Source organism: Quercus lobata, chromosome 4 (genome assembly GCF_001633185.2).
Source record: "Quercus lobata isolate SW786 chromosome 4, ValleyOak3.0 Primary Assembly, whole genome shotgun sequence".
In the NCBI taxonomy this organism is placed as follows: domain Eukaryota; kingdom Viridiplantae; phylum Streptophyta; class Magnoliopsida; order Fagales; family Fagaceae; genus Quercus; species Quercus lobata.
The window spans coordinates 46,817,226-46,889,314 of NC_044907.1; the positions used below are offsets into that span (position 1 = coordinate 46,817,226).

Consider the following 72,089-nt stretch of genomic DNA (forward strand, 5'->3'; position numbering starts at 1 on the left):
GTTAATGCATTGTGCCACAATGCTTGATTAGGCTATATATATTTATTTAAAATTCAACTTTTGTTCCTTGTTCTGAGTAAGTTTTTTTTTTTTTTTTACAATGAATAAGGTTCCTACCTTGCAATATAAAACTATTTATCTTGCTTTGAAGTTCTTTGGCTTTAAAAATTATATCAATGAATCAATTTTTGATAATTCAATTCACAATATTGAGCATCTACTTGGTCTGGTGCATAAAAAAAATGTAATTCATTCCCAAGAACTATACATAATACAAAGAATTGCAAAACCAATGCATTGTGTCATTGAACTTTAAGAGGCTAGAGTTGAGTTAAATAAGTCATTAGAAAACTTGTTTGATATAAAGTTCAACAGTGGGCAAATGCAAATTCCTCCATTGAAAATAGATAATCAATCATAGTCCATTTGCAATAATATGATTACATTAGAGCAATATGGTTCGTATAATGATCTCTATTATTTCATGGGTAATTATTGGGTACTCCGGGAATACCATATATGCATACTCCCTTCTCTCACATAATTGTGGGTCTCACTAATTAAATTTATGGTAGAACCCACAATTTATGTGAGAGGGAGGAGTATGCATTTATAGTACTTCCGAAGTATTCAATAATTTTTCTTATTTCATTGACCATGTGAACTTCATTAATTATCTCATTAACTCTCCAATAATTATTGAATTATTGCGTCACAAAGAAATTAATGAACATCATTTAATTGATGAGATCAAAATAAACATGAGTTATTTTTTTATGGGAAAACATGAATTATTTGATATATGTATAAATATGTTCATTTCGGTTTTTGTATGTATAGACACGTCCTTATAATATTTATAAATATTTTATTGTTACTAATCATAGCAAGTATGATGTAATATACATAAAAATGCATTATTTGAAAATTTTGTAATTGCTTTAGCTATAGAATCCTAAATGTTTAATCACAAAATGTTATAAATAACTTATATTTCCCTTAACTTACCTTTTGAATTAGTGAGAAAGATTGTATTCTATTTTTCATTTTGGTACAACGTATGCTAAAGTTATTATAGATTTGAAGTAGCACGATCATAACTCGAACAGTTGATTGGAGCTTTTCTTCATAATTGTTAGACATTGTTCAATGAAAAAAAATGGACTCCAAACATGTTTGGAATTATCATGCTCCAACCCGTGATGTAGTAACTAAAGAAACAATCCATTTGTAATTTTAGTCACATGACTTTTTTAATGGGTCATGTGATTTATTTAAATAGTACAAATGGAGTCTTATAAATCACCACGTGATGTGTTGAAAAAATAACTCTTACGTAATGGTTGGAAAATATAACTTCAATCATATTTTGAGTCAAATTTTGTTCTTGTCAAATATCCTCTACTGTCTTGGAGTCTTTTGCATCATGCCAGCACATCCATAAAGCTTGCTAGTGTCCGAATTGATGATTGGTTATTGTTGGTAATCGCCATAACATGCTCCTACCACCTATTAGACACATGTTCACATATTTCAACCCACCACAGGCCTTACTCTTTCATTTGGCAACCCAAACACTCGACCTAGCATGCAACTTTGATCCAAACACAACCATATGAACTATGAAGGGCTTAACTGATGTTGATTCCACCTCCTAGTCTGGCCATATAGCACACATACATCATCACTAAACCATTTTCCACATGAAACTAGCATGCTCGCACATTTAGGCAATGGAAGTTTACCTTACAATTACATAGTTTACCCAATATATAACAACATACCTATGACCAAGCTCATGCAGGGCTACTATTTTCCATTGCACTTGTTGTACATGATGGCTTAACTAGTCCTAATTTCATCTCCTAGTCTGGCCATATGGCACACAATACATCATCACTCATATGCAAACTCAACCACTCTCACATTTCCTCACTAAACCAGCATGCTTACATGTTTAGGCAGTGAATCTTACTTTACACTCATATAGTCTACCCAATCATATTTGGAGTCAAATTTTGTTCTTGTCAAATATCCCCTACTGTCTTGGAGTCTATTACATCCTGCCAGCACATCCATGAAGCTTGCTAGTGTTTGAACTGATGATTGGTAATTGTTGGTAATTGCCATAACATGCTCCTGCCACCTATTAGACACATGTTCACATATTTCAACCCATCACAGGCCTTACTCTTTCATTTGGCAACCCAAACACTCTGCCTAGCATGCAACTTTGATCTAAACACAACCATGTGAACTGTGAAGGGCTTAATCGATGTTGATTCCACCTCCTAGTTTGGCCATATAGCAGACATACACCATCATTCAACCATTTTCACATTTTCCACATGAAACTAGCAGGCTCATAATTTAGGCAATGGAAGTTTACCTTACAATTACAGTCTACCCAATATATAACAACATTCCTATGACCAAGCTCATGCAGGGCTACTATTTTCCATTGCACTTGTTGCACATGACACACGCGTGGCTTAACTCGTCCTAATTCCATCTCCTAGTTTGGCCATATGGCACACAATACATCATCACTCATATGCAAACTCAACCACTCTCACATTTCCTCACTAAACCAGCATGCTTACATGTTTAGGCAGCGAATCTTACCTTACACTCGCACAGTCTACCCAATATATGACAACATACCTATGGCTAAGCTCTCATAAGGCTACTATGATTCATTCCATTGCACAAGACACATGAATGGCTTGCAACTACCAAGCCATGACCAGTGACCATCATCTTTATAAAGACATCATGACCAGTGACCATGTGTCTTATATAATTTTCTTAATTTTGGTGCATCTATTTACTACACCACAAAAATCAAGGAGTCCAATTTAATTTTTTTGTGCTAAACGAGTTATTATATGAGAAAACCATAGAATCAAAATTAATAAACATTAAAAAAATTACCATCCTTGATTCATTTTTTATATTATTATTTTTATACAAATAGTGGTTGGACAAAATAATATTGAGAATTTCATGGATAACGATTTATATAATTTTTTTTCCATTTGTTTCAAATAAACTTATATCTATTTTATTAGTAGCTATTTTATATTTTCAAACATACAATCATTATATATGATTATATATAAACTTGGTAAAAGTTTAATATGCATTAGTTATGTTTATTTGCAAATGTATCTTATGCATATACATAAAATTACAAATTAGTATATATATTTAAAGCCAAAACTGAAAGAAATTCTAATTAAATTTTACAATTAAAGTCCAACTTTGTGCCACGTATCCTAAAATATTTCTCAATTTTGGTGCTAAATGTGAGATTGCATCATAAATTTCCATCTAAGTGAGTTATTGAGTACAAAACCCAAAAAACCATAATTAATAAACCAAAAAAAAAAAAATGCATGGACAATTTGCATCTTCTATGGAATAATATTCTTACAAGGCTATTTTAAGAGTTAACAAAACATAAGAATGAATACCAATACTATTTAATATAAGTAGGAATTATATTATATATCTAATTTTTATATTTTTTAGTGTATTTATATATATGTATATAGTTACAAGCTAATAATATATCATATATGGATACAATATATATTTTTTTCAATATGCTAATAAAAATAAAATTATGGATAAGTCTATAAAAATGATATTCATTGACTCAAAAGCCAAACCCAAAGCTTGCAGTGGAAATCATTCATTGTGTAGCTGAGGTCATCTACTATGTTTCCTCTCATAAAGGTGTTTCACGCTTTTTTTTTTTTTTTTTGATGGGAAAGGTGTTTCACGCTTGATGTTGAAGCAAGTCCGCTGGGAGATACCTCAATTTGGTTGGATGAAGCTTATTAATTCGCATGGGTCTTTGCTTGGCAATCCGGTATAGCTGGGAGTGGTTGTGTAATTTAGGATGGGAATGGTCACTAGGTCGCAGGTTTTTCTCGGAAAATTGATATTACTAATAGCTTTATTGCCAAGCTTTGGGGACTCCGAGATGAATCGTTGTTGTGCTGTAGTCGTAATAATTACTGCTATAGAAGTAGAATTAGATGCTAGATCTATTGTAGATGTTTTAGGTAACTCTTCTTATACGAATGACGTTGTGTTCCCTATTCTAGATGATTGCAGGTAGTTGGCCTCTCAATTCCATCAGAATTGTATTAAATATTGTTTTCGTGAAACCAACCGATGTGCGGAAAGTTTAGCTAGGATGAGAGCTAATTAATATTTAGATTTTATTTTGTATGCCTATAAGGAGCAGAGAGAGACTTTGACCTTGGAGAACCCCCCAACCCTATATATTAGGGGTGGCAATTTTTATCCATATCCATGAACCCACCCATTACCCACCTTATTTGGATAAGTCTTAACCCAATCCATTTGAATATTTGGGTTAAATGGGTAAAGATCCATTTGGTTATTTAATTAGATGGGTCTAAATGGAGAATCCCACTAATACCCACTAAACCCATCTAAAATTTAAATAAACAACATAAAATCTAAATTTCTAGAAAATGACTAAGATACCCCTGAAACTTAAAAAATGATCAAAATACTACCAAAACCCAAAAAATGACCAAAATACCCCTAAAACCCAAAAAATGACCAAAATACCCCCCAAAACCTAAAAATTACCAAAATAGCCCCAAAACCAAGAAAATGACCAAAATATCCCTGAAACCTAAAAAATTACCAAAACCCAACAAATGACCAAAATACCCCCGAAACCTAAAAATTACCAAAATACCCCCAAAATCCCAAAAAATGACCAAAATACCCCTAAAACCTAAAAATTACTAAAATACCACCAAAACCCAAAAAAATGACCAAAATACTCCCGAAACCTAAAAATGACCAAAATACTTCCAAAACCCAAAAAATAACCAAAATACTCCTAAAACCCAAAAAATGACCAAAATACTCCCAAAACCCAAAAAAATGACCAAAATACCTCTGAAACCCAAAAAATGACCAAAATACCCCTAAAACCTAAAAATGACCAAAATACCTCCAAAACCCAAAAAATGACCAAAATTCCCCCAAAACCCAAAAAATGACCAAAATACCCCCAAAACCCACAAAATGATCAAAATACCTCCAAAATCTCTAAAATGAGCAAAATATCCCCCAAAACCTCTCACATGTCCAAAATATCCCCAAAACCCAAAAACTGATCAAAATACCCTCAAAACCCAAAAAATTACCAAAATATCCCCAAAACCCACAAAATGAGAAAAATACCTCCAAAACCTCTAAAATGAGCAAAATATCCCCCCCCCCCAAACCTCTAAAATGTCCAAAATATCCCCAAAACCCAAAAATTACCAAAATACCCTAAAAACCCAAAAAATGACCAAAATGCTTCCTAAACCTAAAAAATGACCAAAATACCCCCTAATAACTTAAAAATGACCAAAATACCTTTGAAACCTTAAAATTACCAAAAATACCCCCGAAATCTAAAAAATGACCAAAATACCTTTGAAACCTATAAAATGATTAAAATACCCCAAGACCTAAAAAATGACTAAAATAACCCCAAAACCTAAAACAATGACCAAAATACCCCAAAAATCTAAAAAAATGACTGAAATACCCCAAAAACCTAACAATTACCAAAATACACCCTAAACCTAAAAAATTACCAAAATACTCACTAAACCTAAAAAATTACCAAAATACTCCATGAACCTAAAAAATGACCGAAATACCTCTAAAACCTAAAAAATAACTGAAATACCCCAGAAACCTAAAAAAATTATCAAAATACCCTGAAACCTAAAAAATGATCGAAATACCCCCAAAACTCTAAAAAAATGACCAAAATAACCCCAAAACCTAAAAAAATGATCGATAAAAACCCCTGAAACCCAAATTATGACCAAAATGCCCCTAAACATGTAAGATGACCAAAATACACCTGAAACATCTAAAATTACCGAAATAGAGGTTTCAGGGTATTTTGGATGTTTCAAGGATATTTTTGACAAATTAAAGGTTCTAAGAGTCTTTCATTCATTTTATAGGTTTCGAGGGAATTTCGGTAATTTTTTAGGTTTCGGGGTTATTTTGATCATCTTTTAGATTCTAAGGGTATTTTAGCCTTTTTTTAGGTTACGGGGGCATTTCTGTCATCTTTTTGTTTTAGGGTTATTTCGGTAAATTTCTGGGGTTCAGAAGTATTTTGGTTATTTTTAGGTTTTGGGGTATTTCGGTAATTTTTTAGGTTTCGGTGGTAGTTTGGTCATTTTTAGGTTTCGAGGGTATTTGGTATTTTTTGAGTTTCGGGGGTATTTTGGTATTTTTTTTTTTTGAGGTTTTGGGGGTATTTTGGTAATTTTAAGGTTTTAGGGGTATTTTGGTAATTTTTTGGGTTTTGAGGGTATTTTGGTCATTTTTTGGGTTTCAGGGGTATTTTGGCCATTTTTGGGTTTCGGGGGTATTTTGGTCATTTTTGGGTTTTGGAAGTATTGGTCATTTTTAGGTTTTGGGGTACTTTGGTCATTTTTTGGGTTTCGAAGGTATTTTGGTCATTTTTAGGTTTTGATGGTATTTTGGTATTTTTTTGGGTTTTGGGGTATTTTGGTCATTTTTTGGGTTTTGGGGGTATTTGGGTCATTTTCAGGTTTTGATGGTATTTTGGTCATTTTTTTTGGGTTTTGAGGGTATTTTGGTCATTTTTTGGGTTTCAAAGGTATTTTGGTCATTTTTTAGGTTTTGATGGTATTTTGGTCATTTTTTTGGGTTTTGAGGGTATTTTGGTCATTTTTTGGGTTTTGGCGGTATTTTGGTCATTTTAGGTTTTGGAGGTATTTTGGTCATTTTTTAGGTTTTGGGAGGTATTTTAGTAATTTTTGGTTTCGGGGGTATTTTGGTCATTTTTTGAGTTTTGGGGGTATTTTGGTCATTTTTTGGGTTTCAGGAGATATTTTGGTCATTTTAGTGGTTTTTAAGCATATCTGGTGATTTTAGAGATATCAAGGGTATTTTGGTCATTTAAGAGGTTTCATGGGTATTTTACTAATTTTAGAGATTTTGGGGATAATTTTGGATGTCCAAGGGTATATTGGTAATTTTGGAAGATTAGGGGTATTTGCATCATTTTAGGTATTTATGGGTATTTTGGAGGTCAAGAGGGTATTCAAGTAGTTTTAGAGGTATTTGGGTCATATTGGGTTAAATGGGTGGGTTACTAATTAAATGGGTTAGGTTGGTAATGGATAATTGATTTATATATAAACGGGTCATAAATGGATAAATGGGTAATTATACACCCAACCCATCTATGACTCAACCCATTTATGACCCAACTCTCCCATTTGCCACCCCTACTATATATATATATGTGTGTGTGTGTGTAGTACATAGCACATAAGTATCAATTTTAGCAATTTTGTTCTATAAAATTATACTTTGCCCTCCTTAACAATATCGTTGATTTTTTTAAGGGTAATGCTATAGCCAAAATTTTTTTAATAATATTTTTACAAATTGTTGAGGTAATAAATTCTTATTGGTTTATATTTAAGCCATCCCATCACTTAACATAACTTTTTTATTTACTTATAACTACTCACCACATTAATAATTTGTAAAAAAGTTCATAACTCTAGCATTTTCCTCCTTTTGAAGACCATAAAAAAAAACTATAGATCTAAATTTTAAAATAAAATATACCCAAAAAAATTAGTTCAACAAAAAAAATTATCAATAATAAAGCTAAAAACAATTAATTTCAATCAACTAATTTTATAAAAAATAAACAACCCAACCTTTTAAAAAATTTTAAACAAAATAATTTTGTCTTTACTTTGTAATAAACGTACACATCAAACAAACAAAATAAGTAAATAAATAAAAACCCTTGACGATTAAGTAATAAAGTTAGAGGCCGAAACAGCCACACGCAATTAGCAGTAAAGGCTCTCCTCTTAACTTCAAGTTCTTGTTAGTGTATATTGACTTTACTTGGAAGGACTTCAATGAATATATTTTAACAAACGTAGTTAGAAGAATTTTTTTTTTATAACGTTAGGAGACTTCTTTTGTTTCTTAAAGTCTGTTGGGTATGATTGTTTAAACAACAATATACATATTTTTATAACACTTTTTCATCTACATATATTTTCACATCACTTAAACAACATTATCAAAAAAAAAAAAAAAAAATTTATCATCAAATCAAACAATTATAAAAGTATAATATTTTTATGTCATTTATTGCCCTAAACCCAAGTGCGCCGCCGAAATTCCACCTGGTTTTTTTTGCTGAATAAATTCCACCTGGTTTTTATCCAAAAAAAATTCCACCTGTTTTCTAAAGTTTCTTGTACTGATTCGCATTCGCTTCCTCAAACCGGTTCAAACCGGTTATTAACCCGACCCAACGTACCACCACTTTAAATGCCGAAACTTCTAGTCTCTCTCTCACTCACTCAATCATTCGCACTAAAGTATACTATATTAGCCTGACTCGGACTTTATCTTTATCTAACAACTCAGCTAACAAATCGTCAAATTCGCCATGAGCATGAGATCTGCGCTGAGCCGAGTCACTGTGAGCTTGACTCGTCCAATGGAATCGACTCGGGGTGCGACTCGCTACTTCAACGATAGCAAACGTATTCTCAGCGAAGAGGAGCGCGCTGCTGAGACCGTTTACATCCAGGTTGAATTCACTTAACCTTTCTTCGTTCTGTTTTCTTTCTCTCATACCTGTTTGGTTGCTCGGAAAGTGTAAGAAAATACGCAAGATATTACGAGTTTACGTCGTTTTGGACCCTAAAGATTCATAAAGAATCACAAAAAAAAAAAGCAGTGGAAATTTTATTTCAGATGAGCTTGATTGTGATACTGTTTGGCTTGGTTTAGGTGATGGTATATATATTAAACAATCACAAAAGATAAAGGAAAGCAGTAGAAATTTTAATCCAGGTGAGCTTGATAGTGATACTGTTTGACTTGATTGGGATGAATATATATATATATATATATTATTATTATGTACATGTTCAGGTTTCTCAGCAACCAAACGGAGCGATTCCGTTTCTTCCTAAGAGTACATATTGAGCTAAACTCTGTTTGGATGCTGAGAAAAAAAATTTGTGAAAAAAAGATAATATAAATATTAAATGCTTTTTTTTTTAATTAAAAAAGAAGAAGAAGATTGAGAGTAAGATCAGATTTTATTTTCCTAGGCTTTCTGAGATGTATCTATTTTTTCTTCTTCAGATTTTTGTAATTTTTTATGCTAATTTTTGGCACTCACAAACAACATTAGAATGATTAGATTCATCGTTCTATGGATTGTCTCATATTTTCCTTTCACGAAGTTTTCTCAGCTACCAAACAGTTTCAACCAATTCGTTTTTACTTCTGCAATCAACTGATTGGATGCCAAGAAAGAAAATCTGTGAAGAAAGACAACCTAAATATTTAATGTTTTTTTTTTCCTACACTTTCTCAGACCTATCAATTTTCCTTTTCAGATTTTTTTATAATTTTTATGCTAATTTTGGCACTCACAAGCCACATTAGAATAGTTTGATTCAGCGTTCTATATAGATTGTCATATATTTTCCTTTCACACAGTTTTCTCAGTAGCCAAACGGTTTCAACCAATTCAGTTTTGTTTCTGCAACTAACTTTCTTTGTTGTTTTTTTAGCTTGATCGACTGACTAGTTTGTTTATTTGTGTGAAGAAAATGGAGAGGGAGAAGTTGGAGAAGATGAAACGAAAGGCTGAGAAAGAAAAGGCAGAGAAAGGAAATGAGAGTGCTGACAAGGTATTGACCCTTCTTGCAACAAGAAAAAAAAAGTGTTATGTTATTATTTTTGTGTTCTATGTTTGATTTGGATAAAGACTTATTGATTAGCTTATATAAGAACATGTTGTGATGTTTGCAATGATGGGATAGAGATTAATAGTTTATTTTCACAAAGGATCCTAAGTAGTTAAAAGAGATATTTAAATGAGAAACTTAGGGCCTTTTTCGATTTAAGTGTGCAATCTAATGAGCCTTTAGCTCTTTTGCTGGTCTAAATTCCTGATCTTAAATCGGCTCTCGAGTACACTTTAAATCCTGAGATCAACTCAACAAGCTGACTGACTGTTTTCTGATTGTAATTTCCCATCTGGACTGCAAATTTATTGGTTACTAAGTTTCTTAAAATCACAGAGTTTGTGGACAGACATGATATGCTCATTTTTCTGAATAATCCGTGCATGAGAGTAAAGAATGGTAAATTTGAAACTATATAAAGCTTGGCTTTTGTGTCCACAAATTGAAATGTTCTCGTGACCGAAGCCTAATAGTTGTTTTACACATATAAACTGAAGTTTGTTCATCCTAGTTAACCCAAAATCTAAAGCTTCATATTTGAAAGTTTTGATTTCTTTTCTTACATTCTTCTAGAAACCAAATCAAGAATAAGTATTTCAAGTGCCTAGTTATATATACAGTTTTATTTTTTGATAAGTGCCTAGTTATATGCAGTTGCATTTTTATATATTTGTATGGGATGTTGGTGTGTTATGAATACTGTATATGAGTCATTGCTATTAGCCAAGTTGAGCTTGGAATGTTAGGTCATGAGAATTTTATCATATGGTTTGCCAAGATAGGCATCTTGCAAATGCAACACAAAACTAAACAAGTAAAAGCATGGTATGAGGATGATTTAAGTACTGATGACAGTAGGAAGACCTTGTTTGTATAAAAAGAGAGAACTGTTTTTTCCATCAACAATTTGTTTGGGTGAGTGTCTTTGATAACTTGTTCATGAAAACAAGAAATTCCCTTGGGCTTAGGAATGGAAAGCATTCAAATGATGGGTCTATTTAGATACAGTTGAAAACTGAAAATACTGTAGCAAAATAATTTTTAAATGTGTAAATAGTGTCGTGAGACCCATTTTTAATTAAAAGGTTGCTAAAAAGTGAGGTTTGTAGGTCCTGTGAACAGTACACGGGACCCACTTGTGTGGCTGAAAAGTCAAATTGTGTGGCTAAAAAAAAAAAAAGAAAAAGCTGAAAACGCAAACACCCAACGTGGACGCGCAAACCAAACCAAACACACACGATGTTTCCAGAAACTCGTTCTTGTACTATTTTTTTCTCTCTGTGTTCATGATTCTCCATTAGTGATGGGGATTGGTGTTTGTGATGATTGCTGAATGAGGGGCTCATGGTTGAGCCTCACCACTAATTATGGGGCCTTTGGGTCATTGAGGATTGGAGTTATTATTTAAAAAGGAAAGGGGTGGGTTGGGGGTGTTTTTTTTTTTGGGGGGGGGGGGGGGGGGGTTGGGGTGGAGTTGCAGTGGTGATGGTGGGGGTCTATGCGGTGGGATTTGTAGTTTTAGGTTTGGAGGATGGGTCACAGGTTGGGGACAGCTAAGCTATGGGTTAGGAGTTGGGGGTTTCTTGCACCATAACTGTTGCTTCCACTTTAATTTTCTCTTTACTACGAGTCTATGCATATGCGTGTGGGTTTGAAGCAGCATCAATAGTGGTGAATGTTGATGGTTGGTGCCCATGTGGGTTGCGAGTTTTGGTTGTCATGCAGATTGATTTGGGCTTGTGGAGGTTTGAGGGGTGTGTGTTTTGATTGGTGGTGCTATGGTGGTTGTTGGGGGCTGTCAGTGATTGGTGGATGGGCGTTTGGGGTATTGGGCTATGGTGGCATATTAGAACAGTTGGCCTGAAGAAATTATCCGAGCTGATGGGATGGCTTTCTAAAACATGTATAGCCCATATTGCCAGCCAAAGTTCTGCAACTATTCTGCTTATCTGATGTGGTTTTTGATAATTGATTTAATAATTAACCGTAAAAGCAAACATGTCCAAGTTTCTTGAGTTCCAAAAAACATCAATCGTGGCCTTGACGTCCTCTTCAGTCAAGGTTCAGCCATCCTTTCCCACCACCCACTGCTAAAATAAATTTTAAGTCAAATGATGTAGACTTCTTCCATTCTATGTTTGGATAATAGCTGTTGTACCATCCAATGATAGCTGTAGCTTTTGCGATTACAAAGTCTTTTTCTTTGAACAATGCTTTAAGAAGTGGTTTGATAGTTCTTGACTTTGGTTTTCATGTTGTGACTACCGAAATTGCTATTTTGAAGTTATAGAACATTTATGCTAAATAGTTGAATTTATGTTAGAGATCTGTCCCAAAAATGTCCCATTTCCATTTTCTTATTAGCAAAAAAAAATGTCCCGTTCTCCAATCCAAAAGTTTTTGAGTGGAAAGGGGTGTCTTGTGTAGGATGCCATGATTACAATGCTTGTTTTAAGTTCTATGTTGTGGCCCTTCATTAATTTATATACGTGAAAACTTATTTTTTAGATGATTTGGTATCTCACTAGTTTTGGTTCCACTGAATTCTGTTCCTGCCTTTAGGTTATTCTTGATGTGTTTCTTCCGGTGTTCCTTACATGTTTCAATTTCATAATCTATATCATTCTCTCTTTTGCAGAAACCTGAGGGCACCAATAATGCCTGAAATGTTCAATTGCACTAGCTGATAACTTCTTGCTTTGGAGATGATGATGAAGAATAAAATGTATCAAAACTTTTAACTCTTGGACAGATTTGGTCTTTGTACAAAGTATGGCTGTTGATATCTTTTTTCTTAAAAAATAATTGACATATTAGCTGTTTGTGTGCGGTCCCTAATCTGTTAAGATGTTTGTTTTCTTCCCATGGAAATGATCTTGAGTTGCGGTTGATTCTGTTGCTGCATTTGCAGTATCAGCTCTTATTTATGTTGATGTTTCCCTTTCCTAGTTTTTAAATCCATGACATTTAAGAATGCGCAATTGTCTGTTCACACACCGGACAGAATTTATTTTTCAAATTGAAATTCTTCGTGAGTAACTATTTTAGTTCAAAAATTAAAATGTGTGTACGTTGTGTGATGTGTGCAATAGGTAGTGCGTAATAGACACTGTCCTTTAAGAATATTAAGAAAAGAGGTGTTATGTCCACGATATTTTTATAACAAATTATAAGTGGTTAGTTGTTATTGGTTCAAATTGGAAACTAATATTAGGTTTACTTTTTTGTCCTAACAATAACAATCAGTATTAACTTGTCACTTAAGATTTGTTGTAAAAATATTATGAAAACATTGTGGGCATATAATTTCCTTATTAAAATTAGTGTGGACTGAGTTTCTGCTAAAGATGAAATATATCCTTAACAAGTGCATGACCCAAAAGCATCTGTAATAATGGATACTTATTACCTAAATATGTAGAGCCTGTCTCACCTAAATATGTAGGAAGCTAAGATGACGAGAATATTCTTTGATTCTCTTGAGGAGAATTTGGTTTTAAATCTTATTGTAAGCCAATAATAATAATAATGTAGGTCTGAGTGTTAGAAGATGTCAAGTTGAGATTTGTAAAGATTTTGAAATCAAAGATTCAAATGTCCACTTGAAGGCTTGAGCAAATGGGTAGAGACTTCGCCAAGAAACTTTTTCTTCACTCAATTAATTCTCTAGCCGTCAACATTCTATGGTTTATAAATAAAGCATTGGTCAGTCATGATTTTAATCTGGACAAGGTCAAAGATATTATTAAAATTTAAAAGTAAACTAAATTCGGAAAATGTTAACTAATACAAATAATAATACAGTATATAGATAATTAAATAAAAAAAATGTTCGTTATAAAGGAAAATTTTCCATCCAATGGTTTTAAAAATTAAAATTTAATTTATTCATCACCAACAAAATTGCTGAGTAACTCAAAAAAAATTATGGTTTTTTATTAAGTTGATGATCTATCTCAGGCTTTGGGTGTAAGCCCGGCCTTGATGGCTTGAATGGTAGCAATATTAGTATTGAAAGACTTGGCCAAGATCCCATTATCAATGCCAGTAGTGAATACAGTGGTAGGAACTGAGATGGTTCCAGCATTTGCACTTCCGAATGCAGAGATGGCTATTGCAGAATTCTTCACATCACAATTGAACTGGTAGTGAACTAGTCCCTTGGGAAGTACAAACATGTCATCCGCTTGGAGTGTCTGAGTGAAGAGCTTGTTAGTAGTGTCAACAAACCCAACTTCCAGAGCACCATCAAGAAGAAACAAGAGCTCTGCCGAGTGAGGATGAGTGTGAGGTGGGTTGACAGAGCCAGCTGGGTATTGGAGAACCGCAAAGGAAACGCTCCGGCCATTGAGAGCTGGGAATTCAGCCAAGCTAGCTTTCGTAACCTTAAAAGTTGTAGGTGGATTTGCCTTTAAAAGAGTCCTCATGCTGGTGGATGTGAAGAAGTTGCTATCAACTTTGGTTACATTTGGTGGGACCAAAAAATCTGAAGTGATATCTGCATCTCCGGCAGTCACCATATGAAGAGTAGTGAAGGCTAGTACAAGAGCAAAGAAGAATTCGAGCTTGGACATGCTAATGTCCATGGTAGAACTAAAAGTACAAATAGAACTTGATTTGATATGTTAACATATGAGGGTGAGTTCCGTGATAGTGATACTATGCTACAGTATGCTAATATATATAGGGAGGGATGGAAGTGGGGAAAAATGAGGCTTGTGCATACTATGTAAAGGCCAATGGGACGGCTATTGTTTTGGAAACTACAATGTTCTTCCGTAAGATAAAACTTCTACAGATTTTCAACTGGAACTTTGTGAAGGTATATATATATACACACACACATACACAAAAGAACAGAATGCTGATAGATCGGCATTTTATGTTTCAGATGTTTGTGATTACTATTCAACATGTTAAGTTGGGGATTCTTTAAAAATTCATACTTTAAGCAGCATTTGCTTGTCTGTTGCATTAGTTGTAGCCAAAGGAAAAAGAAAATAAAAACAAATAGGTAATGTGTACTTCACAGCCGGCCATCAGAGCAGCAAATTGGTAATCTGATGAAAAAAGTTCAAATACCAAACCCTATTTCTAAAAGGCCTTACTGTTGCTAATCATCAAAGGGAATCTTTATACCGGCTCTAGTCATCAAACCTACCCCCATGCTTCTCCTTGTCAATTGTCATGGATGGGAGCCTTGAGGTGGGTTTTATCCATACTAACAGCATACTTCAACTAAAATTCTCCAACTATGTGGTACATTATTTTGCTTTCAAAGGCACTAGTGGACTACAAGTTTAATTCCCATTCTTAAAAAAACTGCCTCTGCAGTCTCTGCCTCTTGTAGTGCTAATACTGGCAATGGCATAGACGCGTACTCGGTTCTTCCCAACCTGTTTGTTACTGACATTGATGATAATGTCCTTGCCAATACCTTTAAGATTGAATTTGCAAATGTTCAGATGATCAAGGCACGTCCTGTGGCAAAGACAGAAACTCTCTATTTTTACTAATTTTAACTCTTTCTTTTTTGGCTGAATTTGAGGAGCAATCAGAGCAATAACAAACATTGTTACTATATGGGAAGGTACTATCCTTTGAGACTCGAAGTACTCAACAAAGAGGACCTTGTCTTTAGTCATCAATCTAAGTATTAGCAACCATTGTTATCTTCAGTTGCTAGAAAATTGTTAATATATAGTCAATTAGTCATAGTAATCCAGATTTAAAGGCTTCTATTCTTATGCTTATTGGACAACTTGTGCTTTTCCCCTAAGATTAAATTGTTGGGCTTTGTGGAGCCTAGTTGTGTTTGATTTGGATGATGACCTGACCCGAAATAATGTTGCGTGGTGTCAATAATCAGATTTATCTTTATTAGAATATATTATAACATCCTCCACTTTTGGGAATCCAACTACAAAAGAATAGCCTTCACCTCATCGTTAAGTACCTTATTAAAGAAAAATTATTTACTATAGGAAGAATATAGCAAAAACAAAACAATGATCCTTCAGTAAGTAGCAAGGGTTTGCTACCTCAGGCCTTAGGTGCAAGCCCAACTTTAATTTTCTGAATGGTGCCAATATCAGTATTGAAAGTGATGTAGGAGATGCAAGAAAATTATTATTTAATATTATTTATGTTTGCAAGTTAATTGTATTTTTATGTTTTAGGTCTTATTAGTTTATTAGGCTATTAGTATTTTAATTTAAAAGTAAGGTTATTTTTGTAATAAGGCAATTAGGGTTTCCTAGTCAATTAGAACTAGGGTTTAGCAATCCTTTATAAGCAACCTATTGTACTCCTTGAGGAGTTAGTTGATATTTTGATGAATGAAAAAAAAAAAATGGCCGTTTGGTCTTTCTTTGGTCTGGTGCTGACTCCTAGTGGTTTCCCCGCTTGGTGCTGACTCCAAGCAAGGCCTAGGTGCTGACTCCTAGGTCATATCTTTTATTTTTCCGTTATTTCAATTTTGTTCTGGTTGTCCTGCATCAAAAAGACTTCGCCAAGTTCCCATCATCAATTCCAGTGGTGAAAACAGAATTAGGGATTGACACAGTTCCAGCATTTGCACTTCCAAATGCTGAAATAGCTATTGCAGAATTATTTGCATCATTGTTGTACTGATGGTGCATGAGTCCTTTTGGAAATACAAACAAGTCACCAGCTTGGAGTGTCTGAGTAAAGAGCTTGTTTGTTTTGTCAAGAAATCCAACTTGAAGGGAGCCATTAAGGAGAAACAAGAGCTCAGCTGAGCGAGGATGGGTGTGAGGCGGGTTGATTGAACCAGCTGTGTATTGTAGAACTACATATGAAACACCTTGGCCATTAAGAGTTGGGAATTCTGCTATGCTTGCTTTGGTTACTTTAAGCTGTTGGTAGGGGTGCCTGAAGTAGAATCCTCATACCAGTACATGTGAAGAAGTTGCTATCGACATTGGTAATATTTGGTGGGACTATAAAATCTAAGGTGATATCTGGATCCCCAGCAATCACTGTATGGAAAATAGCCAAGGAGAGGACTAGTTGGAATATCAATTCATGCCTAAATGTCATGAGGACCATGGTAGAGAAACTGAAAGCAAAAAAGTAGAAGCTTATAGAATGTCTTAAGGATGTATTGCTTGTTACTTGGGCCTTCAACAGCGGGTGGTCATTTATAGAGTAAGAAGAAGCAACAGGGCATCACAAGTTATGCAGGCCTATGAACTGGGAAATACAATGTTCTTGTTTTAACTGATATTCTCATAAGGATCAGTGGATACCTCTACAATAGAAACTAGAAAGCATACTACTAGACAGATAAAAACCTTTAAGTATCTAGAAATTGGATATAAACTGCAATTACTAAACTAAAATATCCTTTTCAGTTGTTAGTGTATAGCTTAGACTAGTTTAGCCCATCAGGCTTAGCCCAGTATACTGTACTTGTAGTTACTTCTATTACTTATACTGCACACATACCTAGCCTATATAAGGCTCTCTATTGTACATTATTATACACACATCAATATACAGACTATTCAGTCTTTCTCTCTCACTTTATATTGTTAACATTGTATCAGAGTCATTCCTCTGACTTCCTGGTTCCTGTGGACATCTCTGGCGTTCTTCCGCTACCCTCGCCTTCATCTAGTAGTCACTGTCAGAAGCAAGTCACCGTCGTCATGCCCACAGCCCCTAAAACACACCGATTTCATCAGTTTTGTTGATCAAACTGCCAAAGTCAAGGCATATATTGATAGATCTTTTGATCTCAAGAAAAACCCAACAAAGAGCTGCTAGAAACCACCTCACACGCGCCCCCACATGCCGGTTGAAGTTTCTACCTCACGAGCACGTGCTCCATGCGTTGCCACGCGCTGTTCATCTCTTACATGTGCCTCACGCACCAAGAGTAGTGCCTTCACACGCTTCCCATGTGCCTGCTCCGTTTTATGCACTACCACGTCAGCCCTAGGGTGACGTCACACCGCCATGTCAGCATCCTGAGTCGTTGATCGAGCTATTGACTTTGACCAAAGTCAAAATTTTTCAATAGGACCTGTCTTGCTTAGTTTTTCGTGTAGATTCTGATTTTGGGCTCCGTTTCTACATTTGAGGTCTCTAAATCTCATTTTTTGGTCATTTTTTTCATTATGGCTCAATAAAATGAATGAGATATCATACATCCTATCACCATTATGTTGGATGGTCTTACTAGTTATCATGCATGGTCTCAGAATATGACTGTCTTTCTCAAGTGTCTTAAACTGTGGAGATATGTGTCTGGTTCAATTCCTAAGCCAGTACCAAACCCTAAGTCCAAAGCCACATCTGCTGAAGAGTCTTCCAAGACTGCTGTTACAATAAATGATCGCTATAATTGTACTAATGATTCAAGCTTGGTGTTCCACATTGAATCAGCGCTTTATCAAATGTGCCAAGAGATAGGTCAGTCTATTTCTGATTTTTATTCTTAGACTTCTACTATGTTGGAACAACTCTCTGCTGCAGATCCTCCACTAGTGTGTTTTAAGGACATTGAGCTCTTTGTCAAATATCAGGATCGCCGTAAATTTATGCATTTCATGATGGGTATATGTGAGGATTTTGAGCCTACTAGGGCTTCTCTGCTTAGCCGGTCTCCTACTCCTTCTCTTGATGCTGCAGTTAAGGAGCTCATTTCTGAGGAGAACCGTCGGCCTACTCATCATATGTCATCATCTGATCATGTATTGGTTACACCCTCTTCACAGCCTCCCATTGCTGCATTCACTGCTCCTCCATGAATAAACTCTGGACGTCCCACCTCTCAATCTTCCAAAGGTACTCGTTGTGAGTTTTGTCGTGCCAAAGGCCATGACATCTCTGTTTGTCGCAAACTGCAGAAATTTGTGCAAGAGCAGAATAAAGCTTCTCTTCCTCAGGCAGCTGCTGTATGTCCTTCAGATCCATCGGTTCCTACAGGTCCATCTTTGGCTTCCTCACTTACTACGGTTGATATTAAGGCAGTTGTTCAATAGGTTTTATCCCGCACTTCTACTGCCCTTTCTGTCACCTCAGGTAAAAAACCTTGGTTTTTTGATATTGCATGTTGTAACCATATGACTCCTGATGAATCCCAATTTTCTGATAAGGCACCCTTAGAACATCCAATCACCATTTGCACTACTGATGGAACTCCTATGCCTATTAGTCATAAATGATCAATCTCTTTTCCTTGTTTATCCCTTAGTGACACTTTTCATATTCCAAAGTTATCCCTCAATTTGCTTTCTGTTGGTCAACTTTGTGAATTAGGTGTAGATCTTCTATTTACTAATCATGGTGTGGATGTGCAGGATCCCCGGACGGGTCAAGTGCTTGGGACAGACCGTAAAGTTGGTTGCATATTTGAGGTTCATGACTTGAAGATTCCTTCACAAGTTGTTTCTGTAGCTGCTACCACTGCCACCACCTCACCTGATTTATGGTATGCTCGTCTTGGTCATCCATCCTTATCTCGTCTTCAGTTGTTAGCTTTTCAAGGTCATTTAGGTTCAGTTCAGTTTAAAAAATTTGATTGTACTTCCTGTCATTTTGGCAAACAAACAAAATTGCCCTTTAATAAAAGTGAGTCCTTTTCTTCTGCCCTTTTTGATCTTATACATTCTGATATTTGGGGTCCTACACCTGTTCCCACTGAGGGGGGATCTAAATATTTTGTCATATTTGTGGATGATTTTTCTCAATATACTTGGATTTATCTACTTCACCATAGGTTTGAACTTGTGTCTATTTACCAAACATTTCATAAAATGATTGAAACACAGTTCAATCGCATAGTCAAAGTCTTTCGATCAGATAATGCTCAAGAATATAATGATAAATCTTTCCTATCCTTTTTAGACAGTTATGGTACCCTTCCTTAGCAGTCTTGTCCTTACACCTCTCAACAAAATGGTCGTGCAGAACGAAAACATTGTCACATTCTTGATGTTGTCCGCACCCTTCTCATTTCTGCCTCTCTTCCTGAGCGCTTCTGGGGTGAGATCGCATTCACTGCTGTGTACACCATTAATCGTATTCCTTCACCAACTACACATAACAAATCACCATTTGAGCTTCTCTATGGTCAAACTTTTGACTACTTATCTTTTCGGGTTTTTGGTTGTGCTTGCTTTGTCTCTCTTTCTCCTCATGAACGAACAAAGCTCTAGCCTCGTACTCATCTCTATTGTTTCCTTGGTTATGGTGTATCTCAAAAGGGGTTTCACTGCTATGATCTCATTTCTCATCGCCTTCGTGTCTCCCGTCATGTTGAGTTTTGGGAACATCATCCTTTCACGAGTCTTCAACAGTTTCCTACGTCCTCTTCCCCAAAGTCTCCCATTTTTATTGATCTTTTCCTCGCTCTCTATCCTGAACTTGTGGAGGATTCTTCAACATCGGTTGCCTCTTCAGACGACTCATCTCCGATTCTGTCCCCGGCATATGACCCGCCTGTCTTGGATCCTGTGGCACCACCTTTTCCTGAGTCTCCTGTTGGTCTTGAACTTCATCGTTCCATTCGGGTAAGCATTCTTCCCCTTTATCTCACTAATTATCACTGCTCTTTTGCTCTTGCCACCCTCTATGAACCTCACACCTATTGTGAGACCCATACTGACCCTCTATGGCAGCAAACTATGAATGAAGAACTAAATGCCCTTCATAAGAATCACATTTGGGATATGGTTGATTTGCCTCCTGGTTAGTCTGTAGTAGGTTGTAGGTGGGTTTACAAGATCAAGACTAAGGCTGATGGATCTGTTGAACGATATAAGGCTCGCCTAGTTGCTAAAGGCTTTACTCAGGAGTATGGCATTGACTATGAGGAAATATTTGCTCATGTTGCTCGCCTTACATTTTTTCGATGTCTCATTACTGTGGCTGCTGTTCGCTGTTAGCCTCTTTATCAAATGGATGTGAAGAATGCTTTCCTCAATAGAGACCTCCACGAAGAAGTGTACATGCAATCACCCCCTGGCTATCCACACTCAGGCAGTCAAGTTTACTGCCTTCGTCGTGCTCTTTATGGCCTCAAGCAGGCTCCTTGAGCTTGATTTGAAAAGTTTAGCTCAGTTGTTGTTCAGCAGAGTTTCACTTCGAGTCCTCATGACACTGCTCTCTTTGTCCGAAGATCTTCTGCTGGTATCACTCTTATTCTTCTTTATGTTGATGATATGATTATTATTGGAGATGATTCTGCAGGTATCCACCCTCTTTAGCACTTTATTAGTCAACATTTTGAGATAAAAGATCTGGGCACTCTAAGCTATTTTCTTGGGCTTGAGGTTACCTCATTCTGTGATGGATACTATCTTTCCCAGGCTAAATATGCTTCTGATCTTCTCTCCAAAGCCGGTATCACCGACAACAAGACTGTTTCCACTCCCTTAGAATACAATGCAAAGCTCACACCCTTAGATGGTGAACTTATATCCGATACTACTCGCTATTGTTAGTTGGTTGGTAGTTTGACCTAATTCCACTGTTACTCGTTCGGATATTTCACATGCCATAGGTATGGTTAGTAAGTTCATGGATGCCTCTCGTTTTGTCCACTATGCTACTGTTTTTTGGATTCTCCGATATGTCAAAGAAACACTTTATCATGGTCTCCATTACTCCTCTTGATCTTCTCTCGAACTTCATGCTTATTCAAATGCGGACTAGGCAGGTGATCCGACTGATCAATGCTCTATCACAGGTTTCTATTTCTCGTTAGGTACTTCTCTTGTCTCATGGCGTAGCAAGAAGCAGGATGTGGTTTCGCGTTCCAGTTTTGAGGCTGAGTATCGTACCCTTACTGACACCACTTGCGAGCTTGTCTGGCTTCGTTGGCTCTTGGCTGACATGGATGCTCCACAGCCTACTGTCACTCCTCTTTATTGTGACAATCGTAGTGTTATTTACATTGCTCATAATGATGTCTTCCGTGAACGCACCAAGCACATTGAGATCGACTGTCACATCACTCGCCAACATCTCAAGAAAGAAAATCTCAAGTTGTTCTCCATCTCCTCTGCTGACCAGCCTGCTAATATCTTCACCAAGACTCACCTGCCTGGTCGTCTTCGAGATCTTATATCCAAACTCCAGTTGGCTTCCTCCTTGCCACCTCGAGTTTGAGGGGGATGTTAGTGTATAGCTTAGACTAGTCTCACTTTATATTGTTAACATCAGTGATCGGTACGAAGAATTTTCTACAATCCTAGTAAGACCCTATATTGACTGCCGAACACACCAATCTCCTTTTGGTTAACTGTCCACAAGATTCTTCCGGTTGCTATTAATAAACCAAGTCATGTTTGTCAATTTGCTTTCTGGATTCTATTGCAGAGGCATCCACTTGAGAATATCAAGCAAATTTAGTTAAAACAAGGACATTGTAGTTTCCAATTCCACCTCTTGTTTCATAGGCTTGCACAGAACTTGTAAATGCCCACATGCTTCTTGTTACATTATAAATTACCACTTGCTGTTGAATGCCCAAGTAACAGGTTATACATCCTTACCACATTCTATAAGCTTCTACTTTTTTCTTTCAATTTCCCTACAATGGCCCTTAAAACATTTAAGCATGAAATGATATTCAAACTAGTTCTTTCCTTTGCTATTTTCCATATAGTAATCGCTGGGGATGCAGATATAACCTCAGATTTAACAGCCCCACCAAATGTTACCAACATTGATAGCAACTTCTTCACATTTACTGGCATGAGGATTCTACTTTGGGCACCCCCACCAACAGCTTTAAAGTTTCAAAAGCAAGCTTGGCAGAATTCCCAGCTCTTAATGGTCAGAGTGTTTCATATGCAATTCTACAATTCCTAGCTGGTTCAGTCAACCAGCCTCACACCCATCCCCGCTCATCTGAGCTCTTGTTTCTCCTTGATGGTTCCCTTCAAGTTGGATTTGTTGACACCACAAACAAGCTCTTACTCAGACACTCCAAGCTGGTGACATGTTTGTGTTTCCAAAAGAACTTGTACACTATCAATACAATAGCGATGCAAAGAATTCTACAATAGCTGTTTCTGCATTTGGAAGTGCAAATGCTGGACTTGTGTCAGTCCCTAATACTGTGTTCACCACTAGAATTGATAATGGGATCTTGGCAAAGTCTTTCAAGACTGATATTGCCACCATTCAGAAGATTAAAGCTGGGTTTGCACCTGAGACCTAAGGTCACAGACCCTTGCTACCTATTAAAGAATCACTATTTAATTAGTTTGTGCTCTATTCTTTCTATAGGGCCAAAATGGCCAAATGGCCATAAAATTCTAAGTATATAGTTAGTAGTCCTAGTTACTAAACTATATTATTTACTAGCATCTCGAGTCTAAAAGACTTGATTTTGACCTATAAATCGAGTCTTTGAGACTCGATTTCCATGGTCTGATGTGGCACTTTTTTCCTACTTGGAAATCGAGTCTATAAGGCTCGATTTATAAACCAAAAAAATTTAAAAAAATTCTAACTCTCAGGTCTCTCGTACAGGCCAAAATACACAAAAAATAAAAAATAAAAATTTAAGAATCCAGAAACACAACAATCGGGGAGAAAGAATCAGATCAGATTGGAGAGAAAGAATCAAATCAGATCGACACTGTGAATCAGATCAGATCGACACAACAATCAGGGAGAAAGAATCAGATCACATCAGAGAGGCGACCTGCCCAGAACATATCAAAGAAGAGCCAGAGAGAGAGAGAGAGAGAGAGAAAAAAAAAAAAAAAAAAAAAAAAAACAGAGGGAAGAACCCAGGCCGCGTTGCTTGCCGTGCGAGACCCACGCTGTGCGCGGCCTGGCCTGGGTCGCACATGGTGCGCGCGACCTAGGCCAGGCCACGCACGGCGAGCGGCACGGCATGGTTCTTCTCCCGTGCGCGACCCAGGCCAGGCCGCGCACGGCGACGGCGAGCGGCGCGCATGGTTCTTCTCTGTTTCTGGCCTGGGTACTCTCTGTTTCTGGTTTTTTTTTTTCTCTGCTTCTGGGTCTGGGTTCTTCTTTGATCTTTATAAGGTTTGTAAATCGAATCTTAGAAACTCGATTTTTATGTGGTCGCCACGTGGAAAAATATGCCACATCGGAAATGATTAGACCATAAAAATCGAGTCTCTGACACTCAATTTATAAGCCAAAATCGAGTCTCTTAGACTCAAAATGCTAATAAATAATATAGTTTTGTAACTAGGACTACTAACTATATACTTTGGATTTTATGGTCATTTGGCCATTTTGGCCTTTTTATAGTGAATGAACATTCATTAATAAGGCCTTTGATGATGGGGTGAAGTCTATCCTTTGTAGTTGGCTTGCAAAAATGGAGGATGCAATCATATCTTCCAATAAAAGAGAATCTGAAAAGTTGGCACATATTTTTTTACTCTTATATTTTTCTTTCTGGATAGGCATTAATCTGTATTTGTATTTTTTATTGCACTTGATGCTTTGGCACTCTATTTTTTAATTTGAAAAAACTCTTGGAAAGTGTCCTTGCAATAACTTTTGAAACATCTTTACTATTCTTATTAGAGAAAAATATACTAATTGCAAATTGATGGCAGTGTGAGTGTTTCTGAAGTTGCGTATGAAAAAATTAAAATTAAGACTTTACTTCATCAGAATCATCTTTTAATTCTGTAGCTTGTTTGGGCTTTATGTGAGAATTTGGAACATTTTACTGAGAAAACTTAAGCCAAACTTCATGATCCTATCCTCTCTAAAAATTAATGGAGCTAATGATAAACTGACACTTACGAATAATTTAAAAACAATGTAAATGATTTTCCAAAACCATGAATGGTGGCTTTCTTATTTTATATTATTTTTCATATGATGTTCTTCCCAAAAACTGGCTGCAAATTCTAGCTTTATTTGTTGAACATAATTTATCGTTTATTAATGGTATGGCATACAATTCTTTTTCATGTAGATAGATCTACTAAGCATAATAATTAACGAGCTGGCTATAATTTGTATTATTTTAGTTATGTTAACATATCAAATCAAGTTCTATTTTGTACTTTTAGTTCTACCATGGATTCTTCTTTGCTCTTGTACTAGCCTTCACTACTCTTCAGTCTTCATGTGGTAATTGCCGGAGATGCAGATATCACCTCAGACTTTTTAGTCCCACCAAATGTAACCAAAGTTGATGGCGACTTCTTCACATTCACTGGCATGAGGGCTCTCTAAAGAGCAAATCCACCTACAACTTTTAATGTTACAAAAGCTAGCTTGGCTGAATTTCCAGCTCTTAATGGCCAAAGTGTTTCCTTTGCGGTTCTCCAATACCCAGCTGGCTCTATCAACCCTCCTCACACCCATCCTCACTCTGCGGTAGGGACGGAGCCGCCAATGGACTAGGGGAGCAATGACCCCCCAATTTTTTTTTAATAAATATTTTTATGTGTACTAATTTTAGCAATTTTGTTCTATAAAATTAGATTTTGTTTCCCTTAAATAATATCATCGATTCTTTTAAAAGTAATGCTATACTCACAAATTTTTTTATAACATTTTTATAAATTATTTTGGTAGCAAATTCTTATTGGGTTTGCATATGAGCCAACCACTTATATCATTTTTTTTTACTTACTAGTAATTACTTATCACATTAGTAATTTATAATAAAAAAATTGTAACTCTAGTACTTTCCTCATTTTAGTGACAATAAAAAAATTTATAGATCTAAAATTTAAAACAAAATATACAAGCAAAAAAAAAGAAAAAAAGAAACTCAACTATAAAAATTACCAGTAGTAAAACCAAAAAAAATTAAACTCAATTAACCAATTTGATCCAAAAAAAAAAAAAAAACCTGCCCTTCAAAAAATTCTAAACAAAAATAATTTTGTTCTTACCCACAAGAAGAAAAAAAAAAAAAAAATCAGCAATTAAGTTCTCCCAACTCAAAGTTCTGGTTCCATCCCTGCCCTGCGGAACTCTTGTTTCTTCTTGATGGTGCTCTGGAAGTTGGGTCTGTTGATACTACTAACAAACTCTTCACCCAGACATTCCAAGCGGGTGACATGTTTGTATTTCCCAAGGGACTAGTTCACTACTAGTTCAATTGTGATGCAAAGAATTCTGCAATAGCCATCTCTGCATTTGGGAGCGCAAATGCTGGAATCATCTCAGTTCCTACCACTGTATTCAATACTGGTATTGATGATGGGATCTTGGCCAAGTCTTTCAAGCTATCAAGGCCAGGCCTACGCCCAAAGCCTAATATAGATCGTTAAGTTGAAAAAACGCCACAATATTTTTGGTGATATTTAAAATATTTTGATGGAAGGTTTTCCTTTATAATGATCTTGTGACGATTTCCTATAGGTTGCATTTGTTTGTTAAGAAAAATGAATTAGCAAAATGTTTCCAAGATATTTAATTCTTGTTACCAGTTGCCAGTTGTCTCTTACACATCATTACTTTAATTTGTCACTCAATGAATTCATAGATTGGAGCTTAATTTTAATCCAAAATTTTTTTTATTTTTTTATTTATAAAAAAGCACCAATTATTGCATACTAGTTAGTGTATATTGATATTGTTCATACACATTACCCCCATTTCATGTGTTAAGGGTAAGCATACTTAAAAAATAAGGACAATGCAAGTGAAATTATGTATGTTGTGTATGAAGTATATGTTAACGAGTGTTAAAAAGAAAGTTTTCCCAAAAAGAAAAAAGTTAGGTGCTTACTTTTTGGACTTGAAATCTAGGAGGAAAATCTGCAGCAAGCTGTTTGAAGGACGTGTCATTATATATTTGCATTATCTGTTGCTCGGTTAGTCTGTCCTATGTTTGCTGATTTTCTTTTTTCCTGAAGTACAAACGAGCAAACAAGACAAAAACAAAAGGCGAGAGAACTAAATACGGCAGGCATGATCATGTTGTATTACAAATGAAATGCATGAGATGTGTACAAATAATCAACTTTCTAATCATAAACAAAACATTGTGTTTGGTTCTTCTTTATTTTTTTAGAATCAGATGAATTTGCTGACAGAAATCGTTGAAACATGTGCCTGCAACCATGACAGGATGTGTGTTCTTTACATTTGCCAGTTTCCAAACACGTGTGTTTGATCCGGTGACTGGTGATAGAAATTGGGGTTAAGGTCAATTCTGAGTAATCATGTTTTGTGTATATCCGTACTCAGCACTCAGCAGCGTGGACAGTTAAACATAGTTTGTTGTTGTTGATACTTGACGTTACCGGATTATGTGGATGACATATAGCCGATAGGCAAATGATAGAAAAATGGTCATATACCACAAATTAAAAAAAAAGAAAAGAATAATAGTCATGTCACATGTGAATCATGTGCTAAGGAAAAGAACTTTGAACAAATAGATTGAGTCTTATTTTCTCCCATTTATTAATAGGGATACAAGGATAAGATTTTATCCCCATCAAAGCCTTTGATTCCCTCCCATTTTTAGTCAAAATGTGAGACAAATGACAATTATTTTGTTTGTGTGATTTATATAGGTGTTTAGAAGAAAGAAACATGAAAGGAGAGAAACAAGACTAAAGATTTAGACTCCAATACTAATTCACCAATAAGTACTAGGCTTCTCTATTTTTATGTAACTAAATATGTAAAAGTACAAGGCTCTTCCTTACAAACAAATACTCTATAGCACATAATATCATTTGACACATACTAAAATACTGCCAATGTTGAGATATGAAAACTTTTTTACAGTTACGTCGGCCAAAAAATTCAAAAAACAAGATAGATATTTCATATTAGTTGAAAGTTGGAAGCAAAATGGCATAACCATAAATGTCATTTTCAATAAAACTAAAGATCAGACGAGTACCAAAAACTCAAAATTACAAAACTAAGAATTTTGATAATGCAGAAGGCATTCAATTCCAAACCCTGAGTTGAAAAAAATTCCTATTTGTTATTGACCCATTCCTAAAAGTTCCGTATACGACCACACTATTTTCTCAAACAAGTAACTTTTTTTTTTTTTACTTCACTAAAGGACTTCAGATCACTACCTACCATGAACAAATTCACTTCACAATACTCCTAACCATCAAACACCTAACAAAACCAAAGGCAGAACTTTACAAGTTGGATTTCCTAATTAAAGATTAATGCTTTTTTATATACAGAGGATATAGCTCCTGTGCCTCTTTACATTGGAAAGCCAAAGTTTTGGTACCCCATTGGGCTCACTTGACCAGGCAAATGTGGTGGCATGGTCATCGGTTGATAAGCCTGTTGCTGTTGAACAGCACTACCTGGAGGTGGAAGCCAACTCTGATTGACCGGAAGAGCAACCGGATTGTTGTCTGCAGTAATGTCATGGATGCTTGACCTCTTCCTCTCTTTCTTCACTGAATTCTGGCGAAGGAAGTACTTCTGGGCATGGCTAGCCACCTGAGTCGGTGTTCTCGTCACAACCACATTCCTTGAAATGCTTCTCCAATCACCCTTTCCAAATTTCTTCAGTCCAGTTAGAAATAACCTGTTATGATACAAAAGGAAAATCAACAACCAAAAAATAATATTCAAATATATATACCAATACAATCTAGCACTCATAGATCACCCCTGGCATTGCCATAACATTTCATACACAACAAAATACTAATAAATTATAATCCTATCGTGACATATATCATATTAAAGGCCACATGAGCACAAATCAAGTTTTGGGATCAATGGTAAAATCTTTATAAGTTGATGGAAACTACTTGATTCACTATGGAAATCACAAAATCCATTAAGACCAATAGTCTCCAAATATTACTTCCCCTGATTTGTCAAACAGAAAATCAAGAAAATTCACAACAAAAATACAGCAAATATCTTCAAAGATTCAAAAACATATTTCAAAACAATCACAGTTTGAAAATTTCCTATTATATGTCTAAAAAATCAATCTTTTTGGGCTGGGAAAAATCTTGAGATTCAAAATCGCATTATATTCATTATTTGGCAAATTAAAACCAAAAAATTTAGTCAGAAGAGACTAAAAGAGACAAAAAGAACAGAAAAATCGAATCTTTCTCACAACTTCACAATAAAGTCTATACCTTCCATAGCAGAAAAGAAAAAACAACAAAAAACAGAGACATATAGAAACCCAAATGACAGTAAAAGAAAATAAAGAAAACAACAATACCAATCCCCACAATCAAAGAAAACAAAGAAAACCCAGAAATTTTTTTCCTTTCTTTCATTTTCTCAGCCACCAAACTAAAAGAAAAGAGACAATTTTGAATTTTTTTTTTTTTTACCTGTGCTCTTCTTCAGTCCAAGGAGTACCCTTTTTCCTTTCGGAGTCAGAGTGCTTAGGCTTGTTGTTATGATTCGAGAAAGAGATCTGATTCTGATTACTCGGTGAGTCCCATCCACCATGTCCACCAGAGTCGGAGTCATCCTCATCAGCATAACTCGGTAGTTCAACTCGACCAGAATCGATCTCAAGCACATCATGTACAAGATCATCATAGTGTTCCTTCACATCTCTCGGTGACTTTCCTGGAATTTGCTCTGCAATCCTCTGCCACCTGTCTGGAACATCCTCAGGGACCATCACCAGTGCGTGCTCGAAAATCTTGTCCTCTGATCGATTCCACATCATATCTCTCTGAGAGAGAGTTTTTTCTTTTTGTTTTTTCTATGTGGGTGTGTTTGTGTTCGTGTTGTGTTTTTCAACTCACTTTCTTGGAGATTTCACAGATGAGGGGTTTGGTGGGAGATTTGGAAGGGTGTGGTATTTATAATACTATTTATAAGAAATTGTGTGTGAATTGGATTTTGGGTTTTAGCTATTTTTTGGTTGAGCTGAACAGCTCATTCAGGAGAGAGATAGAGAAAAAATAGAGTTCCAAATCAACACGTTTTTGCTTTTATTGGATCTTTTACTTTTTATTATTCTACTAACAATGATATAGTTACAATAAAATTTTACAATTGTTCGAGATGGCAAGTTATTAACGGTGTGGTAAAATTAATAATAATTAAAAAACTCATTAATTATAAAATTTATTAAGAAAATTATTGTGTATATAAAATTACTTTTTATTTTAGAAGAATGTCTTTCTTTTTTCACTCTTTACCTGAACCTGTTTTGACCTTTGTTTACTATTTTTTCCACTCAGAGCTACCAAATCTGTATTATTTATCTATTTATTTAGATTGATCCTACTCCCATGGAGTGATACTTGGCTGACCAAAGAAAAGAGTTTGATCAGTCACACTCAAACATAGTATTTTTAGATTTTTAATTTTTTGAGCAGAAAACTTGAATATTAACAACTAATATATAAATTGAAATCATGTTTAATTATTAAAAAAAAAATCATGTAATCTGATTTTATTTTAAGTTATGTTCAAAATTGAACTAGTACATGTTTGATTGACATTACTTTTTTTTTTTTTTTTTTCTTGTTTGTGCAGCCGACATAAATTACTTTTGTAGCTTTTAGAAAATGAACTATTTTAAGATGTGTATTTTATAAATAAAAATTAGACTAACTATCATTCTTGTTTGCAAACAAATAACATGAGCCTACCTAGTTTAAGATTTGTGGGTTTTAAGGGCTTGTGTAGAGAGGCATTAATGGTGTAAAAATGAAAATAAAAGAAATGATATTAATATTTTATACTTTTTTTTAGTGATAAGTTTAATTTAGAGAAAAAGAAAATGTCGGTTTGAGTTTGACTGGAATATGTATAAGAACATTCCTTTGAAGTAAAATCATTGACATTTCAATAGTGTATATTCTGTTAATATAGATAGCATATACTTATTGTTCTCATGGCAGTCTAGTACATGTTTAGTTATGAATTTTACTCTGTGGTTTGATACATCGCACAAAGACTCACCAACCACAACTGCTTTATCATAGGATGATTTTGTCACACTCATTATGGCAGATCAGTTGCAATGTCATTTTTTTTCTTTTTCACATTTGAAAGAGGATTAGTAGCAATGATCACAAACAATAAAAACAATTTATCAAAAAAAAATCACAGTAATAACACTACCTTGCATAGAGAGATGGAGCCGTAACTTGTAGTAAAGGGGCAGAAATATAAACAAAATTTAAAGTCATTATAAAACTCCAAACAAGCATTTATGTAGTATTAACAAACTGTCAACACCACTGTGTACCTTTGGTGCGGTGGTCACTTTATAAGTATAAATACTTGTAGAGTGTGAGGTAAGGGCCAGGATTCAAGTCTCCAGAATGGAATTTCACACACATATACATTTAGATTATGGTAGAGTAGAAATTCTATCTAAAAAAAAAAAAAAGACAAAGACACAAAATCATTATTATTTCTTAATAAATTACAATGCAATCATTTATGAAAATTAAATTCGGCATTATTTTAAATCTTAAATCATCTAAGATTGAATCCATACTAATTGTCACAACAATGTCCCTTTCAATGAATAACATTATAGGATCCATAAAAGACTCATATTTCATTTTATTGTGAAGCTTAGTTTTGATGACATTCATAACTGAAAATGCTCATTCAGTAGTTTGTCACTCTCTTCTCTCTTAGTTGCTACTTAGCTGTTTAGAATTTTATTATTATTATTATTATTTTTTGTGTCTTTGATGTGTGTATCTACTGTTGGGTAAGGAAAAAAATTATCTTGTTTAAATTTTCTTTTAAAAGACTGGGTTGTATGTAAAAAAATTTGGGGGGGGGGGGGTGTGGGTGGGATGCCAATAAATAGCTCCATCTTTGCCTACATAGATAAGACCACCTCATTATCATTCTATCAATCTTAATAAAATATTTATTATTACTCCAACTATATATATATATATATATATATATATATATAATCTTAACTCTTCTTTTTTTAGTTTCTCAACAAAAAAAAAAAAAAAAAAAAAAAAAAAAAAATCTTTAATGAGATAGAATATCATAAATATAGAGGAAAATCCCATATATCAAATTTTCATGTTTACCCAAATAAAATAAGACGTATATCAATGTCTCTTAAGAATGCCATCATGAGCTGTTAAATAAATATAAGTAACTTTTATTTAAGGGTTAATTATAGATTACACATTGTGGTTAGGCACGATTTTTTTTTCACTGGTAGGCAAAGGTAAAATTGGGCCTATTTAAAAAAAGAATTAAGAATAATTCGGGGCATTTTTATAGGCTTAGTTCTTTGTGAACATTGCCTTGACTATTACTGCAATGCCTAGGCACAATGATATAATTGAGTCTTGAGGGAAGGGGGAGAAAAAAAAAAACCTAATAGGGAAAACGTGTATTTATGATTTAGAGAAGTAATACTCAGTGATCCAAGTCTTACCCTATATCAATAATGATGTTTTGTATTAACTACTTTTTTTTAGAGAGTTTTAACTTATACTGTCTGCTTCTGATAATAGCATTACTTTTATTTTTAAAGAGTTTTAACCTATGTCGTTTGCTTTTAATAATAGCTCTTTATCATTAAACCAAGACATCAATCAGTTTTTGATGTAGGTGGGAATTGAACCTCATATTTCTTATTCAACCATCAGAAACTTTACTAGTTGAGCTAACTGGAATTCACTTGTGTTAACTACTTTTTTTTTTTTTTTTTTTTAGAGAGAATTTCAACTTATGACATCCGCTCCTAATGATAGCTCTTTATTATCAAACTAAGACACTAATCGGTTTTTGGTGTAGGCGGAGATTGAATCTCAAATCTCATTTTCAACCATAAGAAACTTTACCAGTTGATTTAACTAGAATCCACCTTGTATTAACTACTTGATATGACATTATTCTGATATGCTTTTAGCTAGTTGTAAGGCTTGTGGTGGGCAGTTCGATTGATATATTCTCCATATGATTTCAAGATAGTTTATTTGCTAGCTTTGCTCTTGGTAGGCATGTTACAAATAATGCTATAAAGAACGATGTTTATTTCTGGTGAAATTTGTCACATATAAGAGCTTCGTTGATCCATTCTCTCAAATTCTTAAGAAGAGTGTTCTAAATCTGACTTCAAGGAAGCTGGTGCAAATATCATCCTTAGCTTGAAGCCATTCTGTTTACTAACTTGAATAAATTAGACGACTTTTACTCCTAAAAGGCTGTTTGCTTCTTGAAATTGGTTACCTATATTTTGATTGTGGTATTTAATAATTGAAACAAATTTCTGACTTACAAATATCTCAAAATAATTTTTTTTAAAAACTAAAATATTCTTATTTTCAATAGCGTAGTCATGCATGACACTAGTTTACAACTAGTTATAATAAGAAGCAATCTATCGTATAATATAAATGCAGTGAGTTATATATAGCAAATGATAAGGAGACACGTTTGGGGTCAAATATAAATGTAGTTAGTTATGTATTGCAAATGATAAGGAGGTATATTTGGAGTCAAACTTTGTTAACAATACTATTTTTCGTATTAAAGAGAAGTGAAAAGTATAAGCTTGCCGATAAAACCACTCTCTATCTCACTGTTAGTGTGTTAAGCAAAACAGAAATGAAAAAACAGAGATTGAAAAATAAACTGGAAAAGCTCAAGTATTATTGCTATAGAAGAGAACAATACAATCCAATACTCTACAAGTGAATAGATACTCATATATATAGGTACATCAGAGAAGGAGGGAGAGAGAAGCTCAACGGAGTCTGGTATAACAGACTTGTAACCATCTCACACGAGTCATAACAGATCCTTACACGTGCGTGATCCTTCAGTCCTTCAATAACTAATATAATCCAAAACAGCATCGTTGGGTTTTAATGAGAAACGACACCGTTACACTTTAGGCGTGTTTTGTATCTAACCACTTTACTACACGACACCGTTTTGGATTGAGAACTAGCCGTTGGAACATTTGCTTCTTCTCCTTCAATATTTGATTCTGAGCTTGCACTGTCATCCCCCCTCAAACGAATGGGAAATTTCCACATAAGTTTGGAAGTAAGCCAAGTGAACCGGGGAGGGGGAAGGCCCTTGGTAAACAGATCAGCAAGTTGATCATGAGTGGAAATGAATTTAATGAGTAAGTCATGCCTAAGGACCTTCTCACGAACAAAATGGTAGTCAACCTTGATGTGCTTTGTGCGAGCATGAAACACAGGGTTGGAGGCAATGGCCAAAGCACTAACATTGTCACACCAAAGAAGCGGAAGTTGAGGAAGAAAAATACCAAAATCTCTAAGGAGCATTCTAAGCCAATACAACTCAGCTGTAGTAGACGCTAAAGCACGATACTCAGCCTCTGTGGAAGAACGAGACACAGTGCACTGTTTCTTAGCAGACCAGGTTATGGGAGAATTACCAAAAAACACTACCATTCTAGTAATGGATCTTCTATCCACAGGATCCTCAGCCCAGTCTGCATCACTATAAGCTGATAAGGAGATGGGACCTGGAGTAAAAGCAATCCCAAAATGAAGGGAACCTTGAAGATACCTTAGGATACGTTTAGCAACTGGAAGGTGATTTTGGGTAGGAGTGCTCATATGCTGACAGGCCTGTTGAACAGCAAAAAATAAGTCTGGCCTGGTGAAGGTGAGATACTATAAAGCCCCAACATGACTCCTATAGGATTTAGGATCAGATAAAAGTGGACTGTCATTGGGAAGGAGATGATGATTAGGAGAGCATGGTGTCTTACAGGGCTTGCAATCAGTCATGCCAAACTTCTTGAGAAGATTACAGGCATATTTGGACTGATGCACAAACAAACCAATGGAGGTATAGTCAAGCTGTAGACCAAGAAAGTAGTGAAGTAAGCCAAGATCTTTAAGATCAAATTCCTTGCCCAAAAGGTTGATGATGGTAGAAACAAAAGAAGAGCTATTACCAGTGATGATAATATCATCTACATAGAGCAACAAATACACAATCAAAGATTGATGCCTCAAGATGAACAAATTTCCATCAACAGCTGAAGCACAGAAACCCACATGAAGGAGCTGAAAGGTAAATCTCTCAAACCAAGCCCTAGGAGCTTGTTTGAGACCATAAAGGGCTTTATGTAGAAGACACACATGATTAGGAAAAGAAGGATCAACATATCCTTGAGGTTGAGCCATAAAGACCTCCTCCTTCAAAAGACCATGTAGAAAAGCATTTGAAACATCCAATTGCTTCAATTACCAACCATGTTGTACAACCAAAGCAATAAGAAGTCTAATAGCAGCAGGCTTAACAACTGGACTGAAGGTTTCATCATAATCTAACCCATACTGCTGGAGATAGCCCCTAGCCACTAATTTGGCCTTATACCTGGCAACAGACCCATCACTATGCCTTTTGAGTTTATAAACCCATTTGCAAGTTAGAACATTTTTATGTGGAGGAAGAGAAACCAAAGACCAAGTCTGTTGCTTCTGTAAAGACTGGAATTCAGCATCCATGGCAACCACCCATTGAGGATGCTTGGAAGCAATAGCAAAGGAAGGAGGTTCTGCATCAGTATAATCACATTGTATCTGCATAACTTTAGGCCTATATATTCCATGCTTAGACCTTGTAACCATAGGATGAGTATTAGTGGAGGAAGGAACAAGAGCAAGAGGAGCAGGATTGGAAGATGATAAAGAAGGTTGGACAGAAGCTGGGAGCATAAAGGAAGAAGTTGCAGACACTGAGGAAGGAGTAGTAAGAGGAGTAGGAACAACAGGGATTGGAGAAGAAGTAGAAAGAAATGAGGGAAGTAGAGAAGATAACAAATCAGAATTAGTTGAAAAAGAAGAAGAATGAGGAGTATCAACAGATTTAGGGGGTGCTAAAGAAGTAGGAACAGGAGGAGATAACCAATCAAACAAGGAAGAAGAAAAAGGAACATGAGGATTAGTAAGATTGGGATTAGTAGCAAAAGGGAAGAGAGATTCATTAAATAGAACATGACAAGCAATATAAATTCTATTGGAAATAGGATCAAGGTAAATATACCCTTTAGATAAAGGTGGATAGCCAAGAAAAATACATGGTGTAGATCTAGGTTGTAGCTTGTTCTTATTATAGGGTCTAAGAAAAGGATAGCAGGCACAACCAAAGGATTTAAGAGCATGAACAGAAGGTGTTTTAGAGTACAATTTTTCCCAAGGAGACTGAAAGCTTAACATTGATAAAGGAAGCCTATTTATAAGGTAAGTGACAACAGTGAAAGCATATGACCAGAAATTAAGAGGAAGATGTGACTGATAAGGGAGAGCAAAACCTGTTTCAACAACATGTCTGTGCTTCCTTTCTGAAACTCCATTTTGCTCAGGGGTATGAGGACAGGAAGATTAATGGAGAATGCCATGAGCAGAACAATAAGATTGAAACTCAGCATTAGTATATTCAGAACCATTATCAGTTCTTAAAATTTTAAGTTTGGAATTATGTTGAGTTTCAACCATGTTCTTGAAGTGCCTAAAGACAAATAAAACTTCATGTTTAGACTTAAGCAAAAATAGCCAAGTGAAACGAGTGTAATCATCAACAAACAGTACATAGTAATTAAAGCTAAGCAAGGAAGTAATGGGAGAGGGACCCCAAACATCACTATGCACAATTTCAAGAACTGAAGTGGAAACAATTGAAGATTTATTCAAATGAAGTCTGTGCATCTTGGCACTTATAAAATGTTCACAAGAGGAACAAACCTCATCAATCATGGACAAAGAAAGAGATGGAAATACACTCTTAAGAACAGAATATAAAACTCTAGAATGAGGATGGCCAAGTCTGTGATGCCAGAGCAGAATCTGGTGTGGTTTGACAAACACAAAGGCAGAGGACTTGAAATGGTTCAATGATGAGGATAGGTCAGAGATGGATGGAATAGGATAGACCCCATCTCTACTCAACCCTGCATAGAGGATCTTCCCCGTGGGCAAATCCTGAATTAAGAACTTGTTGGCATCAAAATAACAAAAAACATTATTTTGGAGACACAGTTTACGAACAGATAGAAGGTTAGAAGCAAGGTCAGGCACCCTTAGAATATTATCAAGTCTAAAATTATGAGTTAGGGTTTGAAGCTTACCATTGCCAATGTGAGTGACTGACAGTTCCTGACCATTCCCAACAGTGATAGTCTCATTGCCTTGAATAGGTTGATGATGAAGAGACAACTGTGACAAATCAGGAGTTACATGATCTGAGCAGCCTGTGTCAGTAAGCCAAGAGTTGGAAGCCTGAACTTGAGCAGCATTGGCCACCATTGAAGCAAGTTTAGCAGGGGCATGCCTTCCTTGATATGCAAAGTCCATGCGATGGTAACAGTCAAGAGCTGAATGACCATTCTTTCCACATATCTGACAAATAGGCCTACTGGATTGACCTTGATTTTGAGAAGGTTTAGGTTGATTAAAAGACTGAAATTGAGATGGAAAACCTTGATTACTAGGATTAAAATTCTGGAACTGAGAGCCAGATCCACCAGATCCACCAAAATTAGAGTAATTTCCCCCTCCAAAATGAGAATTCATTGAATTCATTCCACCAGAGTGAGGTCCATGTCCACGAGCACCTCTCCCTCTCTGGTTGTAATTTCTTCCTCCTCTTCCCCGAGGAAAGCCTTGTGAATGAAATTTTGCAGCCATAGCCATAAAAACTTGATCAACACCATTAGATCTCCTGTTAATAACTCTCTCTTTAGCATTAAGTAATGCATTCAATTCTTCCACTGACAACACATCACTCCTAGTTCTAATAGCAAAACTAACAGAGTCATAGCTAGATGGAAGACCATCAAGAACAATGTGGAGAAGCTCCTCATCATCCACAAACACAGACACAGCAGCTAATCTATCACGAGCTTGCTTAATTTTCTGAAAATAACTATCAATTGATTCATTCACTTTCTTACACGTGCGTGATCCTTCAGTCCTTCAATAACTAATATAATCCAAAACGGCATCGTTGGGTTTTAATGAGAAACGACACCGTTACACTTTAGGCGTGTTTTGTATCTAACCACTTTACTACACGACACCGTTTTGGACTGAGAACTAGCCGTTGGAACATTTGCTTCTTCTCCTTTAATATTTGATTCTGAGCTTGCACTGTCACTTGCTTCCAAGGTTATGGCCAACTAATGAAAGTTGTTTTAAAGGATATAGTATGTGAAAACCAAAGTGCTTTTATGTCAAAGAGGCTCATCATAGACAATGTTCTTGTGGCCTATGAATTAATGAACCATATTCACAGGAAGAGGAAAGGCAAGGATGGTGAAATGGCATTGAAGTTGGACATGAGTAACTCTTATGATTGAGTGGAATGGAGGTGTTTGCAAAAAATAATGGAGAAGTTGGAGTTTCATGAGCGGTGGATTCGTATAGTAATGGCATGTGTGTCCTCTGTTACATATGCTATTAGACTCAATGGCCAACCTTGTGGGATGATCACACTAACCCGCGGCCTTCAACAAGGAGATCCACTCTCTCCATATCTCTTCCTACTTTGTGCGGAAGGTTTGTCGGCTCTATTGCACAAGGCATCGTTGAGGAATGAATTGAAAGGAGTGGCTGCCTCAACTAGGAGACCACGAATTTCACACTTATTCTTTGTGGATGATAGTTTGATATTTTGTAAGGCAATGAAGAAGGAAGGGGCTGAAGTGCAGAGAATTTTGCAAGTCTATTCAGGTCAACAACTAAATAGAAACAAGATGGCACTCTTCTTTAGCCAAAATACCCCCACACGCACTCAGGATGCCATCAAGTCCATGTTTGGTGCCTAGGTTATCAAACCCCATGAATCTTACCTAGGGCTACCTTCATTGATTGGTAAGTCAAAGAAGAACACATTTGCTCGACTGAAACAAAAACTAGCATCCAAACTTATGGGTTGGAAGGAAAAGCTTCTATCAAATGCAGGGAAGGAAGTATTGATTAAGACAGTTGCTCAAGCCGTTCCTTCTTAAACTATGAGCTACTTCAAGCTCCCTAACAGGGTTTGTGAGGACATGATTGGAATGGTGAGACAATTTTGGTGGTGACAAGTGAAGAATGAGAAGAAGGTGGCTTGGATGAGTTGGGAAAGAATGTGCCTTCCAAAGGAAAAAGGGAGGATGGGTTTTAGAGACTTGAAGTTCTTCAATCTTGCCCTATTAGCTAAACAGGGTTGGAGACTTCAAACTAATTCCTCTACCCTTTTTCTCGGGTTTATAAGGCTAAATACTTCCCTAATGGGGATTTCGTGGATGCTGAGGTAGGCAAGAAAGCTTCCTTTGCTTGGAGGAGCATAATGGCAGCCCAACACCTGGTCAAACGTGGTTTGAGATGGCAGGTAGGAGATGGTCGTAGTATATGGGTTTGGCAAGATCAGTGGCTCACTACTCGAAGCACTTATAGGGTAGTCACTCCAGAAAGGCATGGGAACCAAATTAAAATGGTGAGGGACTTACTGAAAGATGAAGGAATGGAGTGGGACATAGAACTGGTGAGGGGTCTCTTTTTACCCCAGGATGCAGAGGCAATCCTTATTATCCCCATTAGTGAATTAGATGCAAAAGACAGAATGGTATGGGCTGAAGATAAGAAAGGTAAATTTACCATTAGGAGTGCATATAGGCTGGCTCGGGAAATAGAGGCAGAGGGTGGTAACACCAGTTACTCGAACCCAACGAAAATGCATGGAGTTTGGCGTGGGGTGTGGAGTATGAACCTGCCAAACAAAATAAAGCACTTTGCTTGGAAGGCATGTAATGGTATCTTGCCCATAAAAGACTCTCTCTTCCGTAGAAAGATCACGGCCAATAATATATGTGAAGTTTATGGTAGGCAGGTAGAAACAATCATGCACATGCTTTGTTTTTGTAGTCGAGGAACAGAGGTTTGGAGTTCTAGCAAGCTTACTCTGCCTTGCAATGTTCAAGAGTCATGGAGCTTTGTGGACACATTTAGTAGACTTTGGGTTAGTTAGGAGGCCCAGCAAGGGCTGTTGGAGAGGTGGGTCACGATTTGTTGGGGTATTTGGAAGAGCAGGAACGAGGTTCAGAGGCGACCTAGTCTTGTAATAGTAAGAAGCCCGTTGAAATTATTGGAGGATTTTCAATCAGCCAAGGAGAAGCTAAGCCGATCTAGATCTAAAAACTAGAACAGAGTTTCCTAGAAGCCACCACTGTCGGGTTCCTTTAAGGTCAATGTAGATGGTGCACTATTCTCAAAATCAAAGTAGTCTGGCGTGGGAGTTATTGTGCGTGACGAGGAAGGTAATTTGGTAGTAGCCATGTCTAGGAAGATGGACTTACCCTCGGCGCGTTAGAGACGGAGGCGAAGGCCCTAGAGATGGGGGTGAAATTTGTCGATGAGGTGGGGCTTAGGGACGTGGTGTTTGAAGGAGACTCGCAGCTGATAATCAACGTCGTTCACGATATTGGAAAGATAGAGGCTTCGGTTCAGAACATCATCCAAGGAGTGTTGCGAAAAGCCCAAGGCTTTAGGATGTTTGATTTTTTACACATTAAAAGGTAGTGGAACGTCTCTATCCACTTGTTAGCTCAGCATGTTCAAAATGTTGAAAACTTGGTTGTATGGCTGGAAGACTGTCCAAGTCAAGTGGCACATGCGCATGCACATGATGTATCTTTTTTACAATGTATTGAATGAAGGTTTGAGTATTTCCCATCAATATATATATATATATATATATATATATATATATAAAGAAGTGAAAAGAAAGTATTTGATTTGAGGTTCTATAATTTCAATATTTGATAAACATCATCTTACACTCAATCGACTTCAATGTAATTCTTGAACTTTTTACCTGCAACAAAGATGTCATTTGTTACTCTCAAAAAAAAAAAAAAAAAAAGATGTCATTTGTTCATCAAATATCAATGTCTCCGAAACTTCCATTTGAAAAAAAATCGGTTATAAGAGGTTGAATAATTCTTCATTAGTTTACCAAAAAAGAAAAAGAATAATTCTTCATTCCTTAATCTCTTTAACTTGGAAAAATTCCAACATCCTGATAAAATATTCGATCAACTCAAATACCAATATACTAGACTAGATATTAATTGATTGATTTGACAGTCGGTCATGATTTTTTCTTCTTTATTCACCTATGTACTATGTACTATATTTATAGATTGATTGAAGTTAAATAGAATTTCTGTAATTTTTTAATATTTTAACCAAATTAATAATTATAGTTGGTAAGATATAAGATCTAAACGAAATAGATCTCTTTAATTAATTTCCACCAATATCATAAATTTGTATACTATTTTTTTTATAGGAAGAAAAATTAAATATAACATCTAGTCTACCATAGAAGTGATGTTTTTGGTTTTTGGATAACAAAATAATACTTCTTTCTTCCGGTGTGTCGTGAAAATAAGATAGGCCAAACTTACATGATAATTGATACTATTATTGCATGTTACATGATTTCAATTTTCACGAGCTTGGAGACAGGTTTATAAATATTTTACATTAGAGTTTAAAGTTGAGTGGGGGTAGCGAACTCACCTGTGCAGGGGGCGGCGCAACCTTATGACTAGGGTGGTCCCAGGACCACCCTGACTTGAAAAAAAAAAATTTATACATAATAATTTAAATTTTATATTTATTTACTTTTAAAAAAAATTTTAGGAGCACCCTAAAATTTTTTTATGTCAATAAAATTAAATTTTGGTCCATAATTTTAGCAACTTAATAATGTATTAGGGTCTTTCAAGCAAAAAGAACAACTTGCTTTTATATTCTTTTAAACCTATACTATGACTTTACTTTTAGTTTTTACTTTACCTGATACATTGTCATTGTACGACTACTATTTCTCAAAAACATTATAATATATATTATACAACTAATTGGTCAAAATCATGTAAATTTAGCTTTTTTTTCATTGTACAACTACTTTTATTTTTTCTTTTTCTGATAATTTTGATTAGAAAAAAATAGTAGTTTTAGTTAATTTAATGAAAAAACTTAAAAAGTCACTTAATTTTTATATAACATCAATTAATTCATTATATATATAAAAAAATAAACTTTTTATTTTTATGATTATAATCAAACATGTGATTGTCCATTCTAAGGAAATTTGATTAAATTTACACAAAAAGTGTCACTAAATATTATGTTTTTACATTTTGTTATCATATTATTAGTAATAAACTTATTATATTTTTATTTATATAATTTAATATTTTATTAATTATATTATTTATGATGTTACCGATTCGACCAAAAAACCAATAACCAATCCCTTTTCCGGTTCTTTCACCGTACTGGTTTATAAAACCATGGAAAAAAAAATTGAACAAAAATCCGAAAAAAAAAATTATATATATAAAATAAAACCACTAACAAGGCCCAAACCAAATGCCAATAGAAAAGCCCAGTACAAGATCAATCTCATTTTAGACTAAGACTATCACTACTCCAACACCAACACGATTACGTTTCTAATTCAACAAATATTATAAAAAAAAAAATCGTCACTGCCCCAGTGCCTCGCAGAATCACAAGTCATTAAACTAAAACTAAATCAAATCTAAAGGCTAAAAGGAAATAAGAAACTCACTTACTCTCCCCAACCATCGTCGTCTATCCCTGTTTAGCAACACTAACAACAATCACAATTGAACTCCACAAGTTTTATGTTGTAAAACTTTATGTATTTGTTTGTTTTTTGATTGTTGTTGTTATTGTTGTCAATATATAAATTTTTCTTTTTATTAGATTGTGTAATTTATACTTCTTAAGAAACACCTTGAAAAAAATTCTTGGAGTCGCCACTGCACCTGTGAACTCCTTGTTTTTTTTCATAATAATTAAAAGAAAGAAAGATGAGCCTAAAGAATTAAAGGAGTCGGACCACAAATAAGGCATGAACGTACTTAACCTATCATTCTATATAATAACATATCTAGTTTGAAACCTCCAAAACCACCAATAATATGGATTTAAGGCTTTTAAGCTAAAGATTGTCAAACAATAAGAGTCAGTTAACTAACCAATGGTTTTCTAAGACGTGCAGATTATCCAATTCCAAAGTTTTTATTTATTTTTTATTTTATAACCAATCCAATTCCAAAGTAAATGACAAGTTGACAACATGATAAGTTGATAACATATATTTATTTATTTAAACTTTAAATTAATTTATGAGTCCGATTAAAGGGTGCACTTAGGGTATTTGTTAATGAATTATTTTAAGAAAGTTTTGATACTATTTTTATGAAAAATATAAAAAGTTGTAAAAAAAAAATTAGTTATTTTTTTCTTTTTTCATAAAAATTTTCTAAAAATATCTCATAAATTAATGCCCTTAAAGCATTTGTTAACTTTTCTCGTCCACAACATTTTTCAGAACATTTTTACAACAAATCCTAATTGGCAGGTTATTAGTGGTTGTTATTGCTGGGGCAAAAAAGTAATCTTAATGTTAGGTTCAAATTTTAACCTATAACAATTAACCACCTGTTATTTGTTGTAAAAATATTGTAAAAATATTGTGGATGTAGCATCTTTCTTCCCTCAATATATATATATATATATATTCTTAAATACTATTTTAAACCCCATCCCAAAAAAAAAAATTACAAAATTATTTCTTAAAAAAAAAAAAAAAAACCCACTACCTCATGTAAAAACTACTTATTCTTATCTCGAAATTTCTATGTTTTTTTTTTTTAAATTCCAAAATTTTTGTTATCCAAATTCTATATAGTTATCACAAATCCTCATCCATCTACACTAACGTATATCATTTTTTTTTTTTTAATCTCAAAATTTTTTACTTATATATGTAAAAAAAAAAAAAAATTACTTAAAATTTAAATACTATTTTAAAACTTACTTCAAAAACTTTCAGGACCTGTTTGGTAATGTTATTTTAGTAACGTTATTTGTATTTTTTGAAAATATATGTGTGTGAAAAAATATGTCTAATATTATTTAAAAACTAAAAATATGCATTTAAACACAAATATGTTATGAAAGATTAGCTTGGATTTATGTAGCAAGGATTCTTGAAGTTGACTTGGTTTGACCATCTATCTTTACTCTTCCCTTTCTCTGCGCGCGCCCCTAGATGGTAGATACGTGCCCCAAGTATCTAATTTGATTTGTTTCAATTTCAAACTGTGCAAATTGAATTTTCACTCTTACAAACAAACATAGTTCGTGAAAACCATAAACTTGGAAGGAAAATTAAACAAATAGATTGTATATTATTTCGAGAAAAATTAATAGTATTTACATTTTAAGCTTTAGATATTGATTTTCTCTACTTTCTTATTTCTCCCACGTTATTTTTTCAAATAATTCTTAAGGATCAATGGCAATAGGGAATTATGGCTTTTTTATTATTATTATTTTTTTATCGTTTAAAGTAACTAATACACTTAAACAAGAGTTACTTGACAGAGGTCTCATATCAGCACCAAGATGGAATATATTTGGGTTATAGTTGATTGACTTTTGTTAAATTATCGATTCTTGCAAAAGAATAAGCTATTAGGAGATTATAAATTTAATAATTTAATCACATCATTCTAAGTCATGTTTTGAATACTGTTTTGGACCTCATTCTGGTTTTCGCCATTGGAATGAAAAATTTCGATACCAATTTATTTTGACGTATTGTTTTAGAATTATATATATATATATATATATATATATTACAAAATTTATATACATAAATCTGCATCACAGGATATTATACTATAGCAAATTATTAGTTTAAAATAAAATAATGTACATTCTTAATGTCATCATTACATATACATAATATACATGTCTTATGTGAGTAAATGGAAAAAATATGTATCTTAATGAAGAAGAAAAAAACCATGTCTTATGTGAGTAAAGTAAACAAGAAAAACACATTTTTAATGGAAAATAATAATAAAATGTTATATGTGAGTAAAGTAATAAAAAAATGGGTTTAGGAAAAAAAATCATTTACATACTGGTCGAAATTACCATATCAGGTGGAATTGATTGATATGGGGTAGAATTTAGAACAAGATGGAATATAGAGGGGTTCGTACTGGTTAATTAACTGGTATGAAAAATTCTAATCGTTCCAAGCGGAATGGAATGGAATTCATAATTATGAATTTCTAACAGCTTTACTAAATTCAATTTTGTGTGTATAATGGGCAAAGCTTGAGTTCAACAATTGCATTGGATCCATCATGATGGTGACATGTGTCTACTTTTGATAACATATTATCATCCCAACAAGTTCAGTGCACTGGATTTACTAAACCCAAGCCAATAGGTTAAGTGTATTTGATTCACTGAACTCAAGCTAAGTCATTTTATAAATATTCAAGAATATATCTAAATTAAATATCAAAAGGAAATAGAATCTTAAAAAAATAAATAATAAAAACGGGGGTCCAAGTTTCTAGCACTCTGCTAAGTGCTAACACTCAATGAAGTATTGAAATGGCATTTGGAATATTGTGGAATAAGATTAGATATTGAGACGCGGAAAGCTAAACGTGAATGCATAGGACTAATTCATTTTTTTATTTGTATCGACCCTTGGATGAACTAGTAAAAGTCACCCAATGCCTAAATTCGATTGGTTCATCGAAAGGCTTGCCTTACCTACTAGATTACACACGAAAAACCTACAAGATAAGGATGAGGCTAGTAATTATCTACTTTAATTATTTATTCCAAGATCTCTAGGATATCGTAGCCGTAGGACACTCCTTCTATAAATAGAAGGAGAGTGCAATTGAAAATAGGTCTCCATTCCGATTATCCGATACCTTACTATATATATCACTCTTCCAAAATTTGGTCTAACCTAACTATTTCTCTCAAATTACAGCACCCACAAAATTTTCTTTTGTCAGAAAAATATTTCCACCTTACATTCAACACTTTCCCATTATTGATTTACACTCAAAATCAATCATTCGAAAGGATTCAAATAAGACCATAGCTTTCTTAACACATCGATCAGCAAACTGATTGACCTTTATTTAGAGTTCATACTATTTCACCGATCAGGTGATATGAGGATGGCTCATGGGTCATGTTCCTAAAGAGGAGAACATAAGAAATTCTTAGGATTAGAGATCAAGCAAAGATTCATAAAGGATGATGATTGATGCATCATCCTCAGGAGTCATGATTAGAGAAGCGTTTGTAGGTGACTCACTTTTTTCTTTTTAATTTTATGTGTTATATGATTTGAATGTTGAGTTCATGAATATATAATTTTTTCTTTGTATGTTAATTGCAAGTCAGCACGTGAAAATAGACTTGTTTTTATTAGGATGGACTTTGTTTTTAAACTTTTAATTATCTATATTCGATTTTGGCTCGGAGTCTCATAACGCGTATCAAAATTTGTGTTCATGTATCATAATGTTTCAAGATGTGTGTTCAATTAAGCCCTATAGTTTCAAAAATAAATAAATAAATAAATAATTCATGAGGTCACAAAAAGTAACAAATTAAAACCTCAAGCGTGTCTTTTATTTTAAACTTTAAAATAACCTATTTTCTTTTGAGAAAAAATAAATTAATTTATAAAATTTCAAAAAGTAACAAATTAAAATCTCAAGCCTGTTTGTCTATTTTAAACTTTAAAATAATATATTTTCTTTTGAGAGTAGTGTGATTCAAATATATATTTCTTTAGGGGGCCGGGTCCCAAATTTTTAAAAGCTAAATCTTTAAATGTTTAATAGTTGTGTATAAAACAAATTTTCTTCTAAAATTGATGATGATCTCTTTGTTTGGTTGTTGTTTGTTTAATATTTTTAAAAGAATTGAAAATTTGAAAAGTTAAAATGTTAAATCCAAGAGTCCTAGTGTTCATGAATTTATTTATTTATTTTTTAAAAGTGTTAAAAAGAATACGATGTTGCTGAAGTTGGGTTTTGGATTAGTGGTTAGCTTTGGACGACGCAAAGCAACTACAAAAATCTGGTGACATCATTGCCTCTATCAGAGAGAGGTAAGCATATATGAAAAAAGCAATAGTGATTTTAAATTCCTCGTACTACTGTTAACATTGGTATAATTGATATTTTCCAAGTTGTTTTCATGCACTATAGCAGTCTATAACATGCTTGTCATACTTTTTTAAAGTTTCATATGCACATTTGGGTCTCACACGGCACACACTGTGTTTGTTTGGTTTAGACTTTAGAGCATGAAATTTAACTATGTTATAGTAAACACACTCATGAACATACTCCCAAAAATATCAATTCTTTTTATTATTATAATTATTATTTTGAGAGATAACAGAAAACCTAGTTTGGAACTGTTTGGTAGAGGAGTTTGAGTAATGTTGTTTGAGTGTTTTTGATATATGAATAGATAAAAAAGTGTATTAAAATGTGTGTAAAGTTGTTTAAAATGCTTAAAAATGTGTTCAAACTTGCTCAACAAATAGGTTGAGTGTTGAGCTGAGGTTTCGGTATTATAAGTTTTCTACTCGAAACAAGATTTTTGATGACATATAACACAAGTGAAGTTTGGATTAAAAATGGTAGAGAAAAGCATTTAAATTTTTAATTCTACAATTTCCTTTCATTTTGATTAATATCATAACCAACTGGAAAGAATGCTCAGCTATTATTAAGCATGCTGTTATGTTTGATAGGATGGGTTGGGGTGTTGATAAACTTTATCCCCATTTTGTTGTAGATAATCCCGGTGGTTCTACACCTCTTATGAATTAAAGAACTTGATTTTTTTGTTGTTGTTATATAATATATCCTCTCCTATTTTATCTAAAAAGATAAACCAATTGGAAAGAGTATGTGTTTCAATTATGTTTCTTAGGAACCTCACTTCGTCCCATAACACAATTTGACTTAATTATTAATAATAAATAATTTATGAGGTTTCAAAAAGTAACAAAAGATGTGTGTACAATTAAGCCCTATAGTTTTCAAATAAATAAATAATTTATGAGATTTCAAAAAGTAACAAATTAAAACCTAAAGCATGTTTGCTTATTTTAAACTTTAAAATAATCTATTTTCTTTTGAGAAAAAATAAATTAATTTATAAAATTTCAAAAAATAACAAATTAAAATCTCAAGCGTGTTTGGCTATTTTAAACTTTAAAATAATGTATTTTCTTTTGAGAGTAGTGTGATTCAAATATATATTTCTTTAGGGGGCCGGGTCCCAAATTTTTAAAAGCTAAATGTTTAAATGTTTAATAGTTGTGTATAAAACAAATTTTCTTCTAAAATTGATGATGATCTCTTTGTTTGGTTGTTGTTTGTTTAATATTTTTAAAAGAATTGAAAATTTGAAAAGTTAAAATGTTAAATCCAAGAGTCCTAGTGTTCATGAATTTATTTATTTATTTATTTTTTTAAGTGTTAAAAAGAATACGATGTTGCTGAAGTTGGGTTTTGGATTAGTGGTTAGCTTTGGACGACGTAAAGCAACCACAAAAATCTGGTGACATCATTGCCTCTATCAGAGAGAGGTAAGCATATATGAAAAAAGCAATACTGATTTTAAATTCCTCGTACGATTGATTCCTCGTACTATTGTTAACATTGGTATAATTAGTGTTTTCCAAATTGTTTTCATGCACTATAGCAGTCTATAACATGCTTGTCATACTTTTTTAAAGTCTCATATGCACGTTTGGGTCTCACATGGCACACACTGTGTTTGTTTGGTCTAGACTTTAGAGCATAAAATTTAACCATGTTATAGTAAACACACTCATGAACATACTCCCTAAAATATCAATTCTTTTTATTATTATAATTATTATTTTGAGAGATATTAGAAAACCTAGTTTGGAACACCAAGACTTTGAGCTTAGGTTTCGGTGTTATAAGTTTTCTACTCGAAACAAGATTTTCAATGACATATAACACAGGTGAAGTTTGGATTAAAAATGATAGAGAAAAAATATTTAAAATTTTTAATACTATAATTTCCTTTCATTTTGATTTATATCATAACCAACTGGAAAAAATGCTCAGCTATTATTAAGCATGCTGTTATGTTTGATAGGATGGGTTGGGGTGTTGATAAACTTTATCCCCATTTTGTTGTAGATAATCCCGGTGGTTCTACACCTCTTATGAATTAAAGAACTTAATTTTTTTGTTGTTGTTATATAATATATCGTCTCCTATTTTATCTAAAAAGAAAAACCAATTGGAAAGAGTATGTGTTTCAATTATGTTTCCTAGGAACCTCACTTAGTCCCATAACACAATTTGACTTAATTATTAAAAAGTAGGTACTCATTAGGAAGGCAAAATGCCCCATTCCATCCTGGCTTGCACGACTTGAATTTTTCCAATTCTAAAAATGTGATGAGATGTTCATAGATTTTAGGTGTTGTCTCATTCATGAGAAATTGATTCTACATATATGAACAAACACACAATTTTAAATAATTTTTTTTTTTTATAAATATCTTACTACCAGTCTACTATTGCCAAAATATCCATCTCTCTCTCTCTTCCATTGTTGCCCTCTCCCTTCTCTCTTATTTTCCTTACTCTCATCAATGTTGATGTTATCTTATTAGAAATGTAAAATTCCTTCCATCTTAACCTTCCCACAATCTTTGTCCTCTCTTCAAAGAGAGGATGATGAAATGATATGAACAAAATACTTCAACTTGTACACACTATGTTTTCATTCCTTAAGTACTCATTTTTGTGTAGTCCCAAATTCTAATAGAGTGATTAATATCTATAATTTTATATATGTACTTTTTTTTCAATAAATTTAATTACACTAAATTTTTACTGCTTTGGAATTCTTGAGGTGGTGTATAATAAATGATAAATAATAAAAGCGATATCAACAATTAATCCATACAAAAATAATCATAATTTATCATTTTACCATTTTTTTTTTAATCTTGGCACAATGTTGCTCAATCTAAGCTGTGAAATCCTTCCATTTTATTAAAAAAAAAAAAACAAATCATGGCAAATTTTCTCTTACTTCAAAAGTTAACCGATCCACAATTTTGACCCAATTTCTTTCTCTGTGTCTCCTTTTTTTTTGGCCAAAAGCTCTTATTAAGTGAGAAGAAAATTCAAAGTATGATTCGTCTGTTTGGTTAGCTAAATCAAACAATAATTTTTATATTTTAAACAATTTTTCACATATTTTAACATATTTTTTTATTCACATTTATATCAAAAACACTCAAACAATATTACTTAAACTCATTGACTAAACAGGTATTATTTTTGTTTCTATTTTTAGGATACCAACTTTTCACCCTGTATTACCGTATTACTGGCTACCGGCAACTAAAAGCTATGGGTAATTCTTTTTTTTTTTTTTGGAGAAGTATTATGAGTAATTCCAATCACATTAGTTATGCGGGTGACATCAATTATAATGGTTTTGACTATAAATATAATATATATATATATATATATATATGTACACACCTTGAGGGGTGAAACTTTTTGTCTTTTGTGGTGTCGGCAACCACAGTTTTCAGCTTTTACTTTGAAAAGCCGCCTCTTCCAATTGTTTTTCCATATAAGTTCTTCTCTAACTATGGCTTTTGATCTACGTGGCTCAGCTTTTACATGACACGTGTATGACAAGTGGAGCCGTCCTAGAAATGTTTTGGATAAGAATAAATTGCCACGTTGTCGTTGTGCGCTTCTTCTTTTTTTTAAAAAAAAAAAAACTAGCAATAGGATAATAGTAGGGGACTTCTTATTATGTTTGGCATCAATGACCGGTCCAGTCAAAGCAAATCCATGATTTAATTAATAGTAACTTGACTATGAGGCCCTTTTTTTTTTTTCTTTTTTGAGTTTAATATAATTTCTTAATTTGAATTTGTTTATTGTTAATGAGGTTACGTGAATGGATTTTAAAAAAATTAAAATTTAAGATTTTCATCATATTTTGACAACAAATTATAGCTAATTAATTGTTATTAGTTCAAATTTAAATTTACTATTGAGAGTTTTTTTTGCCCCAACAATAACAACTAGTAACAATCTGTATTTGTTATGAAAATATTGTAAAAATATTGTGGATATTGCATTTCTCATAGTTCAATAGATAGTGTGCTAAGTTTTAGGAAAAAAGTTTGTTTGGTAGTTTTTTTATTTTTGAATTTTATTGAACTACAATTTTAACTCTATTTATAATTTTTAAGAATAACTAACCTCATCACACGTGCTTTGTGCTGGTGATGAGCCTTTTTTTAAGTTTAATATCATAATTTTCCATTCATCTCAATTCAAGATGTTTCTCTCTTCTATTGAACTAGACCATACGCATAGTGATTTTTATTTTGGACATAGAAAATACATTCATTAAAATAAAAATAAAGGCAGTTGTGAAGAGAAAACAATTCAAACACCAACATAAATAAATAAATAAATCATTAAAAAGAAAAAAAGAAAGTACATTAAAAATCACATTTTTTTAATAATTCAAAAATAAAGAAGAAGATTTTTGAAAAAAAAATTTTTGAGCTTGATAAAGAAAAAGAAAAAAAGAAAGAGAAACATTTAAGTCTTGATAAAGGGGAAAAAAGGAGAAGAAAAAAAAAAGTGAACATTGAGCTTGACGGTCTTATTTTATAGCCAAAAAAAAAAAACTTGTGTCTTTATTTTTTATATATAATTTTTATTTTGAGAATTTAATTTATTAGTTGATAAAACAATTTAAAAATCAACAAGAGAAAGGCCTTAATTTTAAGGCAATGTTTTAGTGGGAGTTAGAGTTGTATTTTTATCGGATTGTCCATTAATTTTGTCTTTACTTAAATATAAGCGTGTAAGGGTATTTTTAAACAAAAAAAATGAGGATTCCAAACAAGAGAAGCCCCTTAAATAGTAGTATAGAAGATTGTCTAATTAGATTAGAGGATTAATATATAGAGATACTAGTATTATGCCCATGCGATGCACGACTTAATAAAAGAATTATATATAAATTTTAAAATATATATTTTTTGATAATATAATTAAATTTAATAACAAATAAAATAGTAAAAATGTTTTAATGATTATGGCAAGTTTTAAATTTCTGAAAGCTTTCAGTAGTAAATGGGCTGGGCTTTGCACGGTTTTGGTCATAAACTTATAACTTGAATAATTTTATTGAGAAACACTAATTAATGATTGAAAAGAAATGCTATACCCAATTGGACTAAGACATAATTTTTACTTATTCAAATAAAAATTAAGGTGAAGTAGGGTGAGGAACAACAAATAATAATTATAACAAACCGGCATAATAATATTTATATTTAATTATAATGAAACGCTTGCATCTCAAAATGTCAAATTAATATCAACACTAAACATGCTTAGATGTTTATGTTAATTAATATCAACACCAAGCGCCTGTAAGAAGAGACTTCACAAAATGACAGCTTCATTCTTACAATTGAAAGTTCCATAGTCCCATATTTTAAATTACAGATGCTGGAATTTGAATTGTTTGAATTGAAGCAGTGCATTTACAATCGAAAGTTCCCACTGCTTGGATTGCCTCGATATAGACCAATATCAAAATGAGTTTTATAAACACAAACTTTCAACCTACATCTAAGGTTGAGATTTGGGAATGCTCCCCGTATATATTAGCATTATTTTCCAGTGTAGAATACCTAACCTTTAGAAGCACACCAACTTCCAAGTTCCAATGCCATTAGCCTATGGTCCAATGAGAGGTTGAGCGGTGCAAAAGGAGAAGATGACATCCAACAATCAACCTCCCTATAAAGTAAATTGAATATGCATATGCATGTATGAGTTTTTTCTTTTCATTGTTGGTTTTGGGTTTGACTTCCTTTTAATTGCTTTTGTGTATTGGAAACAACATATAACTTACCTGTCTTAAAATGACCATGTGACAATCTTGTATTCTGTCCGTATTAAGTCAAAGAGAAAATTACACTTTTGTCGCATATAGATTAAATTTGATTTATCAATATGTGTTTTAAATTAAAATTGGGTTTGATTAACAAGTGCCCTTACGACATTTCTTATTGTACCATTTTAAGAAAGTGTTGATACTTGATACAACTTTTATGAAGAATATATTTAAAAAAAAAAAAAAAAAAAAACTAGTAAAAAAATTAGATACTTTTTTCTTTTCCTATAAAAAGCTTCTAAAAATATTTTCTAAACCAATACTTTTAAGAAATTTATTCACTAAATTAGCAAATCAAATACAATTAAGTCATTTTTTCTTAGATAGTTACAATATAGTGCTATCTTTGCAGTTTGAACTCTATCTCCCCCTAAATGCTTAAACACTTTATGTATAAGAAGTTACCAATTAAGCTACAATGCTCTTAGCAAATATAATTAAATCCAAAGTGAGTAAATTGCAACTTTTAAACTTTAAATTGGAAAAACTTCAACTCAATTTACAGATAAGTAAAGTATAACTCTATGTCAAATTACAAATCAATATAACACCGAGTAGTTTTCAATTGTCACATGATCACTATGGTTTAAAAAATCAAAAGAAAATAAGGGCTGAAGGATAAAACTCATCTAAACTTTGGGAATAATCTTCGTAAGTGTATAGGGTGATTACACTAATGCACACTCATGTTTCCTATTCCATCCTTAAAAAGATTTGTTTGCTTAATGATAAGACTATATTGTTTGATGATGTAATGCAAATCTTGAGAAAGATACAACTCTTGAAAGCATTCATATCAATCCGTCTAAAACTTTATGTCTATTTTAGTATAAAAACCTACTTTTTCTATTTTATATAACTACTTTTCAAAATACTTCACATCATTTTATTTATTTTACTTTTTATTTTATTTAAATAATCATTTTTATTCATTTTTTTATTATTGTTTTTGTCTCCTTTTTTTTTTTCTATGATATTTTCGTTGTTTTCTAAGCAAACAAACATCAACCCAACTTAAATCCACGTCCTTCATTTTGTATGCAAACGAACACCCAAATCTTTTTTCTATTTTCTTTTTTTCCCAACATATAGAACCCAATCCCCTCTCTTCTTGAGCCTGATTTCCACAATTCAACACCAATGCTTATTCAAGAATCAAAACATCTATAGTACCATATGCCTCTGATAATCTCAATACCCACCTTTAAAATTTTCTTCAAATCCACACAATCTGTACATTTAATGTAAACAATTTTCTATTGAATTTTCACAATTTTGTACATTCAACATATTAAATGTATCTAAATTTTTCTTCAAATCCAGGCAATCTATACATCTAATGTACACAATTTTCCATTGAATTTTCACGATTTTGCACATTCAACATATTAAACATTTCCAATTTTTTTCACAATCCAGATAATCTCTACATTTAATGTACACAATTTTTCATTGAATTTTTACGATTTTGTACATTCAACTTATTAATCGTACCTAAATTTTTCTTCAAATCCAGACAATCCGAACATCTAATGTACACAATTTTTCGTTGAAATTAACTGTTCTATACATTCAACGTATCCAATATTTTTAAAAGTTTCTTCAAATCCGACAAATCTGTAAATTTAATGTACACAAGTTCCTAATGGATTTTCATGATTTTGTACATTCAATGAATTAAACGTATCCAATCTTTTCTCCAAATCCAGACAATCTGTACATCTAATGTACATAATTTTCCGTTGAATTTAACAGTTTTGTACATTCAACGTATCCAATATATTGAAAATTTTCTTCAAATCCAGACAATCTGTATATTTAATGTACATAATTTTCCATTGAATTTTAATGGTTTTGTACATTCAACGTAATTAAACGTATCCAAATTTTTCTAAAATTCTTGATAATCTGTTCATCTAATGTATACAAATTTCTGACGAATTGAACACTTTTGTATATTCAATGTATCCAACAAATTTAAATATTTATTCAAATCTAGAAAATCTGTACATATAATGTACACAACTTTCTATTCAATTCAAAAAAAAAAAAAATTGTATTTTCAACGTTTCCAACATATTTAATTTTTTCTTAAATTCCTGGCAATTTGTACATCTAATGTACACAATTTTCCATTGAATTTTCACGATTTTTTTCGTTCAACGTATTAAACAATCCAAATTTTTCTAAAAATATTGACAATCTGTACATCTAATCTATACAAATTTCTGATGAATGGAACACTTTTTTACATTCAACATATCCATCAAAGTTAAATTTTTATTCAAATCCTGACAATTTGTACATATAATGTGCATACTTTTCAGTTGAATTTAAAAAATTATTTATATTCAACATTTCTAACATATTTAATTTTTTCTTAAACTCCAAGCAATCTGTACATCTAACGTACACAATTTTCCATTAAATTTTCTCGATTTTGTACATTCAACGTATTAAATGTATCCAAATTTTTCTACAAATTTGGACAATCTGTACTTTTAATATACACAATTTTTCGTTGAATTTAACACTTTTGTACATTCAATGTATCTCATGAATTTAAATTTTTCTTCAAATCTAGACAATCTGTACATCTAATGTACACAATTTTTCTTTAAATTTAAAATATTTTGTATATTCAAAGGTTAACACATTCAAAGACCTCCAGGAGAAAATTACAAAGCGCGCGATGGGATGGAAAAGAAGTTCATATCCAAGGCAGGCTGTGAGATCTTTATTAAAATGGCAGCACAAGCAATTCCCAAGTATTCCACGAGCCTATTCAAATTACCCAGATCCATATGTGACAACATAAACTCTTTGTTGGCAAAATATTGGTGGGGACAAAATCAATATGAAAGGAAGATTCTTTGGATCAATCGGAAGAAGCTGTGCACTCAAAAAAAGGACGAAGGAATGGGCTTTCGTGATCTTCACACTTTTAACCTAGCAATGCTCTCTAAGCAACCATGGAGGTTAATATAGGATACCCACTCAATGTTTTACAAGGTATACAAGGCCAGGTACTTTCCAAATTGTTCTTTCATCACAGCTGCAATTGGGAGCAATCCTTCTTTTTTTGGAGAAGCCTCCTTGGAGCTAGGGATATTCTCTATGCAGGATCCTTTTGGTGGGTTAGGGATGGTAGAACAATTGGGGTGTTTACTCATAAATGGATCTCACATACCCCAGTGCCTTTGAATGAAACCTCCTAGGAATTGCGAGTTTGTGATCTCATTGATGAAGACACAAGATAATGGGATAAGGGGAAACTCAAGGCCATCTATGTATATAGAACTCGACAAGAAATTTTGAATATACCACTCACCAATCTGCACTCAAAGGACACACTGGTTTGAAAGGAAAACAGAAACCATAAATTCTCGGTGAAGACAGCCTACTGAGCTGCACTATGGCTAAATAATCCAACTTGGGTAGAGCACTCTTTGGCCTTTGATCACACTATGTTGTGGAACAAAATCTAGTCCCTCAACATGCCATCGAAAGTACGCATGTTTTTCTGGAGTGTGCTCAAACTGCCTACCAACAAGATACAATCTCCATTGATGACGAGTAAGTGTTGAGTCGCACTGTGAAATCTGCTATCATAAGTCTGAAACGGTGAATCACATCTTGTGGGAGTGCCCATTGGCACGAAACATGTGGGCTATGTTTAAGGGTGGAACTTAGAAGTGCAACAACACAGCTATGGATTTTTTCGTCCTCTTTTGACAGATGCAACTGAAACTCAACCAGCAGGAGTTGGAGAGGTGGGCAGTCACGGCGTGGGAAATCTAGAACACGAGAAATAGACTCTACTTTGAGCACTTTCAAACCCATCTGAATGTGATCCTTGAACTTGCTAGCGGCTTGGTCACCGAGTATCAACGCCTACTGCACACACACTGAATTCCTTGATGTAAATTTCTCAGGTCTCGGCAGCTCAGCTGGCTTGAACCCCAATTTTGGAATGTGTCTTGTTTGTATACATTTTTCCATATCAATGAAAGTTTTCCATTGTTTTAACCTCAAAATAAAAAGTAAAAATCTCAAATTCCAGACAATCTATACATTTTATGTAACCAATTTTTCATTGAATTTTCACAACATTGTACATTCAAAATATTAAACATATCCAAATTTTTCTATAAATCCATACAATTTGCACATCTAATGTATACAATTTTCCGTTGAATTTAACAATTCTATACATTCAACATTTCCAACATATTTAAATTTTTCCTCAATTCTAGACAATCTGTACATTTAATGTACACAATTTTCCTATGAATTTTCACGATTTTGTGCAATCAACGTATTAAATGTATCCAAATTTTTCAACAAATCCAGACAATCTATATATCTAATATACATAAGTTTCCGTTGAATTTAACAATTCTGTACATTCAAAGTTTCCAATGTATTTTAACCCTTAAATTTTATTAGTAAATTAAAATAGAATGCCTAAAGATTTATAGTTTTGTTCATATATTCCCTTTTTCTTTTTTAAAGTTTTGTCCATATTGAAGAAATTGAAATTGCCAATAATTAAATTGGTAAAAGCCACTTAACGTAAAGTTCAATGGGCCTCCAGGGCACGAGAGCACCCAACAGAAGAAACAAAGCCCATTAGATTGAGGACCCTATGCTAAAAAATGTATTGCTTATGCACTGCGTACTATAGTCCAGTATCAGCATATTAAACTTAAAAACAAACAGGATAAGAGATTGACTATGTAACCCAAATCAAAATACAAGAGATTGCACCACATTTGGTTAAGAGGTTGCAGGAAATTACAGATTTGTAAGTAATCATCACTTACATAATGCCCCATATGGGTTCAAAAATATATATATTGCCCCATAATTCTTATAAGAAATTTCTTTCATTATTTTCTTAGCTAGACTCTCAATCCCTTAATTGGACTGGATGGAATTTGTTTCACTAGATGTGCAAATTGTATTAGGCATGGACTTTAGTCTTTGATTAAAAAAAATTTCAGCCTCGATTCTCCAAAAATAAAAAACTAATGAAATCACTGTTTAGGACTGCAAGTCTGCAATCTTACATTACTCAGGTTGGGCTAAAATTTCTTATTCTCAGTTGGTCGTTTAAATAACCTGTCCATGGGCTCCGATAATTGAATTTGTTGCCCACGTTTTGATGTAAACTTGGGCCGTTCATTACTCAGCGTTTTGTTGTAGCTTTATTGTTGGAATAAAACATTCAGGCAGAAAAAAAAAGAAACAAAAAAGTTTACTAGTTTTACAAAATCAAGCACTACTGAACTTCAATTCAGACCAAACCACACCCAAAAAAAAAAAAAAAAAGAGGAACGAGCTTGATCAATTTCACTGATAAATCCCATTTCCTGTTCAAATCATTTGAAATGCTTTCATAAATCAAGCACTAGTTATAACCTCCCACCGAGTGTGCAAGAATTCTATTCAAGACCGTCCAACCTAGGCAGACCATCCATTTTGAGAGAGAGGAGAACATAGAGCATCATCATAATAATAAAATGTAAAAACAATGAACAATATTTAACCAAAAAATATTTCCACTAACCATGGTTAGGATTTAGTCAATGAAATATTTTCAAATTTCGAAATATTATGTTATTGTTATTAATGGAATGACTAATGTGTTGATTTTTTCAAACCTTAATAAAGAAGAATGCCATTTCCCTTTTGAAGCAGAGTGTCATCCCCCAAACATCAAGGGATCGGGTTTGTATAATTTACTCTAAATTTAATTTGATAGAATTTGAATTTTAGATTTATAATTTGTCACTGTAAATTCATGGAACTATTTACAAAATTGGGAACTTGCATTTAGGTAGAACGAGATCTAACCCATTTCACACTCTTCTATTTTATGTCACCACTCCTAAATGTTGGGAAAATTGCATGCATACCTACTTATATAGTTTTGTCTCCTATTACTACTAAGTAGTGTGTAGCCCCGTATATATGCACGGATACAATTAAAAATAATCACAATTATACAATTTTTTTTTTTAGAAGAGATTCAAATTATACATAGTATTAGCTTACACTTTTTTAAATCAAACGTTTCTAAAATATGAAATGGTTTCTCATTATATATATGATTTATAATTTAATTGGATTTAGATTCTTCGGTTTTTTCTCCTAATAATTTACTTGCCACAAAAATTAAAAAAAAAAAATTAGACGTGGTAGAAAATTGGACTCCAATTGAAATCTAATTTAGAATCTAATTGGACTTAGATTCTTCGATTTTTATATTCAATAATTCACTTTGTACAAAATTAAAAGTTAAATGGGATACGTGGTGCAAAATTGAGAATCCAATAAAAATCTAATTGGATTTTCTCTGAGTTTTAGCTATTAATATATATATATATAGATATATATATATATATATATATATAATATAAAAGCTAAAAGAATTGTTTCTTTAAACTAAGATTATAAGACAAAATAAAAAAATAAGGTAGCCGAGCTTTTAGATTGATTGGTATCGTGATCAGTAAACGATTCTGGTTTAGAGAGAGGTTTAGTCTAACAATATTTGCTTACCTTATCATGAATGGCTTTACCTTCCACTATAATATGATACCCAAGAATGATTAGCTTTTTCAGATAATCTGTTAGAAAACCTCATTTCTTTATGTAGCTTGACCGAGCGACCATCTTATAGGTAAGCATAATTATATTGGATTTACGACTAATGGTTTGGACTTATGCTTGAAAAGATTGTGTTAGAATTAACATAAGCCTGTACTCATACTTTTTGAACCGTCCATCCATTGTTGGTTGAAGATAAAAGAAAAGAGACCAAGAGGGTGGTCAAATTAGATCGTGAAAGTTAATTTTAAGAATGTTAGGCTAGATTTTTTTTGTGTTGTGCTAGTCAAAATGAGGGAGAAAATGTTGACACTTGGCATGCAATGGAAGTTTGAGTCTTTGAAAATGACAGAGCATGCATTTGGCACGTAATGGCAGATGAGCTAATGAAAATTAATCATCTCTCTCTCATATTGGAGGAGGGATTAATGTTCTGTTTGGATTGAGGGAGGGGGAAGGTGAGTAAAATTGGTCCAAAATTAGCCTATTTTCAGCCAACTCTACTCTACTCTCCTCCACTCCGCCCCTCAATCCAAACAAGTCATAAGTCTAACTCTTGCATGTAATATCCCTCTTACATGGGGTGGGTTCTACTCCTACGTAAGAGAAATGTTACATCCAACGGTAACACAAAAAAATAGTTAAGTTGTAAACTATGAAAATTAGGGTTAAGAGAGAGGTGCGAAGAAGAAAAATATAGAGACATAGAGAATAAAGAAACTACAGTTTAGGTCTTAATCAGTTAGGCCCCCACCTCTACATATATTTATATTAAGGTTTATAACATGGTTACAGAAATGCCCTTATTAATATGCTAATATAAACGACAACTAAAAGTAACTCTAACAATAACAAATCCTCTTTTTGTTTTTATAGATATGTTAGTGTTTCAAATTTATAGTGTTTGCTCTATGATGATTTTTCTTAATAAACAGACCAAGATATCAATTGGTTTTTCAAGTAGGTGGGAATGGACCTTCAAATCTTTTATTCGATAATAAAAAACTTCACCAATTAAATTAATTAAAATTCACATAATAAATAAATCATTTTGTGGGTGAGAAGACATGCATTGAGTTGCCATTGTCACGACTAGGCTTAAGCCATTAAACTTGTTGCAATACGTCAGTGTCAGCTGTGTAAATATGATATTAGATTCAATTTATGAATTTAAGTTTTTGATTTAGAAAAGAAAAAAAAAATCGAGTTAAAATAATTGTCTCGAGTTCTTACATGTATATCAATCAGACCTTGTAAGAAGCGACTTCACAAAATGACAGCTTCATTCTTACAATTGAAAGTTTTATAGTCCCATATTTTAAATTATAGGTGCTGGAATTTGAATTGTTTGAATTGAAGCAGTGCATTTACAATCGAAAGTTCCCACTGCTTGGATTGTCTCGATATAGACCAATATCAAAATGAGTTTTATAAACACAAACTTTCAACCTACATCTAAGGTTGAGATTTGGGAATGCTCCCCGTATATATTAGCATTATTTTCCAGCGTAGAATACCTAACCTTTAGAAGCACACCAACTTCCAAGTTCCAATGCCATTAGCCTATGGTCCAATGAGAGGTTGAGCAGTGCAAAAGGAGAAGATGACATCCAACAATCAACCTCCCTATAAAGTAAATTGAATATGCATATGCATGTATGAGTTTTTTCTTTTCATTGTTGGTTTTGGGTTTGACTTCCTTTTAATTGCTTTTGTGTATTGTAAACAACATATAACTTATCTATGTCTTAAAATGACCACGTGACAATCTTGTATTTCGTCCGTATTAAGTCAAAGAGAAAATTACACTTTTGTCACATATAGATTAAATTTGATTTATCAATATGTGTTTTAAATTAAAATTGGGACTGATTAACAGGTGCCCTTACGACATTTCTTATTGTACCATTTTAAGAAAGTGTTGATATCTAATACAACTTTTATGAGAAATATATTTTAAAAAAAAAAAAAACAAACTAGTAAAAAAATTAGATACTTTTTTCTTTTCCTATAAAAAACTTCTAAAAATATTTTCTAAACCAATACCCTTAAGAAATTCATTCACTAAATTAGCAAATCAAATACAATTAAGTCATTTTTTCTTAGATAGTTACAATATACTGCTATCTTTGCAGCTTGACCTCTATCCCCCCCTAAATGCTTAAACACTTTATGTATAAGAAGTTACCAATTAAGCTACAATGCTCTTAGCAAATCTAATTAAATCCAAAGTGAGTAAATTGCAACTTTTAAACTTTAAATTGGAAAAACTTCAACTCAATTTACAAATAAGTAAAGTATAACTCTATTTCAAATTACAAATCAATATAACATCGAGTAGTTTTCAATTGTCACATAATCACTATGGTTGAAAAAATCAAAAGAAAATAAGGGCTGAAGGATAAAACTCATCTAAACTTTGGGAATAATCTTTTTAAGTGTATAGGGTGATTACACTTCTGCACACTCATGTTTCCTATTCTTGAATAAGGAGCTGATTCATTTCCTCCGTGACTTTAGTTGGAATAGTATCAAGAACTTCCGAAATGCGAGTCGGGTAGGAAGAAGAATATATATTTTTAAAATATGACACTGCCACTTCCTCAATACCATCAATGGAATCATGCCAATTTCCATTTTCATCCATAATACAGCTGATAGTATTTTTCCTTCTTCTATCCGAAGCACTAGTGTGGAAGTATTTCGTATTTCGATCCCCAAGGCCTAACTATTGCACCTTTGATCTTTGATGCCACTTAATTTCTTCACTATCCAATAACTCATTAATCTCCTTTCTTAATATATTGATTTCACCGCCCAAGCTGCCATTTCTATCTCTACAGACCAGATTCCTGAAAGTCTCCCTTTTCTCCTAAATTTGCTTTGGAATTTGCCCAAACACCATTTTGTTCCATCTAAATAGGTTTTCAGCACAACAACTCAATCTAGCAGCTATCCCCATAGGAGAATTTGATTCTTGGCTACTATCCCAGACTCCTTGGATAATATCTTTGCATTCCTCCCTTCTTGTCCACATAGCTTCGAATTGGAATCTACGTCTATTAGGATACTTCTAAACAACATTGGCATTAGTTATAAGCACAGCATAGTGGTCAGATGTGGATTCCACCAAATGATGCACTTTAACCTCTTTATAATGATCAACCAAATCAAGAGTAGCCAAAGCTCGATCCAGTCTTAAATACATTTTGCTTTCACCTTCCTGCGTATTACACCAAGTAAACTTAGGACCAATAAACCCGAGATCCTTGAACCCACACTGGTGTATTGCATCTCTAAAATCCTCCATCTGCCTTTGAGACCTTTGCACCCCACCCAATTTCTCTTCCACCGATACTATTTCATTAAAATCACCAAAGCATAACCAAGGAAGTTGATACTTTTGGCTAAGGCTTCTCAAAAGATCCCACGATTCTTTTCTACAATGAGTATCAGTATTTCCGTAGAAACCGGTAATATGCCACTTAAAACCTGATTCCGAGTCAATCACCACTGCATCAATATAATTTCTTGAATAACCTTGAACTTCCACCTTTATATTCCTACTCCATAACATAGCTAATCCCCCACTCCTCCCTACACTAAGAACAATTAAACCATTCAACAAACCAGTTTAAATTTCTCCTTTTCCATCCGATACTTCTTCATCTTTGTCTCCGACAAGAAGACAATTTTGGGCTTCCAACATTGCATGAGCTCATGCAACACATGAACTAACCAAGGGTTCCTAAGCCCCCGGCAGTTCCATCCTAATGCAATCATTGGTCTAGGCGGTGCTGCTCCGTAGTCACCACTGTTTCAGCAAATAAAATAACACCCCCTTCCCGTTCCCCTTCACATAAACGTTTTTGGACTTTTTTATCAGAAATAAAAGACATTTCATCATAAAATTTTCTGTTTTTTACTTACTCTTGGGCTTGTTCAGACTGCACCACCTCTTGGGCCTTTCCTTTTTCCCTTGCTATTGTTTTAATCCTTCCTCTAAATCCTTGTCTGATCACACGGTTTGGGCTAATTGGTTGTGTCCTTTCCACACTAGAGTTTTCTTTTCTTTTTTTTGACTTACGGGCTTAAAACCTTTAGTTTCTTTTAAAATCGGCCCATCCCTTTTTTCCCCACTTAAGCCCTTTGTTTCTTTTATTCTTAATGGGCTTAATTTTCCAGCCTCACTTAAAACCGGCCCATACTCCTTGCTAACTCCTTGCTGACCAACCTCAGTCCCATGCCATTCATTCCCGACCAAAGTAGTTCTAATTCAATTCAGTCCTTCACGTGCAGCCCGCTCTAGCTCACTGTCCGAAGCTTCTAGCACTCTCTCTTTCCAGCTAACCTGCTCTCCTTGTTCCCATGATTGGACGTGACAGGACTCTTCGCCATGTCCAAGGGAGCTGCCTCCTCCATGATCACCGTACCATTCTCTTTCTCAGCTTTACCGCCAACTACCAGCTCAGGCGAGCTCTGATTGCCAGCCACACGCTCTTCACCAGTTCCACCGTCCACCACTGTAGAAGCCGAGTATCCTTTTTTAGTCACGGACTACTCCTTCAGCTTTTCCTTTTCACCTCCAACTTTTAGAACTCCACCAACTTTCAGCCATTCACCATATTGCCTTCTTGACAAATGCTCCAATGAACTTGCCTGGCAATGCTTCTCATCATGCCCAAGTTTTCCACATCTATAATAGAAGGTAGGTAGCCTCTCATACCTAAAATCAACCCAAAATCTTCCACCTTCATCATTCTTAATATACCGCCCCTCTACGAAGAGGTTTATCAATCTGCACCTCAGCTCTAATTCTTAAAAACTTAGCTTGATCAGCTTGCATAGTCCTCTTGTCAACTTCTAACACCCTTCCAATCTTGCTGCCAATATCCTTCCCAATAGCTTCAATCATATTCTTAAATGGCAAACCCCAAATCTACACCAAGAAAGGAGAATGGGAAAATCTAATATTTTTTTATGTTAAGCCTTTCCTCCACCGACAAAGAAGGAGAAGGTTGTTGTCAAAATTCCAAGGGCCTTTTTTTCAACCCACTCTAACTGGCATCTTGAACCAAATTTAAATTGCAAAATACTATTCCCCACTTTCACAATTCTCAAATCAGAACCCATCTTCCATGTTGCCTTTAAAGTGTTCTTTAAAGCTCTTAGATTTTGATGACAATCTGACAGTAGACGCCTAAATAAGCTCAAAGAGCATTCTTCAAAAATTTCAAAGCTGTTAATATTTGCAAGAACAATATCTTCTTCTTCTTCTTTTGTAAGCTTCAACTTTCCCAAACTATTCACTACTTCTTGATCCATTCAGCCATAACCAGAAAAATGGGCTACAACCACTTTAGAAAAATGGTGTAGTCTAAGAAAAAACCCTTTAAGAAGCTTTTAAGGGAGGAAGTAAACTCTTACTGTAATGAGAGAAAAAGTAGACTCCTACAGGGGAGAGAAAAAACGACAATTTCATGTTTCGTATTCCATCCTTAAAAGATTTGTTTGCTTAATGATAAAACTATATTATTTGATGATGTAATGCAAATCTTGAGAAAGATACAACTCTAGAAAGCATTCATATCAATCCGTCTAAAACTTTATATCTATTTTAGTATAAAAACCTACTTTTCGTATTTTATATAACTACATTTCAAAATACTTTACATCAGTTTATTTATTTTACTTTCTATTTTATTTAAATAATCATTTTCATTCTTTTTTTTTATTATTGTTTTTGTCTCTTTTTTTTTTTTCCTATGATCTTTTCGTTGTTTTCTAAGCAAACAAACATCTTCCCAACTTAAATCCATGTCCTTCATTTTGTAAGCAAACGAACACCCAAATCTTTTTTCTATTTTCTTTTTTTTCCCATCGTATAGAACCCAATCCCCTCTCTTCTTGAGCCTAATTTCCACTATTCAACACCAATGCTTATTCAAGAATCAAAACATCAATAGTACCATACACCTCCAATAATCTCAATACCCACCTTTAAAATTTTCTTCAAATCCACACAATCTGTACATTTAATGTAAACAATTTTCTATTGAATTTTCACGATTTTGTACATTCAACATATTAAACGTATCTAGATTTTTCTTCAAATCCAAGCAATCTATACATCTAATGTATACAATTTTCCATTGAATTTTCACGATTTTGCACATTCAACGTATTAAACATTTCCAATTTTTTTCACAATCCAGATAATCTGTACATTTAATGTACACAAATTTTCATTGAATTTTTACGATTTTGTACATTCAACTTATTAAACGTACCTAAATTTTTCTTCAAATCTAGACAATTTGAACATCTAATGTACACAATTTTCCGTTGAAATTAACTGTTCTATACATTCAATGTACCCAATATTTTTAAAATTTTCTTCAAATCTGGAAAATCTGTACATTTAATGTACACAATTTCCCAATGGATTTTCACGATTTTGTACATTCAAGGAATTAAACGTATCCAATCTTTTCTCCAAATCTAAACAATCTGTACATCTAATGTACTCAATTTTGCTTTGAATTTAACAATTCTGTACATTCAACGTATCCGATGCATTGAAATTTTTCTTCAAATCCAGACAATCTGTATATTTAATGTACATAATTTTCCATTGAATTTTAATGATTTTGTACATTCAACGTATTAAACGTATCCAAATTTTTCTAGAATTCTTGATAATCTGTTCATCTAATGTATACAAATTTCCAACGAATTAAGCACTTTTGTATATTCAACGTATCCAACGAATTTAAATATTCATTTAAATCCAGACAATTTATACATATAATGTGCACAATTTTCTGTTGAATTTTTTTTTAAAAAAAAAATTGCATTTTCAATGTTTCCAACGTATTTAAATTTTTCTTAAATTCTTGGCAATTTGTACATCTAATGTACACAATTTTCCATTAAATTTTCTAGATTTTGTTCATTCAGCGTATTAAACATATCCAAATTTTTCTAAAAATCCCTACAATCTGTACATCTAATGTATACGAATTTCGGATGAATTGAACACTTTTTTACATTCAACATATCCATTGAATTTAAATTTTTATTCAAATCCTGACAATTTGTACATATTATGTGCACAATTTTTTGTTGAATTTAAAAAATTATGTATATTCAACATTTCTAACATATTTAAATTTTTCTTAAATTCCAAGCAATCTGTATATCTAATGTACACAATTTTCCATTAAATTTTCTTGATTTTGTACATTCAACGTATTAAATGTATCCAAATTTTTCTACAAATCTAGACAATCTATACTTTTAATATACACAATTTTTCATTGAATTTAACACTTTTGTACATTCAATGTATCTCATTGATTTAAAATTTTCTTCAAATCCAGACAATTTGTACATGTAATGTACACAATTTTTTGTTAAATTTAAAATATTTTGTATATTCAAAGGTTAACACCTTCAAAGACCTCTAGGAGAAATTCCAAAGTGCGCGATGGGATGGAAAGAGAAGTTCATATCCAAGGCAGGCTGTGAGATCTTTATTAAAATGGTAGCACAAGCAATTCCCAAGTATTCCACGAGCCAATTCAAATTACCCAAATCCATATGTGACAACAAAAACTCTTTGTTGGCAAAATATTGGTGGGGACAAAATCAAGATGAAAGGAAGATTCTTTGGATCAATCGGAAGAAGTTGTGCACTCAAAAAAAGGACGAAGGAATGGGTTTTCGCGATCTTCACTCTTTTAACCTAGCAATGCTCTCTAAGCAAGCATGGAGGTTAATATAGGATACCCACTCATTGTTTTACAAGGTATACAAGGCCAAGTACTTTCCAAATTGTTCTTTCATGATAGCTGCATTAGCGAGCAATCCTTCTTTTTTTGAAGAAGCCTCCTTGGAGCTAGGGATATTCTCTATGCAAGATCCTTTTGGTGGGTTGGGGATGGTAGAACAATTGGGGTGTTTACTCATAAATGGATCTCACATACCCCAATGCCTTTGAATGAAACCTTTTAGGAATTGCAAGTTTGTGATCTCATTGATGAAGACACAAGATAATGGGATAGGGGTAAACTCGAGGCCATCTATGCATATAGAACTCGAAAAGAAATTCTGAATATCCCACTCACCAATCTGCACTCTAAGGACACGCTGGTCTGAAAGGAAAACAAAAACCATAAATTCTTAGTGAAGACAGCCGACCAAGCTGCAATGTGACTAAACAATCCAATTTGGGCAGAGCACTCTTTGGCCCATGATCACACTTTGGTGTGGAACAAAATCTGGTTCCTCAACATGCCGCCGAAAGTATGCAGGTTTTTCTGGAGGGTGTGCTCAAACTGCCTACCAATAAGATACAATCTCCACTAGCAACAAGTAAGAGTTGAGTCGCACTGTGAAATTTTCCATCATAAGTCTGAAATGGTGAGTCACATCTTGTGGGAGTGCCCATTGGCACAAAACATGTGGGCTATGTTTAAGGGCAGAACTTAGAAGTGCAACAACACAGCTACAGATTTTTTTGTCCTTTTTTTATAGATGCAACTGAAACTCAACCAGCAGGAGTTGGAAAGGGGGGCAATCACAACGTGGGCAATCTGGAACATGAGGAATAGACTTTACTTTGAGCACTTTCAAACCCATCTGAAGGTGATCCTTGAACTTGCTAGCGGCTTAGTCACAGAGTATCAATGCCTACTGCACACACGGAATTCCCTGATGTAAATTTCTCGGGTCTCGGCAGCTCAACTAGCTTGAACCCTAGTTTTGGAATGTGTCTTGCTTGTATTCATTTTTCCATATCAATGAAAGTTTTCTATCGTTTTGACCTAAAAATAAAAAATAAAAAATAAAACTCAAATTCCAAACAATCTATACATTTTATGTACACAATTTTCCATTCAATTTTCACAACATTGTACATTCAACATATTAAACGTATCCAAATTTTTCTACAAATCCGTACAATCTGCACATCTAATGTACATAATTTTCCATTGAATTTAACAATTCTATACATTCAACCTTTCCAACGTATTTAAATTTTTCCTCAATTCTAAACAATCTGTATATTTAATGTACACAATTTTCCTTTGAATTTTCACGATTTTGTGCAATCAACATATTAAACGTATCCAAATTTTTCAACAAATCCAAGCAATCTATACATCTAATGTACACAAGTTTCCATTGATTTTTTTTTTTTTTTTTTGAGAATCTAGTCAACCAATTTATGTAAGCCAACTCAAAGTTGTTGTCTAATAATACAAGAGAGTTGACATCACTAGGGATGTCCTCCTTCCAAATTTTGGGTACAAAACAAAACTTAGCTAATTTAGCTAACTTTGTTAGCCACAGCATTGCCTTTCCGTTGCACATGTGAAAAGGAGCAATAACAGAGGTGTGAAGTCAAGTCAATGGCGTCCTCAATAATAAGCCCAAATGAAGCTAGACAAGGTTGGCCATCATTGATGTAGTTTATGACTGTTGCTGAGTCCCCTTCAAACAGTGCTTGTTGTAGACCACTCTCAATTACAAATTCAATTGCTCTCCTACATGCCATTGCTTCAACGTCATCCATCGTCGGGGGTAATTTGGTCCTTTCAGATAAAGCACTTAAAACTTTGCCTTCAGAGTCTCTAATTACAACACCAATTCCTACATGGTATGTATCCTGAAATACCACCCCATCAAAGTTAACTTTCAATAAAGGGCAAGGAGGAGGGACCTGGCTAGTGATACCTATCCTCTGGAAGGTTAAGATTTGATTAGCCCGTGCTGCTTGGAAATCATGCAATCTTTCATTGGCTTCCCTAAATATTTTTGGGTACAAAATGGTGTCCACACCCACCCTTAAAGCATTCCTCTTTCTCCAAATCTCCCAAGCTACAGATGCAAACACCTCAGCCTGATTTTGTTCTTGACTATTCAAAATCCTTGTTAGGAGATCCCTAAAACAAGTGAACCGAGTAGATAGATTATTCCTGCATATGTCCATTTCCCACCAAATTTTTTTGAGTACATGGCAATCCCACAGTGCATGAATGGTATCTTCTGCTTCACCATCGCATATTTCGCACATATCATTGTGAGCAATTTTTCTCTTGATTAGGTTCTTCTTTGTGGGAAGTGATTCCCAACTAGCACGCCATAAAAAGTGCTTTACTTTGTTAAGGATGTCAAGACTCCACAATTTCTTCCATAGTCCATTATTTGCTATCGAGTTGGATTGTCTATGTTGTTTCAAGGCCTTATTGTCAGCTAGTAAAAAATAAGCACTCTTCGTTGTGTAAACTCCCTTTTTTGACTTTTGCCATATCAAAGTGTCTTCTGACTGCCTGTTGCTAAGGGGTATATTGAGGACAGCATTGGCTTCATGCGGCATCAGTTCTTCGCGAACTCTTTCTTCCAGCAAGGGGTTTCTTCATCTAAGAGAGCGCAGACATGAGTGTTATTTGGGAAGTTTTTTTGAGGAGATATGACTTGCCTGGCACACTGGTCAGGGAGCCAATTATCACCTCTTTTAAGGACTTTTTTTCCATTGCCAATTCTCCAAGTTGACCTTGTGCACACTAAATTTCTAGCTTTCAAAATACTTTGCCAAGCATAGGATCCTTTCATCTTAACCTCATCATCCAAGATTGTACAATGTGGAAAATATTTGGCTTTGAAGACTTTGTAGAGTAGTGAGTCAGTGTTGTGTATTAACCTCCAAACCTGTTTACCGAGGAGAGCAAGGTTGAATTGTTCCAAATCTTTAAAACCCAAGCCACCTTGATTCTTTGGGAGGCATAATTTTTTCCAGCTCACCCAATGCGTTTTCCTCTCATCTCCCTTATAGCCCCACCAAAATTTCCATATTAAAGACTCTATATCCTTGCATAAACCCCTAGGGAGTTTGAAACAGTTCATGGTGAAAGTTGGCATGGCTTGTATCACAGCCTTGATTTGGACTTCCCTACCTACTTGGGATAAGAGTTTTTCCTTTCACCCTTGCATCTTGTGCCAGATTCTCTCCCTAATATAGCTGAAGCTCTGTTTTTTTGCTCTTCCCACAAATGATGGAAGACCCAAATATTTTTCATATTGGGTTATGGCTAAAACTCCAAGCAAAGCTTTAATGGATTCTTGTATTGATCTCTCTGTGTTGGTACTGAAAAAAATCTGCATTTTGTCTCGGTTAATTTGTTGACTCGACGCCTGCTCATATTTGTCAAGCACTTCCAAGATGGCTCCGGAGTCATGATCATTTGCCTGACAAAAAAGAAGGTTGCCATCAGCAAAGAACAAATGAGAGACCCTAGGGCCATCCTTGCATAGAGAAACACCTCTGATTGCACCATTATTTTCAGCCTGTTTAATAAGGGAATGAAGACCTTTTGCACAAAAGAGAAACAAATAAGGTGATAGAGGGTACTTTAACCCTTAAATTTTATTAGTAAATTAAAATACAATACCTAAAGATTTATAGTTTTGTTCATATATTCCCTTTTTCTTTTTTAAAGTTTTGTCCATATAGAAGAAATTGAAATTGCCAATAAATTTTATATGTAAAAGCCACTTAACGTAAAGTTCAGTGGGCCTCCAGGGCACAAGAGAACCCAACAGAAGAAAAAAAGCCCATTAGATTGAGGAGCCTATGCTAAAAAATGTATTGCTTATGCACTGCGTACTTTAGTCCAGTATCAGCATATTAAACTTAAAAACAAACAGGATAAGAGATTGACTATGTAACCCAAATCAAAATACAAGAGATTACACCACATTTGGTTAAGAGGTTGCAGGAAATTACAGATTTACATAATGCCCCATATGGGTTCAAAAATATATATATTGCCCCATAATTCTTATAAGAAATTTCTTTCATTGTTTTCTTAGCTAGACTCTCAATCCCTTTATTGGCCTGGATGGAATTTGTTTCACTAGATTTGCAAATTGTATTAGGCATGGACTTTAGTCTTTGATTAAATAAAATTTCAGCCTCGATTCTCCAAAAATAAAAAACTAATGAAATCACCGTTTAGGACTGCAAAGTCTGCAATCTTACATTACTCAGGTTGGGCTAAAATTTCTTATTCTCAGTCGGTCGTTTAAATAACCTGCCCATGGGCTCTGTTAATTGAATTTGTTGCCCACGTTTTGATGTAAACTTGGGCCGTTCATTACTCAGCGTTTTGTTGTAATTTTATTGTTGGAATAAAACATTCAGACAGAAAAAAGAAGGAACAAAAAAGTTTATTAGTTTTACAAAATCAAGCACAACTGAACTTCAATTCAGACCAAAACACACCCAAAAAAATAAAAAAAGAGGAACGAGCTTGATCAATATCACTGATAAATCCCATTTCCTGTTCAAATCATTTGAAATGCTTTCATAAATCAAGCACTAGTTATAACCTCCCACCGAGCACCGAGTGTGCAAGAATTCTATTCAAGACTGTCCAACCTAGGCAGACCATCCATTTTGAGAGAGAGGAGAATAGAGAGCATCATCATAATAATAAAATGTAAAAACAATGAAAAATATTTAACCAAAAAAATATTTGCACTAACCATGGTTAGGATTTAGTCAATGAAATATTTTCAAATTTCGGAATATTATGTTATTGTTATTAATGGAATGATTAATGTGTTGATTTTCTTAAACCTTAATAAAGAAGAATGCCATTTCCCTTTTGAAGCAGAGTGTCATCCCCCAAACATCAAGGGGTTAGGTTTGTATAATTTACCCTAAATTTAATTTGACAGAATCTGAATTTTAGATTTATAATTTTTCACTGTAAATTCACGGAACTATTTA

At 33.8% G+C, this 72,089-nt stretch overlaps 3 protein-coding genes and 3 pseudogenes across 3 annotated transcripts; 3 read left to right on the forward strand and 3 right to left on the reverse strand.

Annotated features, from left to right (window-relative positions):
- The first annotated feature begins 8,334 nt into the window (after nt 1-8,334).
- LOC115983264 (uncharacterized protein At2g27730, mitochondrial) lies at nt 8,335-12,760 on the forward strand. The gene is made up of 3 exons (XM_031105907.1): nt 8,335-8,665; nt 9,699-9,782; nt 12,478-12,760. Exons 1-3 carry the CDS (start codon nt 8,522-8,524, stop codon nt 12,502-12,504), a joined length of 255 nt encoding a protein of 84 aa, XP_030961767.1. The 5' UTR covers nt 8,335-8,521; the 3' UTR covers nt 12,505-12,760.
- Nucleotides 12,761-13,795: 1,035 nt separating this feature from the next.
- LOC115983431 (germin-like protein 9-3) lies at nt 13,796-14,425 on the reverse strand. Its single transcript, XM_031106102.1, has one exon. The coding sequence runs from the start codon at nt 14,423-14,425 to the stop codon at nt 13,796-13,798; it is 630 nt and encodes a 209-aa protein (XP_030961962.1).
- A 1,456-nt stretch (nt 14,426-15,881) lies between these two features.
- On the reverse strand, nt 15,882-16,910 carry LOC115985339 (annotated as a pseudogene).
- Nucleotides 16,911-21,275: 4,365 nt separating this feature from the next.
- On the forward strand, nt 21,276-23,037 carry LOC115985340 (annotated as a pseudogene).
- A 1,856-nt stretch (nt 23,038-24,893) lies between these two features.
- LOC115985342 lies at nt 24,894-26,101 on the forward strand (annotated as a pseudogene).
- Nucleotides 26,102-27,757: 1,656 nt separating this feature from the next.
- On the reverse strand, nt 27,758-29,650 carry LOC115986997 (transcription factor SRM1). Its single transcript, XM_031110434.1, has 2 exons — nt 29,126-29,650; nt 27,758-28,350 (listed from the first exon to the last, which is right to left on the reverse strand). The coding sequence occupies exons 1-2, from the start codon at nt 29,470-29,472 to the stop codon at nt 28,017-28,019; spliced, it is 681 nt and encodes a 226-aa protein (XP_030966294.1). The 5' UTR covers nt 29,473-29,650; the 3' UTR covers nt 27,758-28,016.
- Nucleotides 29,651-72,089: the final 42,439 nt, after the last annotated feature.

Bases quoted from the DNA above. Each gene is read 5' to 3' on its own strand.
- LOC115983264 (XM_031105907.1), top strand. From the start codon at position 8,522: ATGAGCATGAGATCTGCGCTGAGCCGAGTCACTGTGAGCTTGACTCGT. The intron at 8,666-9,698 runs GTTGAATTCACT...ATTTGTGTGAAG, and splicing joins CTGAGACCGTTTACATCCAG to AAAATGGAGAGGGAGAAGTT. The intron at 9,783-12,477 runs GTATTGACCCTT...TCTCTTTTGCAG, and splicing joins GAAATGAGAGTGCTGACAAG to AAACCTGAGGGCACCAATAA.
- LOC115983431 (XM_031106102.1), bottom strand. From the start codon at position 14,425: ATGGACATTAGCATGTCCAAGCTCGAATTCTTCTTTGCTCTTGTACTA.
- LOC115986997 (XM_031110434.1), bottom strand. From the start codon at position 29,472: ATGATGTGGAATCGATCAGAGGACAAGATTTTCGAGCACGCACTGGTG. The intron at 28,351-29,125 runs GTAAAAAAAAAA...GTATCATAACAG, and splicing joins TGGACTGAAGAAGAGCACAG to GTTATTTCTAACTGGACTGA.